At 42.7% G+C, this 72,089-nt stretch overlaps 2 protein-coding genes across 4 annotated transcripts; both read right to left on the bottom strand.

The window, feature by feature from the left end:
- Nucleotides 1–16,143: 16,143 nt before the first annotated feature.
- LOC106582491 (cyclic AMP-dependent transcription factor ATF-2) lies at nucleotides 16,144–52,880 on the bottom strand. Of its 2 annotated transcripts, none has more exons than XM_045704870.2 (11): nucleotides 52,812–52,880; nucleotides 52,143–52,212; nucleotides 51,966–52,062; nucleotides 51,227–51,345; nucleotides 50,984–51,112; nucleotides 49,244–49,407; nucleotides 48,756–48,867; nucleotides 38,648–38,854; nucleotides 38,153–38,350; nucleotides 25,873–25,978; nucleotides 16,144–18,051 (listed from the first exon to the last, which is right to left on the bottom strand). In XM_045704870.2, the coding sequence occupies exons 2-11, from the start codon at nucleotides 52,188–52,190 to the stop codon at nucleotides 17,816–17,818; spliced, it is 1,416 nt and encodes a 471-aa protein (XP_045560826.2). In that variant the 5' UTR covers nucleotides 52,191–52,212; nucleotides 52,812–52,880; the 3' UTR covers nucleotides 16,144–17,815. The 2 variants fall into 2 exon arrangements, with proteins under 2 accessions (XP_045560826.2, XP_014021125.3); XM_014165650.3 differs by having other exon boundaries at nucleotides 49,244–49,419; nucleotides 52,812–52,879.
- A 960-nt stretch (nucleotides 52,881–53,840) lies between these two features.
- Nucleotides 53,841–56,220, bottom strand: atp5g2 (ATP synthase, H+ transporting, mitochondrial F0 complex, subunit c-2). Of its 2 annotated transcripts, NM_001139710.1 has the most exon segments (5): nucleotides 53,844–54,417; nucleotides 54,530–54,720; nucleotides 54,837–54,911; nucleotides 55,890–55,985; nucleotides 56,181–56,220. In NM_001139710.1, coding segments are annotated over 4 exon segments (420 nt in total). In that variant the 5' UTR covers nucleotides 55,929–55,985; nucleotides 56,181–56,220; the 3' UTR covers nucleotides 53,844–54,302.
- Nucleotides 56,221–72,089: the final 15,869 nt, after the last annotated feature.

Raw genomic sequence — 72,089 nt, 5'->3', positions numbered from 1 at the left:
GAATGACTCTGGACCTGCCAGGGAACTGACGCTGGACATGGAGAATAGTAGAGCTCTGGACCTACTAGAGAAACTGGCACCTTTGAGCCTAGTTGGGCAAGAGGCTGATGACCCAGCTGGGATATGGACTGATGGACTAATGCGGGAGACCAATGACCTAGTGCAGCTTAAGACCAATGACCTAGTGTAGCAGGAGACAATGACCCTGTGCAGCCGGAGACCAATGACCTAGTGCAGCTGGAGTCCAGTGACCTAGTGCAGCTGGAGACCAATGACCTAGTGTAGCAGGAGACAATGACCCTGTGCAGCCGGAGACCAATGACCTTGTGCAGCTGGAGTCCAGTGACCTAGTGCAGCTGGAGACCAATGACTTAGTGCAGCCAGAGACCCAATGACCCCGTGCAGCTAGAGACCAATGACGTAGTGCAGCTGGAGACCAATGACCTAGTGCAGCTGGAGACCAGTGACCTAGTGCAGTTGGAGACCAGTGGCCTAGTGCAGCTGGAGACCAGTGACTTAGTGCAGTTGGAGACCAGTGGCCTAGTGCAGCTGGATACCAATGACCTAGTGCAATTGGAGACCAATGACCTGGTGCAGCTGGAGAACAATGACCTAGTGCTTGGGACATACTTGGTCTACTGGGAAAGGAGGGTACTCTAAACCTGACCGTACTGGGAAGGAAACGAAATGGGAAGGAGGGGAACTCTCACCCTACAAGTAAGGAAGGGAACTCTAAACTTACCATGGAGATAGGATACACTGGACCTACTTGAGAGGCAGGACACTCAATGCTTGGTCACTTTACACCTGCCAGGAAGGCCCAAACTGTAACTCTAATCTGGAGCAGTAGTCTCCTTAACTCTGGCTAGTCGAGGAGCTGGCTGAGGAGGGTGCAGACCTTGGTGTTGTAGAATGTGCTCTCTGGATTTCATATACTTGGGAGCTAGGATGCTCTGGGGAGCAGAAGTGCACCCGACGCTCCCGTGCCTGTGGCCAGGGGGGCCTGGAGGGACGTCGGTCGGGAGAGCGGCTGGATCACCTCTGGGGGGCCTGGAGGGACGTCGGTCGGGAGAGTGGCTGAATCACCTCGGGGGGAGGTGGCACTCCCAACGTTATGGCAGACACAACGTAGACTCCAGCCGGGGGGGGGTCTGGAGCGATGAAGATCTGTTAAATATTGTGGGTCACAGTGGTCCCGTGGAGGTGGTGAACACTCAGGCCGGGAGGTCCTGGAGTAGTGTCTCTCAGGGGAGTAGCCTGGCCGACTCGGGGAGGACCGGCAGTGATGGCGGTCTCGTGGTGGTGATGATTGCTCTAGCCGGGGAGGCCTGGAGGTGGTCAGGAGAGTTGCAGCGGTACCGGTGCTCCAGCGGTGGCGACTCAGGTTGGGAGGGCCTAGAGTACGCCCTCCGGATCTCTTGCTGCTCGTGATGTAGGTTCTCGTATTCCCTCATCAGCTCCCAACTGGTGAGGGTGTGGTCACTCCCTGACCACTGAGGAGGCCTGGAGCAGGGCTGGTGGTCTCTTAGATGAGAGAGGTGTGTAGGCAACTCATCTTCCTCAGGTGCATGATGGCTTCTTGTGGCGGTGTGAGCTGAGGTGGGTAACAATACATTATTTACCATTCATTTCTATTGGGCACAAAATAATCTGAAACTCCACCAAAACAAAATGCAAATGCGTCCAACAAGTTTGTACAGTCACACGCTTGATGTGGTCATTGCGTGCTAGGAATATGGGACTAAATAATAACCTTTTGACTACTTGATTTGTAAGAATCTTTAAAAGGTGTCAATTTTTACCCTTACCTTTTCAGGAGAAAAAAATATTACTTGTCAAACTAAATATTTCTCTGAGCAATTGCATTTGTATAAATAATATAATTAAAAATATATATATTTTATACAGTCTTTATCAATGATGTCAATCACTTCAGACCCCACTGTATCTACTACTGTACATATTTATGTACATACAATATATTTTTATTGATTACTTGTTTTGATTATTTGTGTAGAGACATTCTACTGCACTGTTGGATCTAGTAACACAAGCATTTTGCTGCACCTGCCATAACACCTGCAGATCTGTGTACGTGACCAATAAACTTTGATTCAAATGTTTTTTTTTTTAATCTAGTTTGTTGTTGTTCTGTCAGATTCCAGAGGGTTCTGTTAGCTCTACAAAACCATATACTGTATTGTCCATTTACATGGAAATTCATTTGGAGACATCAGCATACAAATACACAACACAACATAATATATTACATACCGTACAGAAAACTGTAATGTTAGTACACAAATCACTCATTTACATATTCACATATTATTCAAAACATGCAGGGCTCTGTCATAATGACACTTATATCACTCTACAAATTAAAGGTGTCAAACACAAACACATCTAATACATTGTGATTTGTATTTTTTTATTGTTTTATTTATTCACAGTGTGGGTCACCATAGAGAACAGTGTCTTATTTGCAAGGAAGCCTTGTGAACGTGAACATAATATAAATACAAGATTAATCAAAACTAACTCTCAAAATCTGGTGCCAGGTAGCCTAGCTGTTTAAATGTTGGGCCAGTAAGAGATAGGTCACTGGTTCAAATCCTGGAGCTGACTAGGTGAAAGATCTGTGAATGTGCCCTTGAGCAAGGCACTTAACCCTAATTGTTCTTGTAAGTCGCTCTGGATAAGAGTGTCTGCTAAATGACAGACAAAACAATATGTATTTCACCTCTGAATGATTCTTAGAGAGCATATTACATCAGCAAAAGGCAACCTGTGCTCTGTGACTGATGTCACTGGGACTATATCGTCTCTACTGTGTAACTCTTTAATGATGTTAGTTCGCCATTTTTAAGTTTCTGACACCAGAGGGTCCTGTTATCACCTGTATGCAAGGCTCTGGAACAAGGAGGTCCAAAACTCTAAGGAATTCTACCAATTAAAGGTGTTGGAGACACACAAATGATTTACTCCAGGGACCTAATAAGGCCCTAATACAGCATAAACATTCAAAGTGAACCTGAGTACAACTCTATTGTAATTTGTGTGAGTACAACTTCCACTAGGCCTCAGCACAACCCTCACCCCTAAACTAGTCTTCCCTGCACAGGTCAAGAATCCCACCTCTGAATCATGACTCTGTCACAGGTGGGATCTGAACCGTGGTTTCCTGAGTGAAAACCAACATCTTAACCAATAGTCCAAGACCAAAGAAATAGGAAACATAGACTTTCCCACCCGAGTCACACCCTGACCTAACCAAACATAGAGAATACTAAGGATCTCTAAGGTCAGGGCGTGACACTGGACCTGGTTCTGACCACAGATAATGGGGGAGACTGGAGGAACAAAACACACATACTGTATACTAACACACACACACACCCACACACACACACACACACACACACACACACACACACACACACACACACACACACACACACACACACACACACACACACACACACACACAGTACACCTACATTTTGTACTATTCTGAGGTTGTTGTTTACGTACCATATACCTGCAGGCTGTACTCCTTGGCTGCGTTGCTGATGGCTGTGTTCTTTAGAGCATGTACGTGAGTTTTGCAGTAATGTGTCAAATTGATTAGAGCCCGGGTTGGCTGTGTGGCTCTGCATCACTGACCCAGGGTTGTGGCTAATAGTGTGGAGTGGGCTAGAGGTTAGCAATTATGCACTTAAATGGACATTTCACTCAAAAACTATCTTTAGTTTTTTTTAATAATCCACTGTTGATACAGTCCCAAAATATTTTGCATGATAGATCCCTTTTTGATATCACCTGTTAAATCCACTTCAATCAGTGTCGATGAAGGGGAGGAGAAAGGTTAAAGAAGGATTTTTAAGCCTTGAGACAATTGAGACGTGGATTGTGTATGTGTGCCATTCAGAGGGTGAATAGACAAGACAAAATATTTAAGTGCCTTTGAACAGGGTATGGTAGTAGGTGCCAGGCGCACCAGTTTGAGTGTCTCAAGAAAAGCAACGCTGCTGGGTTTTGAACACTCAATAGTTTCCCGTGTGTATCAAAAATGGTCCGCCACCCAAAGGACATCCAGCCAACTTGACACAACTGTGGAAAGCATTGGATTTATCATGGGTCAGCATCCCCGTGGAACGCTTTCGACACCTTGTAGAATCCATGACCCGGCGAATTGAGGCTGTTCTGAGGGCAAATCAATATTACAAGTCGTTGTTAATATTTGTACACTCAGTGTATATCAACAAAATCAATGAAACACAAAAAAAGAAAACAAACAGCAGCAAATGAGAAATTAAATCTACAAGGGCTCATGTGAATGACATGGCAGGAGCTATTGTCTCAATTATTCTGACAGACCAGCTAGATGCACTGTCTCTACTATATTATGACAGACCAGCTAGATCAACTGTCTCTATTATATTACGACAGACCAGCTAGTTCTACTGTCTCTATTATATTACGAAAGACCAGCTAGGTCTACTGTCTCTATTATATTATGACAGACCAGCTAGATCTACTGTCTCTATTATGACAGACCAGCTAGATCTACTGTCACTATTATATTATGACAGGTCAGATAGATCTACTGTCTCTATTATATTATGACAGGTCAGGACTGTAACGGCATTCGTCGGAATGAGAAGGGGACCAAAGCACAGCGTGGTAAGTGCTCATGATTTTATTTAAAAATGAAACACTGAAACAAAAATAACAAAACGAAAAGCCAACAGTTCTGTCAGGTAACAGAATACTAAACAGAAAACAACTACCCACAAACACAGGTGGGAAAAGGCTGCCTAAGTATGATTCCCAATCAGAGACAACGATAGACAGCTGCCACTGATTGGGAACCACACTCGGCCAAAACAAAGAAATAGATAACATAGAATGCCCACCCCACATCACACCCTGACCTAACCAAAAAGAGAAATAAAACGTCTCTCTCAGGTCAGGGCGTGACAAGGACATCACCTGCAGCAAGATTTCTACATAAAAAAAATTATATATATATATATATATATATATATATATATATATATATATATATACAGTACCAGTCAAAAGTTTGGACACACCTACTCATTCAAGGGTTTTTCTTTATTTTTACTATTTTCTACATTGTATAATAGTGAATACATCGACACTTTGAAATAACACATATGGAATCATATAGTAACCAAAAAAAGTGTCAAACAAATCAAAATCTATTTTATATTTGAGATTCTTAAAAGTAGCCACCCTTTGCCTTGATGACAGCTTTGCACACTCTTGGCATTCTCTCAACCAGCTTCATGAGGTAGTCACCTGGAATGCATTTCAATTAACAGGTGTGCCTTGTTAAAAGTACATTTGTGGAATTTATTTTCTTCTTTATGCATTTGAGACAATCAGTTGTGTTGTGACCAGGTAGGAGTGGTATACAGAATATATCCCTCTTTTTTAAATACCAAGTCCATATTATGCAATAACAGCTCAAATAAGCAAAGAGAAATGACAGGCCATCATTACTTTAAGACATGAAGGTCAGTCAACATGGAAAATTACAAAAACTTTGAATGTTTCCTCAAGTAGAGTCACAAAAACCATCAAGTGCTATGATGAAACTGGCTCTCATCAGGTTCTCATCTGCTGCAGAGGTTACTTGATACTTTAATCTCTTATTCTTATCCGTATTTTCTGAAACTGCACTGTCAGTTAAGGGCTCGTAAGTAAGCATTTCAATGTAAGGTCTACACCTGTTGTACTCGGCGCATGTGACTAATAAATTTGATTTGATAATTTCATTAGAGTTACCAGCCTCAGAAATTGCAGCCCAAATAAATGCTTCACAGAGTTCAAGTGACAGACATCTCAACATCAACTGTTCAGAGGAGACTGCGTGAATCAGACCTTCATGGTCGAATTGCTGCAAAGAAACCACTGCTAAAGAACACCAATCATAAGAAGAGACTTGCTTGGGCCAAGAAACACGAGCAATGGACATTAGACCGGTGGAAATCTATCATTTTGTCTGATGAGTCCAAATTTTTGATTGTTGGTCTTGTGAGACGCATTATAGGTGAACGGATGATCTCCACATGTGTGGTTCCCACCACCGTGAAGCACGAAGGAGGTGTGATGGTGCTTTCTGGTGACACTGTCAGTGATTTATTTCAAATTCAAGGCACACTTAACCAGCATTCTGTAGCGATACGTCATCCCATCTGGTTTGCGGTTAGTGGGACTACCATTTGTTTTTCAACATGACAATGACCCAAAAACACACCTCCAGGCTGTGTAAGGGTTATTTGACCAAGAAGGAGAGTGATGGATTGCTGCATCAGGTGACCTGGCCTCCACAATCAACCAACCTCAAACCAATTGAGATGGTTTGGAATGAGTTGGACCGCAGAGTGAAGGAAAGGTTGCCAACAAGTGCTCATGTGGGAACTCCTTCAAGACTGTTGAAAAACACTCCAGGTGTGGCTGGTTGAGAGAATGCCAAGACTGTACAAAGCTGTCATCATGGCAAAACGTGGCTACTGACAGGTGTATAAGATCGAACACACAGCCATGTAATCTCCATAGACAAACATTGGCAGTAGAGTGGGCTTACTGAAGAGCTCAGTGACTTTCAATGTGGCACTGTCATAGGATACCGCCTTTCCAATAAGTCAATTTCGTAAAATGTCTTCCCTGCTAGAGATGCCCCTGTCAACTGTAAGTGCTGTTATTGTGAGGTGGAAAAGTCTAGGAGAAACACGGCTCAGCCATGAAGTGGTAGGTCAAATGAGTTCACAGAACAGAACCGCCGAGCGCTGAAAGCGCGTAAAAAGGCTGTTCTTCAGCTGCCTTAATTCTGTAATAATTTTTATATGAGTGTTCAGGGAAAATCCGACTCATTTCCTGGTGCTCTGCTCTCATTCATGGCTGTCTCTATCCTCCAGTGAACGTATCACAGAGTTGATTACTACCGATTTGTCACGATCTCAGCTTTCATCTAATTCTAATATAAAGTTTGTCCCTCTGTGATTAATACAAAGTTGTATTTATTCGATGTAAATCAATGTGCGTTTGTCATAGAACTATAGGACTCCAGTAGGACTGGTTCCAAAATCTGAAAGGAGTTTTCTATTGGATTTTAGCATTCGAATCCTATAGGATCCTACGAGATTCAAGCCTAGAGTATAGAATTACATAAGAGTCCAATAGGACTGGTTCCAAAATCTGATAGGATTTTACTATTGATCATACTGCAAATGAACTTGCAGCCTTGAATCATTCCCATATTGTGATCGTTTGTGAAGAGGTTGAGAACCTCTGGTGTGAGCAGGCAAAGATATGGAGATTGTGCTCGGGTACCATGGGAGAGAGGCTGTTCCTCAGTTTACTGGTCTTTAATATAAATGTTCAGGTTCTGTGGCATATTTTGTGGCCATACAATGTGGTCTGAAATAACAATGAATATAATAATACTATTAATGGAGATTGTGATTCAATGGCAGAACAACATCCCTGTAGATAAGTCACTGCCAACAAAAGGTTTTGTGGTAAATGGGAATTAAAATCAAATCAAAGTTTATTTGTCACGTGTGCCGAACACAACAGGTGTAGACCTTACAGTGAAATGCTTACTTACAGGCTCTAACCAACAGTGCAAAAAAAGGTGTTAGGTGAACAATAGGTAAGTAAAGAAATAAAATAACAGTAAAAAGACAGGCTGGCCCCGTGATAATGGTTTTCATACACATACCTTGTCCATAATGTAGAGGCCTATGGGATATTCATTGAAGAGGTAAGGGAGGAGGATGGTACATGCGATCTGCATAACATACCAATTTACATAACTTTGTATGCCTCATCTGTATACCTGCAGACACAGACACAAAAGTGAGCAGTTCAGTCATCTGAACCCAATACAGCTAGCCTTCAACATAATTCTTATAGTATACATATTCTTACCTCTTTGTTGATGGATATCCATTGAATTGTGTCCATTTTCTGTTTTGTAAAGATTTGCACAAATAAGAAAAGATAATTCATCAATAACTGCATCGACAACATCTTCCCCAGAGTGACCGTACATACATATCCCAACCAGAAGCCATGGATTACAGGCAACATCCACACCGAGCTAAAGGCTAGAGCTGCTGCTTTCAAGGAGCGGGACACTAATCCAGGCACTTATAAGAAATCCCGCTATGCCCTCAGACGAACCATCAAACAAGCAAAGCGTCAATACAGGACTAAGTATCACGGCTGTCGTAAAGAGGAGCGGACCAAAGTGCAGCGTGTGTGTCGTTCCACATTTTATTTATACTGTGAAACTATGCAATACATAAATAAACTGAAAGACAAAAACAACAAACCGTGATGCAGAGGTGAAACATACACAACTCAAAAATAATCTTCCACAAACCCAGGTGGGAAAAACACCAACTTAAATATGACCTCCAATTAGAGACAACGATGACCAGCTGGCTCTAATTGGAGATCATCTCAAACATAGAAAAACACCCCCTGTCACGCCCTGACCTACTCTACCATAAAAATAACATCTTACTATGGTCAGGACGTGACAGTACCCCCCCAAAAGGTGCGGACTCCGACCACACCTAAAAAAAAAAGAAAAAATAAATAAATAAAACCAACCCCCCCCCCAAAACAACAACAAAAGGGAGGGTAGGGTGTGTAACTAATGTCTATGGCGGCTCTGGTGCAGTACACATAACCTTCTCCCGCGGATCCTCCAACAGAGGAGGCAGCTCTGGTTTGGGACGTAACCCCCATGCCGCCCGCTGATCCCTCTGCTTCTGTGCGACCAGACCGTGGATCATGGCCGGAGGTTCTGGGCTGCAGGCCGCTGCTGTAGGTTCTGGGCTGCAGGCCGCCACTAGAGGTTCTGGACTGGGAATGCGCACTGGAGGTCTGATGCGTGGGGCTGGCACAGGTGACGCCAGACTAGTAACACGCACCTCAGGGCGTGTGCGGGGAGCAGGAACAGGACACCCCGGGCTGGGCAGGCGCACTGGAGGCCTGATGCGTGGGGTTGGCACAGGAGGCGCCAGACTGGTAACACGCACCTCAGGACAAGTGAAGGAGCAGGCACAGGGCGTACCAGGCTGGATAGACTCACTGGAGGCCGGTTACATGGGGCAGGCACAGGACATACTGGGCTATGGAGGCGCACTGGAGATCTCGAGCGTAGAGCTGGCACAACCCGTTCTGGCTGGATGCTCAACCTAGCTCGACAAATGCGGGGCGTGGGCACAGATCGCACCGGCCTGTGAATGCGCACTGTGTCACCGCATAACCCGGTGCTTGCCTCGTCACTCGCTCCCCACGGTAAGCACGGGGAGTTGGCTCAGGTCTCCAACCTGACTCTGCCAATCTCCCCGTGTGCCCCCCCAAAAAAACATTTTTTGGGGCTGCCTCTTGCACTTGCATCGTGGTCGGTATAGTGCCTCGTAGTATCGTCGCTCCGTTCTTGCTGCCTTGATTTCCTTCTGAGGACGGCGATACTCCCCAGCCTGCCTCCAGGGTCCTTTCCCGTCCAATATCTCATCCCAAGTCCATTTGTCCTGCTTATCACACTGCTTGGTCCTTTGGTGGTGGGAGATTCTGTCACGGCTGTCGTAAAGAGGAGCGGACCAAAGTGCAGCGTGTGTGTCGTTCCACATTTTATTTATACTGTGAAACTACGCAATACATAAATAAACTGAATGACAAAAACAACAAACAGTGACCCAGAGGTGAAACATACACAACTCAAAAATAATCTCCCACAAACCCAGGTGGGACAAACACCAACTTAAATATGACCTCCAATTAGAGACAACGATGACCAGCTGGCTCTAATTGGAGATCATCTCAAACAAAACCAACATAGAAATACAAAACTAGAACATAAACATAGAAATACAAAACATAGAAAAACACCCCCTGCCACGCTCTGACCTACTCTACCAAAAAAATAACATCTTACTATGGTCAGGACGTGACACTAAGACTGAATCCTACTACAGTACACCGGCTCTGACACTCGTCAGATGTGGCAGGGCTTGCAAAATATTATGGACTACAAAGGGAAACCCAGCCACGAGCTGCCCAGAGACGCAAGCCTACCAGACGAGCTAAATGCATTTTATGCTTGCTTCGAGGCAACACCGAAGCATGCATGAGAGCACCAGCTGTTCCGGATGACTGTGTGCTCACGCTCTCCGTAGCTGACGTGAGCAAGACCTTTAAACAGGTCAACATTCACAAGGCCGCGGGGCCAGACGGATTACCAGGACGTGTACTCAGAGCATGCGAGGACCAACTAGCAGGTGTCTTCACTGACATTTTCAACCTCTCCCTGACCGAGTCTGTAATACCTACATGTTTCAAGCAGACCACCATAGTCCCTGTGCCCAAGAAAGCAAAGGTAACCTGCCTAAATGACTACCACCCTGTAGCGCTCACGTCGGTAGCCATGAGTGCTACGGGTGCTTTGAAAGGTTATGGCTCACATCAACACCATCATCCCGGAAACCCTAGACCCACTCCAATTCACATACCGCTCCAACAGATCCACAGATGCCGCAATCTCAATCGCACTCCACACTGCCATTTCCTACCTGGACAAAAGGAACACCTATGTGAGAATGCTGTTAATTAACTACAGCTCAGTCCCCTCCTGTACTTCCTGTTCACCCACCACTGCATGGCCAAGCACAACTCCAACGCCATCATTAAGTTTGCTGACGACACAACAGCGATAGGCCTGATCACTGACAACAATGAGACAGCCTATAGGGAGGAGGTCAGAGACCTGGCAGTGTGGTGCCAGGATAACAACCTCTCCCTCAATGTGAGCAAGACAAAGGAGCTGATCGTGGTCTACAGGAAAAGGCCCCCATTCACATCAATGGGGCTGTAGTGGAGTGGGTCGAGAGTTTCAAGTTCCTTGGTGTCCACATCACCAACAAACTATCATGGTCCTGTCGTGTCTCTGGCTTGTCATTAAATGTGAAGACTGTTATTTTATCAAATCAGTTCTCTGTAATTATTATTATGTGATTAAAAACTAATCATGTACAATTAATTAAATAGGAATTCGGGGCACCATGGAAAATGTTCAGATTACAAAGTTAGAATTTTCCAAATATAACTCTTAAGATATTTTAATATCTGATCAATTAGTCTTCTATTAATGAATTATTACCTCATCACTTCTCATTCCAAACGTCTTCAAATTCTTGGCTATCTGCACGAACCCAGCCTTTATTTATGAATCATCCATACACAAATTGGCCAAATTATTTATTTAGTAACTAACTAAATAATCACAGAAATACATAACAAACAAATAGTAGATATTGGCTACTAACAATGATAGGAAATAGTCCCTATTGGGCTAAGCCGATATGACGGCTTGGTAGACAAAGGAAAGGGGATATGGACTGAGAAGGAGCGGGAAAGACAAATGGATTCATTACACACGGTCTATAATTATATTAATTGAAATGCTAATCCTTTGCCCATGAACAGCCACTCATTCGAAAAGAAATTGCAATAAATATTTACGTCCGGATGTCGTTGTTGTCTTCTTTGTTGAATTCCGGTCCGTCTGCTGGAGAGTTCATCAGAGTCTCTCATTGAAGTCACAAAGTCTTTCGTGGTTAGAATGGATAATTCAGAGTACCATTCAGAAATGTTCTCATAAAATATATGTTTCGACGTTGTCTGTATTCTCATCCTCGGTTTACGTAATTTCTAGCTGCAGACTAGTAATTCGTATCTAAGATTTGCGCTTATTCTGTAGGGATCGATAGTCTCAGAGTTGAACCATTTCCAGCCATATACAGTAGCCAATGCTCCACATGGAAAAGTCTTGTCCTTTGGTAGACTTGCAGCTTAAACCACTTCACACACCAGCATCATCCGGCATGTTTTGGTCTTAGAAATTCAACCATTTGCAACCTTAGCTTACACAGGGGTTTGCGTGATCTGGTGTGAATTTCATCAGGAGTGGGTTTTATACGTTTCAGTAAAAAAGGGGTGGTCCATGACGCCTAATGTGATGTCTGGGCTCACGGGGGTGTGGCCACTGACTAGTTAAGCTTCATATGAAAATACATGCTCTCATTTTGAAGGTTAATATCACATCACATCTTTTCACAAATAGTTTCATGTTTAATCACATACTTTTCACAATATTTAGATGTGGACCTGACAGCTGGGAAATGTACACTTTAAGAGATACCGTTATGTGTGTTTCCTGTACTTCATGAGATCACCAAATGAAACACAGTCATCATAACTGTCCCTTAAGTGTCCATGAACCATTCCCACATTCTCAAAAGTAGAAATTGTTTAATTCTCCCATTTTGGGGATATAGGAGTTTGGCCAAGTGAAGTCCTTTGTTCTCTCTCTGTGCTCTCTCCCTCTCTTTCTGCATGACCACGGGGAGAGAGTCTCTGCCAGGAATTTATGAACTGAGATAACAAAACCTGGGTTTAGGACAGAGGGGAAGCCACAATCTACACCCAGAAAGGGCCATGTCATGACATGTGGTATATGGCCAATGTACCACAGCCCTTAGCCGTGGTATATTGGCCATATACTACACCTCCTCTGGCTTTATTGCTTAAATATAACATGACATTGTCGAATACTCCTTTCTGATTGGCTTGATTGGGCATCCTAGAGCATATTTCTGCATGGTAGAATTCAATGGCTATAGTTTATTTTTACATGTTTAGTTTGAGCTGCTTTTGAAAGCAAAAGTCGAATTGAAAATTGAATTTGATATTCAAAATAGCAAGTTAGGACTGATGGTTTGGTTAGCTAAACTGTCCCACCCTGATCTGTTTCACCTGTCTTTGTGCTTGTCTCCACCGCCCACCAGGTGTCTCCTTTCCCCCCATTATCCCCTGTGCATTTATACCTGTGTTCTCTGTTTGTCTGTTGCCAGTTCGTTTTGTTCATCAAGCCCACCAGCTTTTTTCCCCTTGCTCCTGTCTGTTTCTAGTTCCTGTTTTCTAGTTTTCCCGGTTTTGACCATTCTGCCTGCCCTGACCCTGAGCCTGCCTGCCATCCTGTACCTTGTCCCACCACACTGGATAATTTGACCTCTGCCTGCCCTGACCCTGAGAATCTCTGCTGTTCTGTACCCTTTGGACTCTGATCTGGATTACTGACCTCTGCCTGCCCTTGACCTGTCGTTTGCCTGCCCCTTGTTCTAGTAATAAACTTTTGTTACTTCGACACTGTCTGCATTTGGGTCTTCCCTAAAACGTGATATAATCTAGCAAGTATGTTTGTTTGGTTACCGCAGCAACAACTGTAGCTATCTAGTAAACTTTCTAGCTACTTCAGTGGGTGTTGAGCACATTTCTACCAAAAAATTAACACATATCTCGTGGCAAACGTGTTAAATGATAGCCATGGTATGAAAGGGATAATCAACTAGGGGCTCTATGCGTTCTCTGGAACATAATGCAGCACCGTGGAAGGTCAGTTCACTCCGCTTACGCGTCGTGGAACCTTCCATGTCTTTCATTATTATCCATAGAACATATAGCCCCTCCTTGATTATCCCTTACATATCATTATTATGGAACTGGAAAAACACCCCAAATAGCATAATTCGGAGTCATGAGAGGGTGTTTCAGACTACTCTGAGAGATGACAAGATGTTTCTGACATAATTCTGAGTGATGAAGTGTTTCAGACATATTTCTGAGTGATGATGTCTTTCAGACATAATTCTGAGTGATGAGGTGTTTCAGTCATAATTCTAAGTGATGAAAGTGCGTTTTAGACATAATTATGAGTAAGGATGTGTTGCAGACATAATTCTGAGTGATGAGGTGTTTCAGACATAATTCTGAGTGGTGAAAGGGTGCTCCAGACAGAATTCTAAGTGGCGAAAGGGTGTTTTAGACATAATTATGAGTAAGGATGTGTTTCAGACATAATTATGCACTATAGCTATATTTTAGAATTTTCGCGCCGGGGAGAGTTGACGTCATTGTCTGATCTAAAAATGAATTTTGTAGCAATTATTTTGACCTTTGTGTTTTGCCGATTGCACGATCACGCAAATAGATATGGTTGGCCTTGTTCAATAGAGCCATCTCAACGATGTTACTATCTGCCAGAACATCAAATAAAATCTTTGAATCAAATGTTATTTGTCACATGCTTCGTAAACAACAGGTGTAGACTAACAGTATGCTTACTTACAGCCCTTCCCAACAATGCAGGGAGATTTTTTTTTTAATAACATGAGGAATATATAACAATAACTTGGCTATATACATGGGGTACCAGTACCGAGTCGATGTGCAGTGGTGTGCAGTACTTTAAAGTATTGTTACTTAAGTACTTTACACCACTGGTTTTTAGACATTTTTGCAAATGTAAGGCACTGTCTTAGGGCCATAACTGAGATTGACCCAAAACGCTTTCAACAAGTTATCAAAACGTGACGCCTTGAGATTGAAAGGAAATCTCATCTTGAAAATCTGGAAGCATGTGTTGTCTCTGTACTCACATCAGGGAGATTGACCTCGGTGACAATTTGACCTCCTCGATCAACGATTCTGCTTTTGTGGTTTTAACACATCTAAGGGTTCTGAAACTGAACCACAACACTCTCCCACTTAAATCCAAGGGCATTGGAAAGCAGGCTTCAGCTGTCATATTTCAACTGGGATGAGAACCCATGGGACTGCAACTGCAGAATATTTTTTCCTAAACATTACAGTATGACCAGTTTGACACAAGAGCTAGATAGTCGGTTCATCAACATCAAACAACCTTGATGACCTACGGCCTTCAACACCCTATTTTGTTTGGAAAGTGTAATTTTTTTTCGCCAGCATGGTAGGCTAGCTAATGCTATAGCAGCCCATTGTATTCCCTGAAAATGCAGCGCCTAGCGTTGGGTGAGTAGCTACTGGAATTGTTGTTGAATCCAATGGGTTGCTTTAGAATTATCTAGCCTAGCATGCTGACAAAAATGTAAGTTTCATTAAAAAACGAGCAGTATTTCAATCTTCTCGATTCACCTTTTATAATTTCAGAATGATTAGGACTACAACGACATATTCCATCCCTGGATTGGGGTACGTTTTCCTAGCCATATACCTTGCCAGGCTCTGGTTGTCCACATTCCAGGAATAGCACCGTTCCGACTCGAGATAAATGAACGAGAGTCAGATTCTTGTGGCTGCTCCTGTGTGCTGGGATACCAATGTCTGATGGCAACTCGGATTCAAACTAAGTACATGTTACCATACTTGGGGTGCAATTACTCTTTATTATCATATATGTTTTACATAGTGTATGTGATTTGGATCATTCAAAAAATGATCTGTTATATTTGTCATTGAAACGTATATTTCACTGCAGGTTTTGAGGGAGTTTGTTGCAGATTTTTCTGTATTCACTGACTCATAGCAAACATAATAACCCAACTATCCACCTGGTGGCAGAATGCACCACAACAAACTTACACAGAGAGACTACTGTCAGCCAGCAGTAACTGTACATAGACTAAAGGAGCAAATTATGAAATGTTGATATGCAACTATCTAGTTTGCACTCCAACTGGTTGTATACAGATAATTCAATGGTTCCCTGCTTGACATCTCCGCCCGTCACACCTCCAACAGGTGCCTGTAGACAGCTGTTGTGCTGGCAGGTAGCCTAGTGGCTAGTGTTGGGCCAGTACCTGAAAGGATGCTGGATCAAATCCTGAGCTGACAAGGTAAAAATCTGTTATTCTGAACAAGGCAGTTAACCCACTGTTCCCTGGTAGGCTGTCATTGTAAATAAGAATTTGTTCTTAACTGACTTGCCTTGTTAAATAGACCAGCTACACAGGGTCATCAGCTGGGAACCACCTCTCCTCATTCACTCCCTGTGCCATTATACTTCCTGGTGGAGCAGGGGCTTGCCACCCTCTGCAGCTGGCCTTCCTTCAGATGTTAGATCTTTGTTCTCCTGTCCTTCCTCTTTACAATAAACAAGCAAATAATGAAATGGTGATATGGAAAAGCATGCTTTGAGTCAGAAAGAAGCAATCGTCTAGTCTGCACTCCAACTGGTTCTATGCCATTAATACAGAAAAACATAGGAGGCAAAAATGGATAAAAATATTTATTACATCTTATTCATTTATAACACTTCACACATACCTTTCACAAGTTACAAGTTTACTGCCAACACAATTTCACACACCTTTTAATCAGTTAAGCAGAGGTAAAACAATGGACAAAACGTTTTATAAAATTAGGACCATTTAGTTACAACTCAAGGTGAAACAGGTTCAATGTTACTTCTTGACTGAGACATTAATAACAGTTTAATTCTCTCAAATAATGATTTAATCATGCAGAGAGAGCACACAACAGTGAGAGTGCTTTAAATGAGGAACAGACTTAAAACATACATCCTGGATTCCTCGTTAAGTTTCTGTCGCGGCGGTATGTGGTTCAATGTTTTTAAAGGTACTGTACAACAACAGACGTACAGAACCTTAGTGTTAGGCTGCAGGCCAATAAAAGGTTCTTCAAGTTGATCTAGCATTGATTTAAAAAAAAAAAGTTCTAATTAGGATAAAATATTAAAACTAATATATAAAAAACTCATGACATCTGGAAAGATAATGTATCAGTAATAATGTTATTTATAATGTTTCCTAAAAGTGTCATTCTTATCTCAAGGAGTAACTGTAATATTTCCTTAAGAGTGTTCAGGGTCAAACATGCAATATACTGTCACTAGACTGTCACTGTGTAAGTAGAAACATTACTCAGAAGCATGATATCTCTATACCAAGCAATTATGTACATGGAAACGCCCTGTGTGATAAATAACAGTAACGGCATATGGTTAAGTCAACATCAACATGTTTGTGTAATGTAAAATGTACTGCATTCCTACAATCACCGCTTCATGGAACAATCAGACTACAGCTGGAATGTTGGTTAAAGAATACACACAGAATTCTACCCAAGCTCCCCCTGAAGAAGACTATTTTACAAGTGGAGGAATCTCCGAACATTGAAACCACATTATGCTACCGGCAGATGCAACTAACCTACTCACTCACAAAAAACGTTGCCTGTTAAAATCTAACCAAACCACTGAAGTTTTGGAATGAGACAGGTATTTCAATCTACCTCTTAACACTGCCAGTACTTTGCATGAACAGTCAAACACTACAAAAGGTAAGCTCTAATCTTTCATTATGTGCAAAATGGAAAAGGCAAAACAATCTGTTTCTTATATCTCTTCATAAGATACTTATAAAAGGGACATTAAAAACCAAATACATTCCAAGTGAGCCACAATACACTTTGGAAAAGTCTCATTGACAAAGCACTGATTGAGTCATTGCAACTTCACAGGTCATAGAGGTCCAAAACAAAAAGTATGGGTATAGAGTCAATAAATTAAATAAATACAAGAGAATAAGACAATCAGTTCCATTTTCAACAACAATTTCGTAAAATGCTTTGTTCTCTCGCATATGTACCAATTGCCACAGATGATCGTGTTGTTTTTCAGGAACAATGCATTTCAAACTATCATGTTGTGCCTTTCAGGAACGTTGCATTTTCAGGAATGTTGCATTTCAAGAAAATCAAAAGACAGGAAAAGGCGCAACGCTCGCTCACCATTAAAAATTCATTGTTTTATTAGACAAGTTTAAAAGTCAAAAGAAAAAGGAAACAGTATAGTCCAAACTGACACAGAGTGAGAGTTCCTTTCCCCAGTGAGGGTGGGCCACTGCCTGTGGTGTGGTGGGGTTGATCAGCTTCCAGAGGGCTGAGTCTGGGTGGTGAACAGGGCAGCACCCCCCTGTGGCTGGTCTTCCTCTGTGCTCTGGGATGCTGTGGTTGGGACGTGGGCTGAAGCAGGGGCGGAGGCCGCAGGGGTCATGGAGGAGGTGCTGACTCTGTTGGATATGCTGACGGAGCTGTGCTGGATGGCCTCGCTCTGAAGGCTGTCTGGGACTGACATCTCCTCATAGCTGTCCTCCTCAGACGCTGCAAACACACAGTGAACACACATACGCACACTGAGCCACAGTGTGTTTAAAAAAGCCTATTTTGGCTTTGTGGTTTGATCATCACATGTTTTATACAGTACATCTACTGCAGCAATAGTGCTAAAGTACAACAATTAATCAAAATGCATAGCTTATATTCAATACACTATGCTGATATTCTAAAACAGGATCAGGAGTAGGGTTACTAAGGCAGGATGTATTACTGGAAACTTTTAAAGTTCATCAGTCAACTACAAAAAAAATATATAACTTTCAAAAAATCAAATAAAAATGAATTTTATCAGTGGCCTGTTTGGGTACTTCAGATTATCAAATCAAATTGTATTTGTCACATGCGCTGAATACAACACCTTACAGTGAAATGCTTCCTTACAAGCCCCTAACCAACAGTGAAGTTAAAAAAAAAAGAATAAGAGAAAAGTAATTAAAGAGCAGCAGTAAAATAACAATAGCGAGACTATATAAAGGGGGGGTACCGGTACAGAGTCAATGTGCGAGGGCAACGGTTAGTTGAGGTAGTATGTACATGTAGGTGGAGTTATTAAGTGAGTATGGATAGATGACAACAGAGAGTAGCAGTGGTGTAAAGAGAGGGTGAGAGCGGCACTGCAAATAGTCTGGGTAGCCATTTGACTAGAAGTACAGGAGTCTTATGGCTTGCGGGTAGAAGCTGTTTAGAAGCCTCTTGGACCTAGACTTGGCGCTCTGGTACCGCCTGCCGTGTGGTAGCAGAGAGAACAGTCTATGACTAGGATGGCTGGAGTCTGACAATTTTCAAGGCCTTCCTCTGACACCGCCTGGTATAGAGGTCCTGGATGGCAGGAAGCTTGGCCCCAGTGATGTACTGGGCCGTTGGCACTACCCTCTGTACTGCCTTGCGGTCAGAGGCCGAGCAGTTGCCATACCAGGCAGTGATGCAACCAGTCAAGATGTGCTCGATGGTGCAGCTGTAGAACCTTTTGAGGATCTGAGGACCCATGCAAAACCTTTTCAGTCTCCTGAGGGGGAACAGGTTTTGTCGTGCCCTCTTCACGACTGTCTTGGTGTGCTTGGACAATGATGGTTTGTTGGTGATGTGGACACCAAGGAACTTAAAGTTATAAACCTACTCCACTACAGCCCCATCGATGAGAATGGGGGCGTGCTAGGTCCTCTTTTTCCTGTAGTCAACAATCATCTCCTTTGTCTTAATCACGTTGAGGGAGAGGTTGTTGTCCTGGCACCACACGGCCAGGTCTCTGACCTCCTTCCTATAGGCTGTCCCGTCTTTGTCGGTGATCAGGCCTACCTACCACTGTTGTGTCATCAGCAAATTTAATGATGGTGTTGGAGTCGTGCAGTCATGAGTGAACAGGGAGTACAGGAGGGGACTGAGCACGCACTCCTGAGGGGCCACTGTGTTGAGGATCAGCGTGGCGGATGTGTTGTTACCAACCCTTACCACCTGGGGGCGGCCTGTCAGGAAGTCCAGGGTCCAGTTGCAGAGGGAGGTGTTTATTCCCAGGGTCCTTAGCTTATTGATGAGCTTTGAGGGCACTATGGTGTTGAATGCTGAGCTGTAGTCAATGAATAGCATTCTCACATAGGTGTTCCTTTTGTCCAGGTGGGAAAAGGCAGTGTGGAATGCAATAGAGATTGCATCATCTGTGGATCTGTTGGGGGCGGTAGGCAAATTGGAGTGGGTCTAAGGTTTCTGGGATGATGGTGTTGATGTTAGCCATGACAAGCCTTTCAAAGCACTACATGGCTACAGACGTGAGTACAACGGGTCGGTTGTCGTTTAGGAAGGTTACCTTAGTGTTCTTGGGCACAGGGACAATGATGGTCTGCTTAAAATCGGTTGGTATTACAGACTCAAACAGGGAGAGGTTGAAAATGTCAGTGAAGACACTTGCCAGTTGGTCAGCGTATGTTCACAGTACACGTCCTTGTAATCCGTCTGGCCCTGCGGCCTTGTAAATGTTGATCTGTTTAAAAGGTCTTACTCACATCGGCTGCGGAAAGCGTGATCACACAGTCTTCTGGAACAGCTGGTACTCTTATGCATGTTTCAGTGTTATTTGCCTCGAAGTAAGCATAGAAGTAGTTTTGTTTGTCTGGTAGGCTTGTGTCACTGGGCAGCTCTCGGCTGTGCTTCCCTATGTAGTCTGTAATGGTTTGCAAGCCCTGCCACATCCGACGAGCGTCAGAGCCGGTGTAGTAGGATTCGATCTTAGTCCTGTATTGACGCGTTGCCTGTTTGATGGTTCGTCGGAGGGCATAGCAGGATTCCTTCTAAGCGTCCGGGTTAGAGTCCCGCTCTTTGAAATCAGCAGCTCTAGCCTTTAGCTCAGTGTGGATGCTGCCTGTAATCCATGGCTTCTGGTTGGGGTATGTGCGTACGGTCACCGTGGGGACGACGTCATTGATGCACTTATTGATGAAGCCAATGACTAATGCGTGGTGTACTCCTCAATACCATCGGAGGAATCCCAGAACATATTCCAGTCTGTGCTAGCAAAACAGTCCTGTAGCTTAGCATCTGCTTCCTCTGACCACTTTTTTACTGATCTAGTCACTGGTGCTTCCTGCTATAATTTTTGCTTGTAAGCAGGAATCAGGAGGATAGAATTATGGTCAGATTTGCCAAATGGAGGGCGAGCTTTGTATGTGTCTCTGTGTGTGGAGTATAGGTGGTCCAGAGTTATTTTTCCTCTGGTTGCACATTAACATGCTGATAGAAATTTGGTAAAACGGATTTATGTTTCCCTGCATTAAAGTCCCTGGCTATTAGGAGCGTTTTCTTGTTTGCTTATGGCGGAATACAGTTCATTCAATGCTATCTTAGTGCCAGCCTCTGACTGTTGTGGTATGTAAACAGCTACAAAGAATACAGATGAAAACTCTCTCAGTAGGTAGTGTGGTCTACAGCATATCATGAGATACACGGGATGCTGGCCTTGAAGGCAGAGTTGCAAAGAAAAAGCCATATCTCAAACTGGTCAATAAAAAGAAAAGATTAAGACGGCAAAAAAACACAGACACTGGGCAGATGAACTCTGTCTAGAAGGCCAGCATCCCGGAGTCGCCGCTTCACTGTTTACAGGTACTATTTAATGAAGCTGCCAGTTGAGGACTCGTGAGGCGTCTGTTTCTCAAACTAGACACTAATGTACTTGTCCTCTTGCTCAGTTGTGCACCCGGGCCTCCCACTTCTCTTTCTATTCTGGTTTGAGCCAGTTTGCGCTGTCCTGATGAAGGGAGTAGTACACAGCTTTGTACGAGATCTTCAGTTTCTTGGCAATTTCTCGCATGGAATAGCCTCCATATCTCAGAACAAGAATAGACTGATGCGTTTCAGAAGAAAGTAATTTGTTTCTAGCCATTTTGAGCCTGTAATTGAACCCACAAATGCTGATGCTCCAGATACTCAACTAGTCTAAAGAAGGCCAGATGTATTGCTTCTTTAATCAGAACAACAGTGTTCAGCTGTGCTAAGATAATTGCAAAAGGGTTTTATAATGATCAATTAGCCTTTTAAAATGCTAAACTTGGATTAGCTAACACAACGTGCCATTGGAACACAGGAGTGATGGTTCCTGATAATGGGACTCCGTACACCTATGTAGATATTACATAAAAATATACATTTTTTAAAATCAGCTGTTTCCAGCTACATTAGTCATTTACAACATGAACAATGTCTACACTGTATTTCTAATCAATTTGATGTTATTTTATTTTTTTTAATTGACAAAACAAATGAGCTTTTCTTTCAAAAACAAGGACATTTCCTCATGACCCCAAACTTTTCAACGGTAGTGTACATGAACACAAAGTTACCATAGATTGCATGGATTTTGGTAAATTACTGGGAGCTTTGCAACCCTAATTAGGAGTAACCTCTGTTGGCCAATCTATTTAGGACTGATACAGTGCATCCGGAAAATATTCAGACACCTTGATTTTTTTCCACATTTTGAAAAAAATATATATATAAATTTTGAAAATGTATTAAAAATAAAAAACTGAAATATAACATTTACATAGGTACTCAGAACCTTTACTCAGTAATTTGTTGACACACCTTTGGCAGCGGTTACAGCCTCGAGTCTTCTTGGGTATGAAGCAACAAATCAAACCAAAGTGTATTTGACACGTGTCACGTGCGCCGAATACAACAGGTACAACCTTACAGGCCATAACCAACAGTGCAATTTTTAAGTAAAAAAATAGGTATTAGGTAAAAAAAATGCAAATAGTCCGGGTAGCCATTTGATTACCAGTTCAGGAATCTTATGGCTTGGGTGTAAAAACTGTTGAGAAGCCTTTTGGTCCTAGACTTGGCGCTCCGGTACCGCTTGCCAAGCATGGCACATCTGTATTTGGAGAGTATCTCCCATTCTTCTCTGCAGATCTTCTCAAGCTCTGTCAGGTTAGATGTGGAGCGTCGCTGCACAGCTATTTTCAGGTCAATCCAGAGATGTTCGATCGGGTTCAAGGTCAGGGTCTGGCTGAGCCACTCAAGGAAATTCAGAAACTTGTCCCAAAGCCACTCCTGCGTTGTCTTGGCTGTATGCTTAGGGTTGTTGTCCTGTTGGAAGGTGAACCTTCACACCAGTCTGAGGTGCTGAGCGCTCTGGAGCAGGTTTTCATCAAGGAGCTCTCTATATTTTTCACTGTTCATCTTTCCCTCGATCCTGACTAGTCTCCCAGTCCCTGCTGCTGAAAAACATCCCCACAGCATGATGCTGCCACCACCATGCTTCACCGTAGGGATGGCACCAAGTTTCCTGAGGATTTGTATTTATTTAATCAATTTTAGAATATGGCTGTAACGTAACAAAATGTGGAGGTCGTCAAGGGGTCTGAATACTTTCCGAATGCACTGTATGTACTATCCTAGGCCTACTTTACCAATGCCTCTTACAATTTTTGCCTTTAATTAAAGTTAAATTACAATGTCAATTTAAACCAAAGTCATAAGGGGACGTTACATTCTGGGGCATGTGGCAGTGATTCCCAATCCTCACTGCGTTCTCATTCGTTTTTTCCTACCTTGCCAACTACTGTAACGACAGATGATCACAGCACCTGATTTTAATTATGCTCACACTGGAAAGTACACAAGACTTAATCTCGAAATGCCACCAACTGCTAGGCAGTTGTACTGAATTAACTGGATCCTGATGAAAATAAATCCTGTCACAATCATGCTCTGACTCAAAGGAATGAGGAAGACCACTATGATAATTAATATAGCTAATGATATGTAGTCAGTTGAAATGGCACTTCGTAATTAACGATTGGGCTTGGTATTTGAGAACGTAAGATACAGACCCCATAACACGGAAAGTTGCAATACAATTGCATTTAAAAAGGCCCTCTGTGTGGGAGGGCTCCCATTGCCTTCGTACTGACCACACTTTGATCAGGTGATTTACTGCAAATCACTTTGAATTTGTCCCTGCATAAGGCTGCTCCCAGAGTAAATCATAAGGCTGCTCCCAGAGTAAATCATAAGGCTGCTCCCAGAGTAAATCATAAGGCTGCTCCCAGAGTAAATCATAAGGCTGACCCCAGAGTAAATCATAAGGCTGCTCCCAGAGTAAATCATAAGGCTGCTCCCAGAGTAAATCATAAGGCTGCTCCCAGAGTAAATCATAAGGCTGCTCCCAGAGTAAATCATAAGGCTGCTCCCAGAGTAAATCATAAGGCTGACCCCAGAGTAAATCATAAGGCTGCTCCCAGAGTAAATCATAAGGCTGACCCCAGAGTAAATCATAAGGCTGATCCCAGAGTAAATCAGCCTTGTCTTTTTGTACTATATTCCATTGTGTATTATTACTCTTAATGGCATTAAGCACAGGAGCGGAATGCTGATATTTTATCATACGCAGCTTTACTGGTTCCCCTAAGCAGCCCTTTACATTATTTCTGATGTGATTTTTACCAGAAGCAGATGGTTCAGCTCTGTGTGGTTTTTACCAGAAGCAGATGGACAGGTCTGTGTGGTTTTTACCAGAAGCAGATGGACAGCTCTGTGTGGTTTTTACCAGAAGCAGATGGACAGCTCTGTGTGGTTTTTACCAGAAGCAGATAGACAATTTGGTGTGCCAAGAGGAAGCACGGCCTGGTATGTTTGTAGGGTAGGCTGGGTAATTTCCTCCCACCTGCTGTAGCTGAGTGCCTGGACCTGAGCCTGGGGATGGATAATGAAACATGTTACAGGAGAGAGATGAAAGGTGCTGGGAGCCTGGAGATGGAAAATGAAACGTTACCAGACAGAGACATAGGATGCTGGGATCTCGGGGCTGGATAATGATACATGTTACCAGACAGAGACAGGAGGGTGCTGGGAGCCCGGGGCTGGATAATGAAACATGTTACCAGACAGAGATGGAGGATGCTGGGAGCCCGGGGCTGGATAATGAAACGTTCCCAGACATATGGGAGGATGCTGCCTTTTGTTGCCACAGTATTGACAGTATAGTAGAGTGTGTACAGGCTGATGTCATCTACTGCAACCTCACCTTTCAAAAATAGAATGCTTCCGTAAAGTAACAGGATGAGTCTAGGCTATTGTCTCCACTGTATCAACTAGCTAGCTGCAAGGGATCATCCTTCACAGAGGTCTAAGAAGCCGGGGGGACATTCTACATACCTGAGAAAGATTATTATTTTACCTTTATTTAACTAGTCAGTTAAGAACAAATTCTTATTTACAATGACGGCCTAGGGACAGTGGGTTAACTGCCTTGTTCAGGGGCAGAACAACAGATTTTTACCTTGTCAGCTCGGGGATTCAATCTAGCAACCTTTCGGTTACTGGCCCAACAGCTCTAACCACTAGGCTACCTACCGCCCCAAAAGATGACCCAATTAATCCGCAAATCGTAGTGGAAACAATCTCAGACAACCAAATGATTCCTGTCTGTGACAGGTCAATACAGCCTGGGAGCCATTCAGCCATCAGTCCCAGAATAAGCACAAGGCGTGTCAGCGATGGTTAACAATAGGAATGCAAAATGAACAGCAGAGCTGCGGCACCTCTCATTGAGAAAGCTCCACGGTCTGGTCAAGCTCTCCTCTCAGCAATAATGGACTCATCTTGGAGGAAATCATTGTCAATCCAATCCAGACGTGGCTCTGCATTACACATTCTGCATATTGACCCATCAAAGAGAGATGGTGAGGTATGAGCTCAAAGCTGAACTGACAAAAAAAAAAAAATATCTAGATTCTAAAATACAGAGAGGCAAATGGGGCTGAAATGGTGGAAATTAAAAAGTATAACATGTTCCTACAGAAGTGCTTACACAATGACTGGTGAAACCTGGCAGCCAATAAGTTTTACAACAAGCACCTGAGAAACAGGCACTGCTGGGCAAAGTGAGTCAACCATCGTCTCCCAACAGCCCGTTCTACTGACAACAGCAAATTGAAATGAAGAGGCTGGATATGGCAGACACGATGAACAGATTTGCATCATTAAAGAATAAAAACCTAAAGACGTGGAGCTTAACGTATATCTGCTAATGCCTTTACTCATGTAGGCTTCCATAAAGATGAAGGAAAACCACATTTAAAACAATATGACACCTCAAAACACATGACTTGCCTGGATACAAAAAGGCATACGAATAGCTCAATTTCTCAGAAGTTTTTCAAAGAGAGAACAACCTTATGTGTCGATAGCTCAGGAGTTGTTGGGCTAGGCGATGAGTGAGACGTGTCCCTCTGGTGAGCAGTTAACAGGGCTGGTTTTGGATGTATTTAGCGGGCGGCCCCGGGGTGAGGGTAAGGGAACATTACTCACTGTGATAGGCAGATTTCTTCTTCTTGGTGGTTACAGGACAATCTTTATGAGCCAGAAGAAGATGCTTCAGCTGATCCACTTCATTTCTCAGCAGGGTGACTTCATTCTGCCAGAGGGAAACAGACAACACACAATCAATAAAACACCCTCATACAGACATACAGTACATTAGGAAAGTATTCAGACCCATTGACTTTTTCCACATTTTGTTACGTTACAGCCTTATTCTACCCCACAGCTGAAACACTTCAATAAAATAAGCCATGAAGTCGAAGGAATTGTCCGTAGAGCTCCGAGACAGGATTGTGTCAAAGCACAGATCTGGTGAAGGGTACCAAAACATTTCTGCAGCACTGAAGGTCCCCAAAAACACAGTGGCCTCCATCATTCTTAAATGGAAGAAGTTTGGAACCACCCTCATCTTCCTAGAGCTGGCCAAACTGAACAATCAGGGGAGATGGGCCTTGGTCAGGGAGGTGACCAAGAACCCTATGTTCACTCTGACAGAGCTCCAGAGTTACTCTGTGGAGATGGGAGAACCTTCCAGAAGGACAACCATCTCTGCAGCACTCCACCAATCAGGCCTTTATGGTAGAGTGGCCTGACGGAAGCAACTCCACAGCAAAAGGCACATGACAGCCCGCTTGGAGTTTGCCAAAAAGGCACCTAAAGGACTCTCAGCCCATAAGAAACAAGATTCTCTGGCCTGATGAAACCAAGATTAAACTCTTTGGGCTGAATGCCAAGCCTCACATCTGGAGGATAGCTCGCACCATCCCTACGGTGAAGAATGGTGGTGGCAGCATCATGCTGTGGGGATGTTTTTCAGTGGCAGGGACTGGGAGACTAGTCAGGATCGGGTAAAAGATGAACAGAGTAAAGTACAGAGAGATCCTTGATGAAAACCTGCTCCAGAGCAATCAGGATCTCAGACTGGGGCAAAGGTTCACCTTCCAACAGGACAACGACCCTAAGCACACAGCCAAGACAATGCAGGACTGGCATCAGGACAAGTCTCTGAATGTCCTTGAGCCAGAGCTGGCCGCCCGGCCAAACTGAGCAATCAGGGGAGAAGGCCTTGGTCAGGGAGGTGACCAAGAACCCGATGGTCACTCGGACAGAGCCCAGCCAGAGCCCGGACTTGAACCTGATCAATCAAATGTATTTATAAAGCCCTTTTTACATCAGCCGATGTCACAAATCTAACATCTCTGGAGAGACCTGAAAATAGCTGTGCAGTGACGCTCCCCATCCAACCTGACAGAGCTTGAGAGAATCTGCAGAGAATGGGAGAAACTCCCCAAATTCAGGTGTGCCAAGCTTGAAGCGTCATAACCAAGAAGACTCGAGGCTGTAATAGCTGCCAAAGGTTCTTCAACAAAATACTGAGTAAAAGGGTCTGAATACTTATGTATATGTGATATTTAAGTGTTTTAATTTTGAAAACCTGTTTTTGCTTTTTCATTATGGGTATTGTGTGTAGATTGATGAGGGGGGTAAAAACTATTTAATCCATTTTAGAATAAGGCTGTAACGTAACAAAATGTGGAAAAAGTCAAGGGGTCTGAATACTTTCCAGATGCACTGTACATACCGGAACTTGGGTCTGATAACCATTGGTATACCATGTCTCTGAAACACAGAGGCTAAACCTTCACGATCCCTAACCTTATGAGGAGCACGACCTGCCAAATCATCAGCCAGCATACACCCGTTTCCCAGTTCTGAAAAGTGAAAGGACTTCAGCTACTATTTTCCCAGTACCAAAATCATAATGATTTTATTTGACAAAAAGGAAGAACCTCATTACACCACAAGTCATGTCTTTCTCCTTGTCTGGTACATACGACCATTACATTATCTCCTATTCGCCCCCACCCCACCATGAAGAAGAACAGACACTGGGAAAGGTACCTGGATAATGGATGGCAGGTGAATAAAGGACGTTGTAAATTATTATAATAATTATGTCAGATTACTGGCTATAAACAACAATTGTCAGAGGTCTTCGGAATGTCAGCACAACTTTGTGGATTCTGCTGAGAGTAACACTCCTGTGTCATTACTCCCTGTGGGAGCGAGGGATTCAGCATGCCGTAAAGAGAGGCCACATTACACTCAAGGTGACTATATGGATTTAGAGCAGCCTGGGGTCCAAACACATTAAGGCACTTACATTACATTTTAATTTATTTATTTCACCTTTATTTAACCAGGTAGGCTAGGTGAGAACAAGTTCTCATTTACAACTGTGACCTGGCCAAGATAAAGCAAAGCAGTGCGACACAAACAACACAGAGTTACACATGGAATAAACAAACATACAGTCAATAACACAATAGAAAAAGTCTATACACAGCGTGTGCAAGGGAGGTAAGGCAATAAATAGGCCATAGTGGAGAAATAATTACAATTTAGCAATTAAACACTGGAGTGATATATGTGCAGAAGATGAATGTGCAAGAGATACTGGGGTGCAAAGGAGCAAAAAAATTAAAATAAATAACATTATGGGGATGAGGTAGTTGGATGGGCTATTTACAGATGAGCTATGTACAGGTGCAGTGATCTGTGAGCTGCTCTGACAGCTGATGCTTAAAGTTAGTGAGGGAGATATGAGTCTCCAGCTTCAGTGATTTTTGCAAATCGTTCCAGTCATTGGCAGCAGAGAACTGGAAGGAAAGGCGGACAAAGGAGGAATTGGCTTTGGGGGTGACCAGTGAAATATACCCACTGGAGCACATGCTACGGGTGGGTGCTGTTATGGTGACCAGTGAGCTGAGATAAGGCGGGGCTTTACCTAGCAAAGAATTGTAGATGACCTGGAGCCAGTGGGTTTGGCGACAAATATGAAGCAAGGACCAGCCAACGAGAGCATACAGGTCGCAGCGGTGGATAAAATGGATGGCACTGTGATAGACTGCATCCAGTTTGCTGAGTAGAGTGTTGGAGGCTATTTTGTAAATGACATCGCCAAAGTCAAGGATAGGCAGGACAGTCAGTTTTACGAGGGTATGTTTGGCAGCATGAGTGAAGGATGCTTTGTTGCAAAATAGGAAGCAGATTCTAGATCTAATTTTGGATTGGAGATTCTTAACGTGAGTCCGGAAGGAGAGTTCACAGTCTAACAAGACACCTAGGTATTTGTAGTTGTCCTCATATGTCAGAACCGTCCAGAGTAGTGATGCTGGATGGGCGGGCAGGCGCGGGCAGTGATCTGATGAAGAGCATGCATTTAGTTTTACTTGCATTTAAGAGCAGTTGGAGGCCACGGAAGGAGAGTTGTATGGCATTGAAGCTCATCTGGAGGTTAACACAGTGTCCAAAGAAGGGCCAGAAGTATACAGAATGGTGTCATCTGCGTAGAGGTGGATCAGTAAATCACCAGCAGCAAGAGCGACATCATTGATGTATACAGAGAAGAGAGTCGGCCCGAGAATTGAACCCTGTGGCACCCCATAGAGAATGCCAGAGGTCCAGACAACAGGCCCTCCGATTTGACACACTGAACTCTGAGAAGTAGTTGGTGAACCAGGCGAGGCAATCATTTGAGAAACCAAGGCTGTTGAGTCTGCCGATAAGAATGTGGTGATTGACAGAGTTGAAATACTTGGCCAGGTCGATGAATATGGCTGCACAGTATTGTCTCTTATCGATGGCGGTTATGATATCATTTAGGACCTTGAGCGTGGGTGAGGTGCACCCATGACCAGCTCGGAAACCAGATTACATAGCGGAAAAGGTACGGTGGGATTCGAAATGGTCTGTGATCTGTTTGTTAACTTGGCTTTCAAAGACTTTAGAAAGACAGGGTAGGATAGATATAAGTCTGTAGCAGTTTGGGTCTAGCGTGTCTCCCCCTTTGAAGAGGGGGATGACCGCGGCAGCTTTCCAATCTTTGGGGATCTCAGACAAAATGAAAGAGAGGTTGAACAGGCTAGTAGTATGGGTTGCAACAATTTCGGCTGAACATTTTTGAAAGAGAGGGTTCAGATTGTCTAGCCCGGTTGATTTGTAGGGATCCAGATTTTGCAGCTCTTTCAGAACATCAGCTATCTGGATTTGGGTGAAGAATAAATGGGGGAGGCTTGGGCAAGTTGCTGTGGGGAGTGCAGGGCTGTTGACCGGGGTAGGGGTAGCCAGGTGGAAAGCATGGCCAGCTGTATAAAAACACTTATTGAAATTCTCAAATATAGTGGATTTATCGGTGGTGACAGTGTTTCCTAGCCTCAGTACAGTGGGCAGCTGGGAGGAGGTGCTCTTATTCTCCATGGACTTTACAGTGTCCCAGAACCTTTTTGAGTTAGTGCAACAGGATGTACATTTCTGTTTGAAAAAGCAAGCCTTTGCTTTCCTAACTGCCTGTATATATTGGTTCCTGACTTCTCTGAAAAGTTGCATATCGCGGGGGCTATTCTATGCTAATGCAGTACGCCACATCAAACAGGTAAAAAAATCCAGATCTAGCCTATACAGTCGTGGCCAAAAGTTTTGAGAATGACACAAATATTAATTTCCACAAAGTTTGCTGCTTCAGTGTCTATATATTTTTGTCAGATGTTACTATGGAATACTGAAGTATAATTACAAGCATTTCATAAGTGTCAAAGGCTTTTATTGACAATTACATGAAGTTGATGCAGAGTCAATATTTGCAGTGTTGACCCTTCTTTTTCAAGACCTCTGCAATCTACCCTGGCATGCTGTCAATTAACTTCTGGGCCACATCCTGACTGATGGCAGCCCATTCTTGTATAATCAATGCTTGGAGTTTGTCAGAACTTGTGTGTTTTTGTTTGTCCACCCGCCTCTTGAGGATTGACCACAAGTTCTCAATGGGACTAAGGTCTGGGGAGTTTCCTGGCCATGGACCCAAAATATCAATGTTTTGTTCCCTGAGCCACTTAGTTATTACTTTTGCCTTATGGCAAGGTGCTCCATCATGCTGGAAAATGCATTGTTCGTCACCAAACTGTTCCTGGATGGTTGGGAGAAGTTGCTCTCAGAGGATGTGTTGGTACCATTCTTTATTCATGGCTGTGTTCTTAGGCAAAATTGTGAGTGAGCCCACTCCCTTGGCTGAGAAGCAACACCAGACATGAATGGTCTCAGGATGCTATACTGTTGGCATGACACAGGACTGATGGTAGCGCTCACCTTGTCTTCTCCGGACAAGCTTTTTTCCGGATGCCCCAAACAATCGGAAAGGGGATTCAGAGAAAATTACTTTACCCCAGTCCTCAGCAGTCAAATCCCTGTACCTTTTGCTGAATATCAGTCTGTCCCTGATGTGGCTTCTTTGCTGCCCTTCTTGACACCAGGCCATCCTCCAAAAGTATTTGCCTCACTGTGCATGCAGATGCACTCACACCTGCCAGCTTCCATTCCTGAGCAAGCTCTGTACTAGTGGTGCCCTGATCCCACAGCTGAATCAACTTTAGGAGACGGTCCTGGTGCTTGCTGGACTTTCTTGGGTGCCCTGAAGCCTTCTTCACAACAATTGAACCGCTCTCCTTGAAGTTCTTGATGATCCGATAAATGGTTGATTTAGGTGCAATCTTACTGGCAGCAATATCCTTGCCTGTGAAGCCCTTTTTGTGCAAAGCAATGATGACGGCACGTGTTTCCTTGCAGGTAACCATGGTTGACAGAGGAAGAACAATGATTCCAAGCACCACCCTCCTTTTGAAGCTTCCAGTCTGTTATTCAAACTCAATCAGCATGACAGAGTGATCTCCAGCCTTGTCCTCGTCAACACTCACACCTGTGTTAACGAGAGAATCACTGACATGATGTCAGCTGGTCCTTTTGTGGCAGGGCTGAAATGCAGTGGAAATATTTTGGGGGATTCAGTTCATTTGCATGGCAAAGAGGGACTTTGCAATTAATTGCAATTCATCTGATCACTCTTCATAACATTCTGGAGGATATGCAAATTGCCATCATACAAACTGAGGCAGCAGACTTCGTGAAAATTAATATTTGTGTCATTCTCAAAACTTTTGGCCACGACTGTAGTTTACTCCCACGTACGGAACTAGAGCCAGCGAGTTGATCTCTGTTGCTTCAGGCTATTCAGCATGGGAGGGTGGGAAATTGAGGGAACCAGTCCATGTACAGTGCCTTCAGAAATGATTCACATCCCTTGATTTATTCCATATTTTGGTGGGTCACAGACTGAAAATGGATTCAATATGATAATTTTCTTTACCAATCTACACAGAATTCCCCATAACGACAAAGAGAAAATGTTTAAATTTTTGCAAATTAATTGAAAATACATATATTTACATACAGTACCATTCAAAAGTTGAGACACTCATTCAAGTGTTCTTCTTTATTTTTTATATTTTCTACATTGTAGAACAATAGTGTAGACATCCAAGCTATGAAATAACACCTATGGAATCATGTATAAACCAAAAAAGTGTTAATTCAAAATATATTTAATATTTCAGATTCTTCAAAGTAGCCACAGCTTCGCACAGTCTTAGCATTCTCTCAACCAGCTTTACCTGGAATGCTTTTTCAACAGTCTTGAAGGAGTTCCCACATATGCTGAGCACTTGTTGGCTGCTTTTCCTTCACTCTGCAGTCCAACTCATCCCAAACCATCTCAATTGGGTTGAGGTCGGGTGATCGTGGAGGCCAGGTCATCTGATGCAGCACTCCATCACTCTCCTTCTTGGTCAAACAGTCCTTACAGAGCTTGGAGATGTGTTGGGTCATTGTCCTGTTGAAAAACAAACCAGATGGAATGGCGTATCGCTGCAGAATGTTGTGGTAGCCATGCTGGTTAAGAGATCATCTGATCACCTACTCTGCGTCTCACAAAGACACGGCGGTTAAAACCGAAAATCTCAAATTTGGACTCATCTGATCAAAGAATATATTTTCACTGGTCTAAAATGTCCATTGCTTGTGTTTCTTGGCCTATGCAAGTCTCTTCTTATTGGTGTCCTTTAGTAGTGGTTTCTTTGGAGCAATTCGATCATGAAGGCCTGATTCACGCAGTCTCCTCTGAACAGTTAGTGTTGAGATGTCTCTGTTACTTGAACTCTGAAAATAATTTATTTGGGCTGCAATTTCTGAGGCTGGTAACTCTAATGAACTTATCCTCTGCAGCAGAGGTAACTCTGGGTCTTCCTTTCCTGTGGCGGTCCTCATGAGAGCCAGTTTCATCATAGCGCTTGATGGTTTTTGCAACTGTACTTGAAGAAACTCAAAGTTTTTGAAATTTTCCGCAATGACTGTCCTTCATGTCTTAAAGTAATGATGGACTGTCGTTTCTCTTTGCATATTTCAGCTGTTCTTGCCACAATATTTACAAAATAGGGCCATCTTCTGTATACCACTCCTACCTGGTCACAACACAACTGATTGTCTCAAATGCATTAAGGAAAGAAATTCTACAAATGTACTTTTAACAAGGCACACCTGTTAATTTAAATGCATTCTAGGTGACTACCTCATGAAGCTGGTTGAGAGAATGCCAAGAGTGAGCAAAGGGTGGCTACTTTGAAGAATCTCAAAAATAACATATTTTGATTAGTTTAACTTTGTCGGTTACTACATGATTCTATATGTGTTATTTCATAGTTTTGGTCTTCACTATTACTCTACAAAGTAGAAAATAGTCAAAATAAAGAAAAACCCTGGAATGAGTAGGTGTGTCCAAACTTTTGACTGGTACTGTAAGAATTCTACTAAAACATTTTGGTTGTTGATCATTGCTAGACAACCATTTTCAGATCTTGCCATAGATTTTCAACTAGATTTAAGTCAAAACTGTAACTCGGCCACTCAGGAACATTCACTATCTTCTTGGTAAGCAACTCCGGTGTAGATTTGGCCTTCTGTTTAATGTTATTGTCCCGCTGAAAGGTGAATTCATCTCCCAGTGTCTGGTGGAAAGCAGACTGAACCAGGTTTTCCTCTAGGATTTTTATCTCAAATCCATCAGACTGTTAAATACCCATCACAATCCGACTACCACCCGGTTACTCAACACTGCACCTTAGAGGATGCTGCCCTACAGTCTGTACATAGACATGGAATCACTGGTCACTTTATTAATAATGTTTACATACTGCTTTACTCATTTCATATGTATATACTGTATTTTGGTCAATGGCACTCAGACATAGCTCAACCTAATATTTGTATATTTAATTCCATTCTTCTACTTTTAGATTTGTGTGTATTGATGTAAATTGTTGCATACTACTGCACTGTCGGAGCTAGGAACACAAGCATTTCGCTACACCCGCAATAACATCTGATAAATACAGTATGTGACCAATAAAATTTGATGTTAATCTAAGTGGAAATCATGGTTGTTGTTTCAAAGCCTAACAATGAAATGGACAGTGCTTTCTAAGGTGATGGTTAATTCAAAACACCATATCCATATCAGAGTGTATACATAGGCCTACACACACACACACACACACACACACACACACGTGTGTGTAATATTATATATAAGCCAAAGCCTGAAAAAAAAAAGAGGAATTAAAATAACAAATAACAATTGTGCCATTTGTTATACAATACATATTGTTGGAATGTGCTAAACTTTGAACATTGAGATATTAAATGAATGACAGGAAATGAAAGAGACTGGGTTATGTTAGAAGTGAATGGTTCTCAGAAGAAAGAAGAAGGCTTTGGAATGTGTTTGATGGAGGAGAGGAGAGTGATGTGTTGATACAGGGGAGACAGATGGACATCTGTGTATTAGATGAAAGAGGGGTTGAGGTCAGGAGGTGAGGACAGATTCTCTTAAGAGAGTAATAAATGTTCGGAATCATGTTACCCTCTTTATTAGCTTCCTGTAGAGCCATAAAATGTAAGGATTGGAGAGAAAGGGGAGTGTCTTAAGTAGGATGCATATAAACTGTGAAGTCTGAAATCTTTAGCTGTCTGTTTTCAGCTGTACAGAAGCTTTGGGGAATGATTAAACTTGGTAAAGCTTCTATAGTGTCCGTGAGTTATTTACTCTGAGAATTAAGAACCTAACAATATGCTACTGCAAAAAACGCACTGCAAAAAAAACACACAAAAAAAAAGATTTCCAAAATGAATCTTAATAGAGGCTAGACCAATTTAAAGTACAGACATTTTAGTAATTACCAGGGATGCAAACTGGTGAGGGCTCAAAAAGGTGACACTTTTTGCACTGAAACATGCACAAAATCCCTGCTAGGGTGAAATGCAGGTTTTAACTAATTAAACAACAAAGAATATGATCTACATGATCAGTCTCTGTGCGTAAAATAAAAAGTGGTTAGTGTGAACCTAACTCACAGCTAAAAAAAAATTAAAGAAAACAATCCAATGCTATTTGTTGCCTAGACTTTACTGCAAATGACACTCAAGTCTTGAGAAAAAAAAAACAATACACTAATATTGCAGTTAGCCATGACAGCCTTTACAATAGAACGCTTGTGACCACACACATCTAAATATTGCACTTGGGGAAAAAAAACATCTTAAAGTAGAAGAATTAATAGAATGAAACAAACAGGCAATCTATTGTTGCTCTATTATAGTGGCCACTATAGACGTCGATCAAGTGCACAAGGCTACATGTGTGCAAAAATAAACGGTCACGGAGTAAAAACAATATAAAGATTATCCACCCTTAGTTCAACGCAACAAAAACAATATCTTTACGATACACTTTCTGCCTGTGGTCATCAGTTCTACAATGTGCCAGCAAAAAGTGAGAAAGAGGGAAAGTGTGTGGTGTTCCTTTCACCTCTATAGTGGCATCCAGCTTTAGCCAGGCCCAGCTACAGCTACACTTAACTGCTTAACAAGCAACGTCTCATTTTCACCTAATTCTCTCATTCTGAAAATGAACCACATACTGTAGAGGGAAAACATTAGTTAACAGATAGCGGTTAGTTCGTTAGCTAGTTAACATTTCACAGATTGCCAGGGTCCAGTAAGCAACGAACGCGTTATAACTTGAACGGCAAGGAGTCGTATACCAGTATATACTACAGCGAATTGGTTTGGTTACTAATGTTAGCTCATTTGATGTTGTATTGTTGCTGTCTGACTTTATTAGCAAGCTAATTTTCACACCATAAACTAAATTATTTGATCAAATGGGTTGGCTAATGTTGCTCATCATTTCTCTGGCAAGCTAACGGAGAATTCGATCCAGCTAGTAAGACACTTAATTAACAATGCTAATACTTGTTCCACCACACTTTCTCCCTCACCAACATTTGGAAAAAGTCAAGGGGTGTGATTGAATACTTCCTGAAGGCACTGTACATAACAACAAATCCATCAGATATTGACTGAATTGTAACACATAAAGCACTTCCCTGGCATGGACAAATAATTAATAGAGTTCAAGGATTTGTAGGAATTCAGGTATACAATTTATTATAATGCAGTCATATACATTTTCTAATGTAATCAGTTATTTTACCCCAAAAATGGTGTAAAAATAAAGAAAATTATATGTGCTTCATTTGCATAAATACACTGGTAACCAACATTAACATAAAGGGGTGGGACAGGGCTGCAACCACCAAAAACATGCTCTTGTCTAGGCCTACCTGCCCTGTCTAGACTGCCTCGTTAATTACTGTTGTCACGTTCTGTTGCATAACTCAACAAGTGTATCGATAGCACGACACCCTCGGATTAAAAACCAACACCTCTATATACATACTTTACATTGTGAGATCAGAAATAACACCACCGGGATGTGTTTTGACATGGCATTACAAACATTTGAGGTCGTAACGTTAACGGGGAAGTTAACGACAGGCCGAAGCAACATTATGAAAGAGTCGCAGGAGCGAAGTGAAAGCAATCAATCCAGCGAAGTTTCAGTGACAAGTGGATTTTGCACCTCTCAAACACAGGAAATAGATGGCTGAAAAATACAGATCCTCAGGTGGGCGGGGCATGCGCGTCACTAGTGTCAGTGGGAAATAGGAGCGTGCGCGCCTCAGTGCACATAGGAAAAGGCTACGTGGCCCGCGCGTCACCCTTTGGAGTCAGTACGTGAATAAGAGAACATTATTTTTCCATGTATGAAAGGTGATGAAATATAATTAATAATCGTTAAGTCGGATTAAAACGAATGTACCAAAGTAACAATGGATTTGGAAATTAGAAATTGCTTTTCTACATTGTAGAACCAGTTTATTGGTTGCGATTTCCAATTAGATAATTGTATGGTCCTGGGAAGATTCAAGTGCTTATATGTACCTGTTGAGCTCCTGACAGATTCCATTTGCTTTCTCAATGGGAGGCTGTGCAGTCTTGCCCTCTACCTGTCTTTGTTCAGATAGGACAGGTTAAGCCTGATACGGAGGCTATATCTTTTGGGCTTCTGCCCGTGTATATCTGGTAAATCTAATTGTATATTTAGTATGATATGGTTCTTTCACCATTGGATCACCAAGACCTGTAAATAAATGTACACTCCGAGCACGTCAACCTGCCTTGCCTTCTGCTGATTTCATGCCCTTATGACTATTACGAGGACCCTATTTTACGATGACATCATCAAAATGTGTTACAGATAAATTAGTGAAAAGGGCTGCCTGGTAGCCTCAATACATAGACACAGATCTGTACTTGAACAAAGGGCTGTCTGGTAGCCTCAGTACATAGACACAGATCTGTACTTGAACAAAGGGCTGTCTGGTAGCCTCAATACATAGACACAGATCTGTACTTGAACAAAGGGCTGTCTGGTAGCCTCAATACATAGACACAGATCTGTACTTGAACAAAGGGCTGTCTGGTAGCCTCAGTACATAGACACAGATCTGTACTTGAACAAAGGGCTGTCTGGTAGCCTCAGTAAATAGACACAGATCTGTACTTGAACAAAGGGCTGTCTGGTAGCCTCAGTACATAGACACAGATCTGTACTTGAACAAAGGGCTGTCTGGTAGCCTCAATACATAGACACAGATCTGTACTTGAACAAAGGGCTGTCTGGTAGCCTCAGTACATAGACACAGATCTGTACTTGAACAAAGCGTCGCAAGTATAGATTTCATTTTTTTTTTTTTACTTGAATTGATACTTGATTTGAAAAAAATAAAAAAATAAAATAATAATAAAAAAAACTTGTGACTCAACTTGACTTGCTCTTAGAATGCACGACTTGGACTTGACTCGAGACTTAAACCGTTCTACTTGGGACTCGACTTGAGACTTGGACCTGGTGACTTGCTTGAAACTCGAATAATAGTGACTTGGTCTCACCTCTGTCTAATACCGACTGGGAGTATACCTGTAGTTGTCCGTTCATAGAGTTGAGGTCCTCAGCCTTCTTCTCCAGTGAAGACACCCAGACCTTCCTCTTCTGTCTGCAGCGGGACACCGCCCCTCGGTTGCGTTCCAGGAACTTGCGCCTCTTCTCGTCTGGGTCTTCGCTGGTGGCTCTGCGTTGCCGGCCCCCTGTGGTTGTGGTGTGCTGGGCAGGGGACGCCTGGTATAGAGACCAGAATGAGCAGCACACATCAGAACCAAACTATCAAAGCTCTATAACCCAGAGACTACAACATACTGTATCTAATGGAAAAACAAACCCTCATTATCACAGAGGGTTGTATAGAGCAGGAGTTTCTACGTCCTAAAGTTTGGGAAACACTGATATAGAGTAATATCATGTAGAATTCATCAAGGTAATACTGTACACTGATACATGTACTTCAATGACTGTAGTTGTGGAATGGCCAAACTAAGCATAGCCCCCTCTGATGGCTAGTTGTGGTAGTGTACACACAGTGGTGGAGGTGGCAGGCTGATGGAGGGGCTGGGGGCAGGGTTCCACAGGCGGGGCAGGGACAGGTGATGGGTCTGGACCAGGGGAAGGGGCCAAGGCTGGAGCCAGGGCTGGGGCTGCAGTGTGGGTCACAGCACTGCTCTGGACAACACCAGCATCTCCACTGGTTACCTGAGGGAGCTGCTGGCTCACTACTGCTTTCAGCTTCTAGCGGGAGAAAAGAACACAAGCCACGAGATAAAACTTTTGTGCAATGTAGAGATGTTATGTTTGAGTTGAAACCAAAATCAATACTATGTTCATAGATCAATGACAAAAAAAGGAGTCGCAAAATATGAAACCAACATTCTACATTCTGTACGAAACCAACATTCTAGATTCTGTACGAAACCAACATTCTAGATTCTGTACGAAACCAACATTCTACATTCTGTACGAAACCAACATTCTGTATGAAACCAATGTCCTATATTCTGTATGAAACCAATGTCCTATATTCTGTATGAAACCAATGTCCTATATTCTGTATGAAACCAATGTCCTATATTCTGTATGAAACCAATGTCCTATATTCTGTATGAAACCAATGTCCTATATTCTGTATGAAACCAATGTCCTATATTCTGTATGAAACCAATGTCCTATATTCTGTATGAAACCAATACACTATATTCTGTATGATATAAAATTAGACATGAAAACAAAGACTTCTCCAGTAATGTTACATAGGACTTCTAATGGCAGTCATGGCCAATATATCCTAAGGAGCTGGTGACATCAACTTGCCAGAGGAAGCTCTGCCTCTTGAGTGTGTTTATAGCAGTCCATAGTGGCCCCGCCCCCTAGTCCGCCAAATCATAAAACTAGCTAACAAAGTCAAACGTACAAGACCTTAATAAGTGACGACACAAAACAATTCCATCTTCTAGGAAATCCAAACAAAGAGATTACATTACACTACATTACATGTAGAGGTCTAGTTAGGCATGCTACATACTGTGATGTTGAACAGAGACATTACATGTAGAGGTCTAGTTAGGCATGCTACATACTGTGATGTTAAACAGAGACATTACATGTAGAGGTCTAGTTAGGCATGCTACATACTGTGATGTTAAACAGAGACATTACATGTAGAGGTCTAGTTAGGCATGCTACATACTGTGATGTTAAACAGAGACATTACATGTAGAGGTCTAGTTAGGCATGCTACATACTGTGATGTTAAACAGAGACATTACATGTAGAGGTCTAGTTAGTCATCAAATCAAGTTGTATTCGTCACATGCGCCGAATACAACAGGTGTAGACCTTACAGTGAAATACTTACTTACGAGCACCTAACCAACAATCCAGCTTAAAAAAATACAGATAAGAAATAAAAGTAACAAGTAATTAAAAAGCAGCGGTAAAATAACAATAGCAAGACTATATACAAGGGGGTACCGGTACAGAGTCAATGTACGGGGGCACCGGTTAGTCGAGGTAATATTAAAGTGACTATGCATAGATGATAACAACAGAGAGTAGCAGCAGTGTAAAAGGGGGGGGGGGCAATGCAAATAGTCTGGGTAGCCATTTGATTAGATGTTCAGGAGTCTTATGGCTTGGGGGTAGAAGCTGTTTAGAGGCCTCTTGGACCTAGACTTGACAATTTTTAGGGCCTTCCTCTGACACCGCCTGGTGTAGAGGTCCTGGATGGCAGGAAGCTTTGCCCCAGTGATGTACTGGGCCGTATGCACTACCCTCTGTAGTGCCTTGCTGTCAGAGGCCGAGCAGTTGCCATACCAGGCAGTGATGCAACCAGTCAGGATGCTCTTGATGGTGCAGCTGTATAACTTTTTTAGGATCTCCGGACCCATGCAAAATCTTTTCAGTCTCCTGAAGGGGAATAGGCTTTGTTGTGTCCTCTTCACGACGGTCTTGGTGTGCTTGGACTATTCTAGTTTGTTGGTGATGTGGACACAGGACCTTGAAGCTCTCAACCTGCTCCACTACAGCCCTGTCAATGAGAATGGGGGCGTGCTCGGTTCTCTTTTTCCTGTAGTCCACAAGCATCTCCTTAGTCTTGGTTAAGTTGAGGGATAGGTTGTTATTCTGGCACCCCCCGGCCAGGTCTCTGACCTCCCTATAGGCTGTCTCATTGTTGTCGGTGATCAGGCCTACCACTATTGTGTCATCGGCAAACTAAATGATGGTGTTGGAGTCGTGCTGGCTGTGCAGTCATGAGTGAACAGGGAGTACAGGAGGGGACTGAGCACGCACCCCTGAGGGGCCCCTGTGTTGAGGATCAGCATGGCGGATGTGTTGTTACCTACCCTTACCACTTGGGGGTGACCCATCAGGAAGTCCAGGATCCAGTTGCAGAGGGAGGTGTTTAGTCCCAGGGTCCTTAGCTTATTGATGAGCTGTGAGGGCACTATGGTGTTGAACACTGAGCAGAGGGACTATGGTGGTCTGCTTAAAACATGTTGGTATTACAGACTCACACAGGGAGAGGTTGAAAATGTCAGTGAAGACACTTGCCAGTTGGTCAGCGCATGCTCACAGTACACGTCCTGGTAATCCGTCTGGCCCTGTGGCCTTGTGAATGTTGACCTGTTTAAAGGTCTTACTCACATCAGCTGTGGAGAGTGTGATCACACACTCTTCCAGAACAGCTGGTGCTCTCATGCATGTTTCAGTGTTATTCGCCCCGTAGCATGCATAGAAGTAGTTTAGCTCGTCTGGTAGGCTCGTGTCACTGGGCTGCTTTCAGCTGTGCTTCCCTATGTAGTCTGTAATGGTTTGCAAGCCCTGCCACATCCAACGAGCGTCAGAGCCGGTGTAGTACGATTCGATCTTAGTCCAGTATTGACGCTTTGCCTGTTTGATGTTTCGTCGGAGGGCACAGCGGGATTTCTTAAAAGCTTCTGGGTTAGTGTTCCGCTCCTTGATAGTGGTAGCTCTAGCCTTTAGATCATTGCAGATGTTGCCTGTAATCTATGGCTTCTGGTTGGGGTATGTACGTATGGTCACTGTGGGGACAACGTCATTGATGCACTTGCTACATACTGTGAAGTTAAACAGAGACACTACATGGAGAGGTGTAGTTAGTCATGCTACATACTGTGAAGTTAAATACATATTTGTACTTGATGTTTTACGTGAAAATCTACACAACACATTTCACCCATCCCTTGTCTCTTTAAAAGCCCAAATACTAAGCCATCAGACAGTGAATAAAAAAAGCTGAAGGTGAATGAGCCATCTCAACGCATAAAGTGAGTGGGAATATATTTACATGGGAGAAGAGAGGAGCACGTTATTCTAACTACCTTTTGCCAGAGCAATCGATCGACCAAGTTAGTTTATAGTGTAATACCCTTCCAGAAGCTCTTCTGGCAGAAACAAGATATTACTGTCCTGGAACAGCCCATAGGAGGAGGCAGAAGTCAGTCAGATTCCTATTTCATATCTGCCACAAAAACTTCATCAGCGTAATAACCCTTCATCTCATGGGTGTTTTTCAACCATCTGCTGCCCTATTACTTATCTTTATTTTGAAACTAATTAACAGCATAATCTTTTAAAAATTCAGAAAGTTCATTATCATTATTGTGGTCTTTGCGTTTGCTGATAAGCTGAGTGTGATGGGGGAACCAGGGGCTGGGGGAAAGCAGTTCAGCCAGGATTCTGCTGAACAAAAAGGTTCCATGCAGGTGGAGGCTGGAATAATGTGCCTCTACGAGCCCATGCCAAGACGCACCCAGCTGGCTCTCGGCGGAAGCCCCCCCCCCCCCCCCTCCCTCCGGTTGGCCCCGACAATGGCATGCTGAGCAAAACGCTGTCTGGGCGTTTGTCATCACTGCACCCCTTGTACGCAACAAACCTCCACTCCCCATCTTGAACGCCGACCCCCGCCCCTCCCCATCTTAACCTCCTAAGGTCGATGTCCACACTCCTGCGGAAATCAAATTAGCATAATAAAACAATCCCCATAAAAATCTGTCAGTTTAAGAGATTTCTGCGTCTCAATTCACCTTATCCTCTGATGTCGCACTTCCGCATCTGCGGTGAAAGGTGACAGAGCTAGACCGGTGTTTGTCAGACCATGAGACTTGCTGAAAATCATCTTCTCACAAAATCGTCTGTAGTGTCCGACCGGTTTGGCCTAAAAACTATTACGAACACAATGTTGTTCTCCATTTTGCTCTATGACCTCCACAAATGTCAGGAGACTAGTCTGAAGTCGGAACAGCCGATCTGCCAACTTCTGTCTGTAGTGCCCAAACCGTTTGGGCTACACACTAATGTGTGTAAAGGTGAGACTCTCAGGAACATGTCCATGTCGGTGATATTGCTCTAGGATGCCCACAGGCCTCACAAGACTTGTCTGAAGTTCCCCCGGTACCAGTTGAAAAAATGAATGGAAGTAGAGAGCATTCGGAAAGTATTAAGACTATTAAGACTTTTAAAATTTTTGTTACGTTACAGCCTTATTCCAAAATGTATTTTAAAATATTGCTAATTAATTTACACAGATACCCCATAATCCCGAAGGGAAAAAAGGTTTAAACATTTTTGCAAATGTATTAAAACTAAAAAAACACACCTTATTTACATAAGTATTCAGACCCTTTGCTATGAGACTCGAAATTGAGCTCAGGTGCATCCTGTTTCCATTGATCATCCCTGAGATGTTTCTACAACTTGACTGGAGTCCACCTCTGGTAAATTCAATTTATTGGACATGATTTGCAAAGACACACCTGTCTATACAAGGTCCCACAGTTAACAATGCATGTCAGAGCAAAAACCAAGACATGAGGTCGAAGGAATTGTCCATAGACCTCCGAGACAGGATTGTGTCGAGGCACAGATCTGTGGTACCAAAACATTTCTGCATCATTGAAGTTCCCCAAGAACACAGTGGCCTCCATTTTTAAATGGAAGAAGTTTGGAACCACTAAGACTCTTCCTAGAGCTGGCCGCCCAGCCAAACTGAGCAATCAGGGGAGAAGGACCTTGGTCAGGGACTTGACCAAGAACCCTACGGTCACTCTGACAGAGCTCCAGAGTTCCTCTGGAGATGGGAGAACCTTCCAGAAGGACAACCTTCTCTGCAGCACTCCACCAATCAGGCCTTTACGATAGAGTGGCCAGGCGGAAGCAACTCCTCAGTAAAAGGCATATGACAGCCCGCTTGGAGTTTGCCAAAAGGCACCTAAAGAACTCTCAGACCATGAGAAACAAGATTATCTGGTCTGATGAAACCAAGATTGAACTCTTTAGCCTGAATGACAAGCGTCACGTCTGGAGGAAACCTGGCACCATCCCTTTGGTGATGCAGTGGTGGCAGCATGATAGTGTGGGATTATTTTTCAGCAGCAGGGACTGGGAGACTAGTCAGGATCGAGGGAAAGATTAAAGGGGCAAAGTACAGAGAGATCCTTGATGAAAACTTGCTCCAGAGCACTCAGCACCTCAGACTGGGGCGAAGGTTCACCTTCCAAAAGACAATGACCCTAAGCACACAGCCAAGATAAGAAGGAGTGGCTTCGGGACAAGTCTCTGCATGTCCTTGAGTGGCCCAGCAAGAGCCCGGACTTAAACCCAATCGAACATCTCTGGAGAGACTTGAAAATATCTGTGCAGCGACGCTCCCCATCCAACCTGACAGAGCTTGAGAGGATCTGCAGAGAAGAATGGGAGAAACTCCCCAAATACAGGTGTGCCAAGCATGTATCGTCATACCCAATAAGACTCTAGGCTGTAATCGCTGCCAAAGGTGCTTCAACAAAGTACTGAGTAAAGGGTCTGAATTACTTATGTACATTTCAGAGATATCAGTTTATACATTTGAAAAAGAAAAAAAAAACGGTTTTTTGATTTGTCATTATAGGGTATTGTGTATAGATTGATGAGAAGAAGAAAAAACAACTATGTAATCCATTTTAGAATAAGGCTCTAAAGTAACCAAATGTGGAAAAAGTCAAGGGGTCTGAAAACTTTCCGAAAGCACTGTATGTCTGGAGACTGCTTAATGCCAAATAAAAGGGGTTAAATACAAGTCAGAAAAACAAACATTTCCTGATATTTATTATATCTCTCAGATATAGTAGAGACACTTCAGGACAAACTTCCTTTTGATGTTGTTTTGGGACGATTTTTTTTTTTTTTACTTCAAGGGGTATTAATATTAGCTCAATTACCCTTTGTATGACCTTCTTAAAACAATTCCATAAAGCTTAGTAGAACCCCCCCCCCCCCAACAACTTAGACAGGGTTTAGACTTATAGGTTTTAAACTCAAACTAATACACAGGGCCAGAGACACAACTAATAGACAGGGCCAGAGACACAACTAATAGACAGGGCCAGAGACACAACTAATAGACAGGGCCAGAGACACTACTAATAGACAGGGCCAGAGACACTACTAATAGACAGGGCCAGAGACACTACTAATAGACAGGGCCAGAGACACTACTAATAGACAGGGCCAGAGACACTACTAATAGACAGGGCCAGAGACACTACTAATAGACAGGGCCAGAGACACTACTAATAGACAGGGCCAGAGACACTACTAATAGACAGGGCCAGAGACACTACTAATAGACAGGGCCAGAGACACTACTAATAGACAGGGCCAGAGACACTACTAATAGACAGGGCCAGAGACACTACTAATAGACAGGGCCAGAGACACTACTAATAGACAGGGCCAGAGACACTACTAATAGACAGGGCCAGAGACACTACTAATAGACAGGGCCAGAGACACTACTAATAGACAGGGCCAGAGACACTACTAATAGACAGGGCCAGAGACACTACTAATAGACAGGGCCAGAGACACTACTAATAGACAGGGCCAGAGACACTACTAATAGACAGGGCCAGAGACACTACTAATAGACAGGGCCAGAGACACTACTAATAGACAGGGCCAGAGACACTACTAATAGACAGGGCCAGAGACACTACTAATAGACAGGGCCAGAGACACTACTAATAGACAGGGCCAGAGACACTACTAATAGACAGGGCCAGAGACACTACTAATAGACAGGGCCAGAGACACTACTAATAGACAGGGCCAGAGACACTACTAATAGACAGGGCCAGAGACACTACTAATAGACAGGGCCAGAGACACTACTAATAGACAGGGCCAGAGACACTACTAATAGACAGGGCCAGAGACACTACTAATAGACAGGGCCAGAGACACTACTAATAGACAGGGCCAGAGACACTACTAATAGACAGAGCCAGAGACACTACTAATACACAGGGCCAGAGACACTACTAATACACAGGGCCAGAGACACTACTAATACACAGGGCCAGAGACACTACTAATACACAGGGCCAGAGACACTACTAATACACAGGGCCAGAGACACTACTAATACACAGGGCCAGAGACACTACTAATACACAGGGCCAGAGGCTGGAGACACTACTAATACACAGGGCCAGAGGCTGGAGACACTACTAATACACAGGGCCAGAGGCTGGAGACACTACTAATACACAGGGCCAGAGGCTGGAGACACTACTAATACACAGGGCCAGAGGCTGGAGACACTACTAATACACAGGGCCAGAGACACTACTAATAGACAGGGCCGGAGGCTGGAGGCACCACTACGTGGCTCTGGAGGAACCAGGGACAGAGAGACGTGGCTCTGTGGGAACCAGGGACAGAGAGACTTCTATAGCACCTATGATATGGATATATCAGCTAATGTCCTCAACGGACACCGAAACGTAATATCCATATTACAGGTCGACCGATTAATCGGAATGGCCGATTAATTAGGGCCGATTTCTAGTTTTCATAACAATCAGAAATCGGTATTTTTGGACGCCGATTTGACTAATTATTATTTTTTTACACCTTTATTTAAACATCAATGCCTTTCTAAAAATCAATACACAAGTATATATTTTTAAACCTGCATATTTAGTTAATATTGCCTGCTAACATGAATTTCTTTTAACTAGGGAAAATGTGTCACTTCTCTTGCAACAGAGTCAGGGTATATGCAGCAGTTTGGGCCGCCTGGCTCGTTGCGAACTGTGAAGACTATTTCTTCCTAACAAAAGACAGCCGACTTCACCAAACAGGGGATGATTTAACAAAAGTGCATTTGCGAAAAAAAGCACAATCGTTGCACGACTGTACCTAATCATAAACATCAATGCCTTTCTTAAAATCAATACACAGAAGTATATATTTGTAAACCTGCATATTTAGCTAAAAGAAATCCAGGTTAGCAGGCAATATTAACCAGGTGAAATTGTGTCACTTCTCTTCCATTCATTGCACGCAGAGTCAGGGTATATGCAACAGTTTGGGCCGCCTGGCTCGTTGCGAACTAATTTGCCCGAATTTTACGCAATAATGACATAACATTGAAGGTTGTGCAATGTGACAGGAATATTTAGACTTAGGGATGCCACCCGTTAGGTAAAATACGGAACGGTTCCGTATTTCACTGAAAGGAAAAACTTTTTGTTTTCGAGATGATAGTTTCCGGATTCGATCATATTCATGACCTAAGGCTCATATTTCTGTGTGTTTATTATATTATAATTAAGTCTATGATTTGATAGAGCAGTCTGACTGAGCGGTGGTAGGCAGCAGCAGGCTCGTAAGCATTCATTCAAACAGCACTTTTGTGCGTTTTGCCAGCAGCTCTTCGCTGTGCTTCAAGCATTGTGCTGTTTATGACTTCAAGCCTATAAACTCCCAAGATTAGGCTGGTGTAACCGATGTGAAATGGCTAGCTAGTTAGCGGGGTGCGAGCTAATAGCGTTTCAAACGCCACTCGCTCTGAGACTTGGAGTAGTTGTTCCCCTTGCTCTGCATGGGTAACGCTGCTTCGAGGGTGGCTGTTGTCGATGTGTTCCTGGTTCGAGCCCAGGTAGGACCGAGGAGAGGGACGGAAGCTATACTGTTACACTGGCAATACTAAAGTGCCTATAAGAACATCCAATAGTCAAAGGTATATGAAATACAAATCGTATAGAGAGAAATAGTCCTATAATTCCTACAACCTAAAACTTCTTACCTGGGAATATTGAAGACTCATGTTAAAAGGAACCACCAGCTTTCATATGTTCTCATGTTCTGAGCAAGGAACTTAAACGTTAGCTTTCTTACATGGCACATATTGCACTTTTACTTTCTTCTCCAACAGTTTGTTTTTGCATTATTTAAACCAAATTGAACATGTTTCATTATTTGAGGCTAAATTGATTTTATTGATGTATTATATTAAGTTAAAATAAGTGTTCATTCAGTATTGTTGTAATTGCCATTATTACAAATAAATAATAAATAAAAAATAAATAAAAATTAAAAAAAAAAAAAAAAAATCGGCTGATTAATCGGTATCAGCTTTTTTGGTCCTCCAATAATCGGTATCAGCGTTGAAAAATCCTCATCGGTCGACCTCTAATCCAGATCATCATGTTAATTGATTGTGACACACATCAGGCATAGTCCATCCAGTCTGCCAGAAGTCAAGTGTGGTGATTGAAATTGATCAAGGACAAATGGTAGTGAGGCACTCTGGATGGGGCCAAGTAACCGTTTGGCCTACTCAATGTCTTTGCCATGGTGACATACAGCTGCTCTCTTCTAAGGCACATTAGATCCCCCATCATCCCCTGCATATGCAACACATGCCAAAGACACTAGTGCCAAAGCAGTAAATAGGGACCTCTAGGGGCGGAATACAGATACATGACATTAACTACTGGAACGTGGGTATAGACCTAGTGCAAATGTGACCGAGTGATTGGGAAAGGGAAAGGGGGGGATACCTAGTCAGAAGTACAACTGAATGCATTCAACAGAAATGTGTCTTCCGCATTTAACCCAAACCCTCTGAATCAGAGAGGTGCGGGGTCTGCCATAATCGACACCCACCTATTCGGCGCCCGGTGAACAGTGCCTTGCTCAGGGGCAGAATGACAGATTTTTACCTTGTCAGCTCGGGGATTTGATCCAGCTTCTGGCCCAACACTCTAACCACTACAGCTCATTGGAAATCAATACATTCAAAATACACAATGGAACTCCATAAAACAAGACTTGCAATACTTACAGGAATGCCGGTTGGAATGTGTACACTGGATGCAATGGTTGCTGGGATAGCGACGGGCATGGTCTGTCCATTAGGCAGCTGAAAGAGTACAGGGAAAGTGCCAGAGACTGGACTGGAGAGAAGACAAGACACTGTGGGTTACACAACAAACAGCAATTATATAGCTTTTCAAAAATATATAATTTAAGAACATTATGATACACTTTACACTACAAAAAAATGTAATAATAAACTTAACAGGCAATCAAAGGAACATAACAGCCTAATTAAATGGATTTGTATTCATACAATATGGTACCAGTCCTGGTCACTGACATCAAACCAAAGAGCAAACTTTTCAATTAACCATCTGACCACGAAATGCAATATCATAAAGACATAATAGCACAAAAATTATTCCAAGAAAGAAATCAAGCAAACCTTTTTTTTTTATAAAATTGTAAAAAATTGACAAAAAAATAACTAAGTTATATTTTTGAGTTACTTACACTATTGGCCTTTTAGAGGATGAGGCTTGGGTAATTACAGAGCTAGATGTTGGCGATGGGAGAACGTGCTGTATAACAACACTAGCGTCGGAGGTTGCAAGAAGTACATTGGGGACTTGGAGGGATGCAGGATGGACTATAGTAGAGCTTGGCAGTGAGGACGGCTGCAAAGATAACTCCAGAAAACACCATACGAGACCTTAGCTGCATTAATAGTTCAATGAAATCTATTTTCTAGACTTCAACTATGAAATAATGCCCTCGTTTTGTCTAACTCCTGTAATACAGTTTAAAAAGATAAGAGTACTAACTGATAATCAAATAGTTATGGGTCTGGTGAAAAAAATATAGCCCAAAGTGATTTCTTTCTCCAAACCATTTGTACAGTTCTGGTAGTAATGTGTTCTTTTAGTGAAGGAGTGAAACCATCAATCAAAGCAGTGTGGAAGAGAATCAGTGTTTCATTGCATCAAACATTACAGTGCGACTATTCAACGGAAGACAAAGCTCCCAGAAAAAAAGTGGTTAGTCTGTGAAGAAACATTTCAAAAAGGTGCTGCAAGTGAGTATAAACCTCATTCTGAGATAACAAAATATTTTAAACTGTAGATCAACTCCATTACACTGGGTGGTCATAACAGAGAACAATTCACTCTGAGCTTATTGCAATGTTGTTGAGCAACATCTCTGATAAGCCATTCATTTGGGGTTCCTGGATACCGTATCACCAGACTTATGGCAGTACGTCTGTATAGTTAGCCTACATGGTAGCAAAGACAATTGCTTTTTTCAGCAATTTTCATCTGCAGTGTTACTCAACATTCAAGTAACACTGTTCGAAATTAATCAAACTGTTTAAGGTTTAATATAATCCTGGATATTCAAAAGGTGAGACAATAGTTGTTTATAAATGTACAAAATGCATGTCAAGACCTAGAATTGCCCCACAGATAAATGATGACGGTGTCACAAGCAACTAATATTGAAAAACTAGGAACTAGCAACTAAATGTTGGATCTAGCAACTAAAACTAGGATCTAGCAACTAAAACTAGGATCTAACAACTAAAACTAGGATCTAACAACTAAAACTAGGATCTAACAACTAAAAGCTTAGGATCAAACAACTAAAAGTTGGATCAAACAACTAAAAGTTGGATCAAACAACTAAAAGTTGGATCAAACAACTAAAATGGATCAACAACTAAAATGGATCAAACAACTAAAACTAGGATCTAACAACTAAAACTAGGATCTAACAACTAAAACTAGGATCTAACAACTAAAACTAGGATCTAACAACTAAAACTAGGATCTAACAACTAAAACTAGGATCTAACAACTAAAACTAGGATCTAACAACTAAAACTAGGATCTAACAACTAAAACTAGGATCTAACAACTAAAACTAGGATCTAACAACTAAAACTAGGATCTAACAACTAAAACTAGGATCTAACAACTAAAACTAGGATCTAACAACTAAAACTAGGATCTAACAACTAAAACTAGGATCTAACAACTAAAACTAGGATGAAACAACTAAAACTAGGATCTAACAACTAAAACTAGGATCTAACAACTAAAACTAGGATCTAACAACTAAAACTAGGATCTAACAACTAAAACTAGGATCTAACAACTAAAACTAGGATCTAGCAACTAAAACTAGGATCTAGCCTACATGTATATCAACTAATTCACTTGGATATCACTGTATGAAGTATACCAAATTCTTTACCTTGTCATCCCTTGTTGTAGATTCCGGATGGGGCAGAGGGCTGCCCCGATGTGCCGCCACAGCTGAGTGGTCCTCAATTTTGTTTTGTATGATCATCGGTGTGGCAAGAGGTGACAAATCCAAGGGCATCTACATGTCAGAAACGAATGTCAACAGATCAGATAAGATCAAATCTGAAGCAACCTGTACTACGAATATAAAGAGCGTTATTCTTGATAGAACCACTGATTAGTAACTAGTCACCTTTTTCATGTCATCCACAGCAGCTATTTTGAAGTCCTGCTCCATAGGACTGGTAAGCTCGTTGAAGAGTCCAACTTCCTCACAGTTCTTCAAAAAGCATGTAGGTGTTGGCGTTTGGTCTGCAACAGAAGGCAATCTCTCTCACACATCACTTGAATGAATTCTATCACTTAGCAGTGGTCTAAAGTACTTAAGTAAAAATAATTTCAAGTTCGACTTAAGTCGTTTTTTCAGGGTATCTGTACTTTACTATTTTGACAACTTTTACTTCACTACATTCCTAAAGAAAAGATAGTACTGTTTACTCCATACATTTTCCCTGACAACCCAAAGTACTCGTTACATTTTGAATGCTTAGCAGGACAGGAAAATTGTGAAAGTCATGGACTTATCAAGAGAACACGTGGTCATCCCTACTGCCTATGGTCTGGCGGACTCACTAAACACAAATGCATATTTTGTAAATATTGTCTGAGTGTTGGTGTGCCCCTGGCTATCCATACATTTAAAAAACAAGAAAATGGTGCCATCTGCTTTGCTTAATATAAGGAATTTGAAATGATTTATACTTTTACTTTTTATACTCAAGTATATTTAAAACCAAATACTTTTACTCAAGTAGTATTTTACTGGGTGACTTTCTATTAAGGTATCTTTACTTTTACTCAAGTACGACAACTGGGTACCTTATCCACCACTGTCACTTAGGAATTGATTTGAAGCCCCTTGTTGTGCTTACCGGCAACTATGACACTGTTGTCTCTTGCTGGACCAAACTTTACTGTCATCTCATGTTTGTGTTCGTGGACAGCCAAATGTTCTTCATTTGTAAATCGCTATGAAAAGATGATAAATATATACTTAACACATTACACATATAACCACAAAGCAAACCACAGAGACTTTTAAAACATACCTGACCACATCCAGGAGCAGAACATAAGAATGGTTTGTCATCACTCATATTTAGGAATTCCTTTTATACCCTGGAATAAAAAATATATATATATATGATTTGTACTTTAGTAGGTAGAACATTCCAGATCAATGTTCCTCACCTTATAGGCTCTTTCAAAGAGTTTATCTTGGGGACAAAGCTTATTGATGGCAAGTTGGCAACTGCCTCTTATAAATGCATGGTCTTTTTCAATCAGGAGTGAGAGATATTGTTGGGGTTAGAAAAAAAGTCCTCTATCAAAATGGTTAGTGGAAACTCGAATTATGAAAGCTGACACAACGTCATAGTGCGCTTTTTCAGAAGAAACAGTTGAAACCCAATTACTTAGCTTTGTTAAAAAATTAATTCAGCGCATTCTTACAAAACAATGTGCGGTGGTTTAGTTTACACACCCCTCCTCCGCATCACCAACTAGCTTGCTCGTCCTATCCACACCGCCTTCAGTCAGGGTAACTTAACATCTACAAGCATAGTACGGTCGCAATATTAACTATATTTACTAATGTTAACACATGAAGGGTGTGCATTTATCACAGACTCGTGTTTCACTTAAATCCCCACTAATGCCAATAAATCGGTACACGTGCGATATCTTTGTGTATAATCGCTTTGAGTTCGTGCACTTACCCACCAGCGCAACCCTTCCTATCGAAATCCCTCGTCTGAGCAACTCTCGCGATAGCAGCATTACCGCGGTAGACAGCAACCGCAATTTTATAGAAATGAAGAAAAATCAGTTCACAATACATTTTAGAATATGGTCAGTTTCAATTATCTTTATGGCTAGTCATGAGAGTAAATGGTGTTATAATTCCAATGACATGTGGATGTGACAGCAGATATTTGGTGCAAGCAGTATGCTAGGCCAATGCCAAACAACCACAATGAAACAAAACATTTCATAAAGCACACACACACACACACACACACACGTCCAGATTATTAGAGGATCCAATCTTGAATGAAGTGCTTGGTGAGCAAAGGAACGATCGACATGGGAGTCCAGGTGAACAAGGGGTTCTTCAGTCTTTGGAAGTACAAACTACAACTACAGTTGAAGGCAGTGGGAAATGAATCCCACCAGAACAGTGAGAATTTATTACAGAAGTCTCCTACATGTTATTGTCATCTGTGGGATGGAGAAATAACTCCACTGGAACCCAGGTAAACACCAAATGCAAAATATGTACATTTGTCCAAAACGAAATCGAAAAGGAGAAATCTTGTTGGACGAGATCAGGTTGTACCATCCTTAACCTGTTAAATGTTTTCTGTTCTGTGCCGACTGAACATAACCCTGGGTCTTGAAAACGTGACAACCAGGAGCCGGGGTATGAAGGGTGACCCATCTCCAGAAACTACACGGCCTTTGTATGAGAATATTGGAATTATCTTTTGAAATCGTTGCATCAAAGACACTATGGATGAATTTCCTCTGGGCCCATCCGATTTGGCAATATATTGGATCTGGTGTTCACAGGTGTCTTAAAGCTCTAAAATATATCTCTAAGTAATAAGCCAATATTATGCAAGCTTAGCATGAACCAAAAACTATTGTAAAATTGTCAAGAGAATCATATCAAGACCTGCAGGCTTTTTGACAGACTACGCACGTTCATTCAGAGTATCCCAAATAAACTGGACCAGTGACCACTATTTAGCACCATCAAATTGTCTAGATTTATTTAATGCCATTTACAAAAGCAAGCATTCACTTGCTGCCTACTTACATACTTCTATAGAACTGTACTTGAACCAACAAAAGCATCAAAGTGGACCCACAGAAGCGAACATATGATGCATTGGAAAATGTGCCAGACTGATTTACAGTAAGTTAAGCAGTTCCTTTGTATAATCCCATGCTGACATTCAATAGAAGCTAGTTGTCTTCTTGATTGTGGTGAAACATAATTCCCAACAGAAAACATACTGCCATATGTTAAATAGTCAAATACATGCATTTTAATTATGTAATTTCTTACATTTTTACAAAACATGTTTTTGTTATTGACTTGAAAATATACATTTCCATGATGCCAACACAGAACATTTTTGGTAGCCACAATAAAATATGTAGTCACATCAGTAATTACAGTGTTTCTATGAACAATAGATTTGTTACATAGCAAACAAGATTAAGAAGGCAACCATCAAACAGAAAAGACCCATGGCTTCAGACAGGGCGAATCCCAGGATAGCATAGGAGAACAGCTGCTGCTTCAGAGATGGGTTCCTGCAAAACACAAACCATTTCTATGTAAAAGTCAGCTTTGAATCATAGTTTTTTCTGAAAGCTGACATTGACAAGCACATATCTAGGCATCTATTTGTAGATGTGGACTTACCTGGCATATCCAATAATGAGACTGCCAAACACTGTTCCAATTCCAGCACCGGATCCAGCCACTCCGACCGTGGCTGCTCCAGCACCAATGAACTTAGCGGCTGTATCAATGTCCCTGCTCACAGCACTGGTCTGGAAGCCTCTCAGTGCTACTTGGGTGAAGGGGCTCTGTGGCATGAGGGCTACATTGTTCTGAAAAACAAAGCAAGCCTCTTTTTAATGATGGGTAAAGCACTCCTACATCAATGACCATTAGGAGGATTGAAAACATTGCATTGTATTCCACAGTGAAGAGCGTCTTTCCTCACCTCTGTGTTGACCTCGGGCCTGGACATCATACAGGCAGACAAGGGTCTGTAAAGAGTCCGGGAGCCAGCGCGGACCTGCACCAGGGACAAGGACAAAACTGAGTGAAAAAAAAAAGCACAAATATTTTGCCAAGGGCACACACGGAAGATCTTGAAGGCAATAAATAAAATGACAGATGAAGTGCACAGGACGGTTCAAAGTTCAAGACAAGTAAACGCTTAAGTGTTATGTTTCCCACCGTGAAAGGCAGAACAAGTGCACCTTGGCCTGTGGCAGGCACCTTGACAGTAGCTAGTCACTGTCATTGTGGTTGTGGAACATCATAGAGCTGTACCAAGACATGCATACCAACAACACATTACAATTTGTTAATTCCAACATCATAGCTGCTTTCCCAGCTTAGTCATCAAAAAGTATTTAAGATTCGTTCAACACCACCTGGTAACAGTAACGTTACAAGGATAAAACACTAACCTGCTGAGTGCACTTTGCACAAACTAATGTCAAACAGTTACGTTACCAGTAAAACAACATGTTAGACATGTTTTACCTGAACATGTAATGTTTCTAGTCAAGTAAAACATGACCTTGGGCAGAGAGCCCCAAACAAAACACACAAAAAAAAGGAAGGTGACAGCTCAAGAAAAAGAAGCAGGCCAGAGGGTTAACTAGCGTAGCTATGTCACAAGCTAGGTAACGTTACAGATAGACTTGGATGCTGAAACAAGCCAAGTGTCATGTTGACCTTATTCATAGCTAACTAACGTTAGGCTATAGCTAAAAAAGACGGATAGCTAGTTCCGGCTTGGAGTATGGAATTAGCAAACAACTAGGACACTAAAATAACGTCACTTACATACTCATAAACGTTAAACTAGTTAATAACGGTAGCGAGTAAGCTAACGTTCGTTGGCTAGTTAACGTTAGCCAATACCCTTGTCAGACAATTCCATTCAAGTTCAACACAGGCCCATACGAATACAACCGGAGAATATGAATTCAGATGTAAGATACACATGGTTTCTTTTAACAGATTGATGAAAATAACTCACCAGAGCCGGCGTGGAGACGAACTTTGCGCAGGCGTACATTTTCAATTTAGTCTGTTTTAACCTGGTCGGTCAAATTTGATTGAAGCCCGGGTCTTTCTGCGAAGACAATACAGATAAGGTCAATAGGTTTGTAAATACACAACGATACAAAACAATAATGACAGCCCAATGTACACAATAATCCGTACAATATGCACCCGTCACGTGTATTGTGCTACGTGTTATTTTAACGAAGGATTAAAAAGGATTTGCAATAGACAATTCTTAGACAGCCCTCCATTACACACTTACCGACTGCAGAAGGTCGAACCACAGAAGACACAGATGGAACAACGAGCCAGATATTTCACCGTATATATAAATGTGAGGCATCCGGTTGGCGTTTCCACTCAACACCAAATGTGGTGATGAGAGGAAGTCCAGTGACCGGCAGCGGGAGAAGATGGAGCGAGATGGATTTTGGCCGACTTTCTGCTAATTTTCTCATCATTTAACATTTGCTCTCCATACAGTTTTCTGTTTCCAAAACTAGATTATGTAACAAACAGAGTGGGCTGCATTTTGAAGACTTTGTAGACTTACCCTTTGCCAAAAAAAGTGCGTTGTTTAGGAGTGCAAGGCCGAATTGAGTTATTGCACAAGCAGAGACTAGGCGTTCCCTACCGGAAATATGCAAATGATTGCAAGAACGCGCCAATAGGATCTCACTAGCTCGTGCTTGGCTCTGCCCACTATGTTTCATTTGCTCCAATTGGAAACTACAGGCTTTAGTCTATCTTGGGTTAGTTATAAAATCTTCGGTATAGTAGTGCGGCCGCGCAAATCGGTGTTTATAGATTCCCGGATGAAGATTTTGCGACAATGAAAGCGGCATCGCATTAGTGGAAAACAAGACTTTTCCCAAGGCAGGCCTGGTTGTAGCTAGATATGTTTGAGTCGCTTCCCGGGCGATTTTAAAATTGTAGCTAATTCTCCAAACCTGCTACGGTAATTCTCGTAACCTGTCATGTTCATTATCCTAACCTGCTGCAAAAAAGTTACTTCTGCTAGTCAAAATCGTCAGACTTGCCCTGAGAACAGTCTTGGTTTCCACTAATGCGATACAGCGCCACGCAAGGTCATTTCAATATAACTTTATTAAACCCTATACTTTTTCGAATGACAACTAATGATTGTTCTGGTTAATTTACTATGAAAATCCATCGAAGCTCCATGAATGAAATTTATGTAGGCCTTTTATGTAGAGGCCTACCCTTTTAATAGGTATGTCTTGACTAAATATTAAACAAATACAAATAAAAAGCACAAACCGGAAGAATCAACTTATTTTCCTCAGAACGTCTGGCTTAGAGAATATCAGCATTTGACAAATATATGATTGAATGGTTGATGTTGACTGGACTAGACTATCATTGATTAGATTGGTCGTTCTTTAAAAGTAATTTCCTCACATAAATAAGCATGCCCCTTTAAAAAAATGTAGAAATAAGAACAGATATAGCCCTTGGTTCACTCCAGACCTGACTGCCCTTGACCAGCACAAAAACATACTGTGGCGGACTGCAATAGCATCGAATAGTCCCCGCGATATGCAACTGTTCAGGGAAGTCAGGAACCACTCTAGACCCAAACTGTTATAGACCTATATCCATCCTGCCCTGCCTTTCCTTCTCCGCTGTGCAATTCGGTTGCCGAGCTGGTCATGGGTGCACCTCAGCCACGCTCAAGGTCCTAAACGATATCATAACCGCCATTGATAAAAGAAAGTACTGTGCAGCCGTCTTCATCGACCTGGCCAAGGCTTTCGACTCTGTCAATCACCGTATTCTTATCGGCAGACTCAATAGCCTTGGTTTCTCAAATGACTGCCTCGCCTGGTTCACCAACTACTTTGCAGACAGAGTTCAGTGTGTAAAATCGGAGGGCCTGTTGTCCGGACCTCTGGCAGTCTCTATGGGGGTGCCACAGGGTTCAATTCTCGGGCCGACTCTTTTCTCCGTATATATCAACGACGTCGCTCTTGCTGCGGGTGATTCCCTGATACACCTCTACGCAGATGACTCCATTCTGTATACATCTGGTCCTTCTTTGGACACTGTGTTAACTAATGTCCAAACGAGCTTCAATGCCATACAACACTCCTTCCGTGGCCTCCAACTGCTCTTAAATGTTAGTAAAACCAAATGCATGCTTTTCAACCGTTCGCTGCCCGCACCCGCCCGCCCGACTAGCATCACTACTCTGGACGGTTCTGACCTAGAATGTGTGGACAACTACAAATACCTAGATGTCTGGCTAGACTGTAAACTCTCCTTCCAGACTCATATCAAACATCTCCAATCCAAAATCAAATCGAGAATCGGCTCTCTATTTTGACTATCTGACTATCCTACCGATCCTCGACTTCGGCGATGTCATATACAAAATGGCTTCCAATACTCTACTCAGCAAACTGAATGCAGTCTATCACAGTGCCATCCGTTTTGTTACCAAAGCCTCTTATACCACCCACCACTGCGACCTGTATGCTCTAGTCAGCTGGCCCTCGCTACATATTCATCGCCAGACCCACTGGCTCCAGGTCATCTATAAGTCTATGCTAGGTAAAGCTCCGCCTTATCTCAGCTCACTGGTCACGATAACAACACCCACCCGTAGCACGCGCTCCAGCAGGTATATCTCACTGGTCATCCCCAAAGCCAACACCTACTTTGGCCACCTTTCCATCCAGTTCTCTGCTGCCAGTGACTGGAACGAATTGCAAAAATCGCTGAAGCTGGAGACTTACATTTCCCTCACTAACTTTAAACATCCGCTATCTGAACAGCTAACCGATCGCTACAGCTGTACATAGTCCATCTGTAAATAGCCCACCCAAATCTACCTACCTCATCCCCATATTTTTTTATTTACTTTTCTGCTCTTTTGCACACCAGTATCACTACTTGCACATCATCATCTGCTCATCTATCACTCCAGCGTTAATCTGCTAAATTGTAATTACTTCGCTACTATGGCCTATTTATTGCCTTACCTCCTCACGCCATTTGCACACACTGTATATAGACTTTCTTTTTTTTCTATTGTGTTATTGACTCTACGCTTGTTTATTCCATGTGTAACTCTGTGTTGTTGTTTGTGTCGCACTGCTTTGCTTTATATTGGCCAGGTCGCAGTTGTAAATGAAAACTTGTTCTCAACTAGCTTACCTGGTTAAATAAATGTGAAATAAAATATTAAAAAATAAAAAAGATTATTTAGGGGTAGTTTTAATTAGCTGCTGAGGGGACTACGGCTCATAATAATGGCTGGAATGGAGCAAATGGAATGGTATCAAACACATGTGTTTGATGTTATTCATACCTTTCCACCTATTCCACTCCAGCCATTACCACGTACCACCAACCTGTGCATTACAGTATTTGCTGAATTAGGCAACAGGCAATTGGCACTAATTCTATACACATTTTTGTGCACGTTAAATCAAATCAAGTTTTATTTGTCACATGCTTCGAATACAACAGGTGAACAGGTGTAGGCTTTACAGTGGAATGCTTATTTACGAGTCCATTCCCAACAATGCAGAGTTAAAAGGTAAGATATATATTTGCTAAATATTAAAGGAAATAGTAACATAATGAAAACAATAATGAGACTATATAGAAGGAGTACCAGTATCGAGTCAATGTGCAGGGATATGAGGTAATTCAGTATGTACATGTGGGTAGGGGTAAAAGTGACTAGTCAACCATGATATATAAAAAACGGAGTAGCAGCAGCAGCATATGTGAAGTGTGTCTGTGTGTGCTTGTTAGAGTATCAATGTATTATGAGTGAGTGTGTGGGTAGAGTCTAATGAGTGTTCATAGAGCCAGTGCACAACAATTAAGATAAATAATAAAGGGGGTCAATGTAAATAGTCTGGGTAGCCATTTTGATTATTACCTTTATTTAACTAGTCAAGTCAAGTCAGTTAAGAACACATTCTTATTTACAATGACGGCCTACCAAAAGGCAAAAGGCCTCCTGCTGGGATGGGGGCTGTGATTAACTGTTCAGCAATTTTATGTCTTGGGGGGGAAGAAGCTGTTCAGCAGTCTTATGGCTTGGGGGGTAGAAGCTGTTTAGCAGTCTTATGGCTTGAGGGGAAGAAGCTGTTCAGCAGTCTTATGGCTTGGGGGGTAGAAGCTGTTCAGCAGTCTTATGGCTTGGGGGGTAGAAGCTGTTCATCAGTCTTATGGCTTGGGGGGTAGAAGCTGTTTAGCAGTCTTATGGCTTGGGGGGAAGAATCTGTTCAGCAGTCTTATGGCTTAGGGGTAGAAGCTGTTTAGCAGTCTTATGGCTTGGGGGGTAGAAGCTGTTCAGCAGTCTTATGGCTTGGGGGGAAGAATCTGTTCAGCAGTCTTATGGCTTGGGGGGAAGAAGCTGTTCAGCAGTCTTATGGCTTAGGGGGTAGAAGCTGTTCGGCAGTCTCATGGCTTGGGGGGTAGAAGCTGTTCAGCAGTCTTATGGCTTGGGGGGTAGAAGCTGTTCAGCAGTCTTATGGCTTGGGGGGAAGAAGCTGTTCAGCAGTCTTATGGCTTGGGGGGTAGAAGCTGTTCAGCAGTCTTATGGCTTGGGGGGTAGAAGCTGTTCATCAGTCTTATGGCTTGGGGGGTAGAAGCTGTTTAGCAGTCTTATGGCTTGGGGGGAAGAATCTGTTCAGCAGTCTTATGGCTTAGGGGTAGAAGCTGTTTAGCAGTCTTATGGCTTGGGGGGTAGAAGCTGTTCAGCAGTCTTATGGCTTGGGGGGAAGAATCTGTTCAGCAGTCTTATGGCTTGGGGGGAAGAAGCTGTTCAGCAGTCTTATGGCTTAGGGGGTAGAAGCTGTTCGGCAGTCTCATGGCTTGGGGGGTAGAAGCTGTTCAGCAGTCTTATGGCTTGGGGGGTAGAAGCTGTTCAGCAGTCTTATGGCTTGGGGGGAAGAAGCTGTTCAGCAGTCTTATGGCTTGGGGGGTAGAAGCTGTTCAGCAGTCTTATGGCTTGGGGGGTAGAAGCTGTTCAGCAGTCTTATGGCTTGGGGGGAAGAAGCTGTTCAGCAGTCTTATGGCTTGGGGGGTAGAAGCTGTTCAGCAGTCTTATGGCTTGGGGGGTAGAAGCTGTTCAGCAGTCTTATGGCTTGGGGGGTAGAAGCTGTTCAGCAGTCTTATGGCTTGGGGGGTAGAAGCTGTTCAGCAGTCTTATGGCTTGGGGGGTAGAAGCTGTTCAGCAGTCTTATGGCTTGGGGGGTAGAAGCTGTTCAGCAGTCTTATGGCTTGGGGGGTAGAAGCTGAACTTATGGCTTGGGGGGTAGAAGCTGTTCAGCAGTCTTATGGCTTGGGGGGTAGAATCTGTTCAGCAGTCTTATGGCTTGGGGGGTAGAATCTGTTCAGCAGTCTTATGGCTTGGGGGGTAGAATCTGTTCAGCAGTCTTATGGCTTGGGGGGTAGAATCTGTTCAGCAGTCTTATGGCCTACAAGTTGGTCGTCTTCAGCATCACATCATCATAGGCCAGTTGATTCAAGAATACATGTATTGATGCCAAGCAAATTTTCCTATGATACATTAAAGTATTCAGTCATTCATTGTCATAAAAAGCCATTATTTTGATGTAGGTCTATATATAAAAATGTCTCCCTTGTAAAACAACTCTATTGAGTAGACAGTGCCTTCCACATTTCCCCAATTTTGTGAATGTAACACTCTACCCATAAGGGATGTCTCTACTTAGAGGTATAGCTGCATACCAGGTGAATTTGTAATGTTGTGGAATGGTTCGCCAGCACCTGAGGCTGGAAGGTAGATGTAACGGGGATGGGGAGCCCCTCTTTGTTGCCTGTACGGTTGCTCTAAGGGAGGAATCCCCAATTGCTTCTTCATGAATGATCTTCTAAGGGAGGAATCCCCAACTGGTTTTTCCAGGTATGGTCTTCTAAGGGAGGAATCCCCAACTGGTTTTTCCAGGTATGGTCTTGTAAGGGAGGAATCCCCAACTGGTTTTTCCAGGTATGGTCTTGTAAGGGAGGAATCCCCAACTGGTTTTTCCAGGTATGGTCTTGTAAGGGAGGAATCCCCAACTGGTTTTTCCAGGTATGGTCTTGTAAGGGAGGAATCCCCAACTGGTTTTTCCAGGTATGGTCTTGTAAGGGAGGAATCCCCAACTGGTTTTTCCAGGTATGGTCTTGTAAGGGAGGAATCCCCAACTGGTTTTTCCAGGTATGGTCTTGTAAGGGAGGAATCCCCAACTGGTTTTTCCAGGTATGGTCTTGTAAGGGAGGAATCCCCAACTGGTTTTTCCAGGTATGGTCTTGTAAGGGAGGAATCCCCAACTGGTTTTTCCAGGTATGGTCTTGTAAGGGAGGAATCCCCAACTGGTTTTTCCAGGTATGGTATTTCCTTGTGCACAGGGGTTTGAAGTCAAAATCATAGCCTCTCGATGTCATGAGTAGAACCAGTCTTACTAATGTAGCACATAAACCTCCAACGCCCTATGGAAATAACAGAATCAACAGTCACTGGAGGATCCATATAGTTCCTATTATATAAGAATGCCTTTATTTGCACGGAGTAGCACTGAGCAGCAGTGGATTCAGATTCACCAAAGGGACATTGATATAAATTACATTTAGATGCGTTCTGATGTATTTTACACAAGCTTTCAGTGTGGAATAGAAGGACATTGGTTCATTTTTTTTGTTATAATCAGTTCAACGACCTGAAACGGCAGGATCATGTTTATAATCACATCATGTCATGTCTGTAGCTAGTTGAAGCTAAAGTATTTTTATTTAGAGGGATTTCATATCATCATCATTACATCATTTATCACAGTGTCATGCACCATCTTGTTACACATTAAAAACATGTCCTCTGGTGAATCATTGCATGTCCCCTGTCCCTGAATGTAGTTGGTGGGATTCAAGTCCAGCAGAGGGTGCCATTGAGACCTAATGTGATGTATGTGATCGTAACCCTTTGTTATCAGTAGTCAAGAGGACTTCAATTCCACTAAAGGAATTTCATAGGCTTCATGTTCTCACTCATTCATGCTGTCATCATTTCTACATGATCATATCCACTACTGACTGAATTTTATATTCCATATTCCAAATGTATTTCATTTATCAAATGCATGTGGTATTTAGGAATATATCACTTCTTTACAATGCAGCAGTATGAATTGACAACGTGTGCATAATGTTTTTTGTTGTTGTTGTAAACTCGTATTGCAATCATGTATAGGCTACATGATAGATACAATACTATGTATGCTCTACAGCCAGAAGCAGAGTATTTTGAAGTAGGAACATTTAGCAAAATAGTAATTGCAACAGCTAGACAGATAGCATATTAATGTCGTGCTTAACCACCTGAGGTCACGGTCTTAGTGTCTAATGAACAGAGCTGCAGTAGTAGGGGGGAGGAGACTCCCGCCGCCTCCCTCGTCCAACAAGGTACTTACTGCTCTCCCTGTCTGTGGTGTTGCATAGAACACTCAGAGACATTCCATCTGCATGCCGGCCCCATCAAGCTGGATGCGCTCAGAGTCCTAATAAAAAAGGCATTGACCCCCTTAACCTTTATGAATGACAATTTGTGCCTGCAGGACGTTCTGTCAGAGGCCTCAGAAATGTGTGCACCTCAGCCAAGGGTGTGTGCGTGTTGTTTTGTTGGTATTAAGGAGTGGGGAAAAGGTTTTTACAGCTCCTCGGCGGAGCTGCTGATTACTGGAAAGAGGGGAGTCGCCCTGACAGCGGAGGCAGGCCAGACAAGGAAGGACTGCAGTCAACGCTGCTGCTGCTGATGGCTCCATGCTAATCTCTAGTTCTGGATGCTCAAATATAGTGTTTATAGACCGACTCATATGTCTGGCAAGGCCATGGCTAAGAAGAAAGGGAACTGGAGTTTATCTGTGGTTTACTAACAAGCCCTTATTGGTTACTATCATCTTATTTTCCACCAAACTCATGTTCATCTGTAATTGCATGTTCACTGTCTACTTCATTTAAGGGCTGTCTCCTAGATGGCCTTCAAGCAGCTGGTCCAATAATCCATAGTACTGTGGGAGGGGCAGGTAGCTCAGTGATACAGCTGGAAATCATCCTAAAATATCCAATAGACATGCTTTCTCTGAGAAAATGCAAAGATTTAAAGCCCATTAGTATTCACAAATAGATTTTTTCCACAAATCCATAATAACAGTGGCCTTTGTGCTGCTGGTAAGCGGGGCCATTGGATTGAGATAAGAAGTTCTGAGGCTTGCAGTATCATCATCATCATCCTGACTGGTCTGTAACAACTCTATAAGCAGGCACCCCAGCCTGGTCTCATACACTAGACGTAATATAGTAAATGTAAATCTGGAATACGCAATAGTATGATATGTTACGTTTTGGCATGATTACATAAGGCAGATGGTTACTTAAGGCAAAAACGCACAATGCAAACTTCTAGCAATCCAAAGGTTGCCAGTTCGAATTTCCTCACATACAACTTTTGCATTTTAGCTATATAGAAACGTTTCAACTACTTTGCATGCTAGCTAACCCTTAACCTAACCCTAACCTAGCAAACATTAGCCACCTAGCTAGAATTTAAAACATCATGCGTTTTGCAAATTGTAAAATATAATACAAATTGTAATTTGAAATATCATATGAAATGGGTGATGGACATCCACAAATTAATACATACCATACAAAACGTAACACCCCATTTAGAATGCTATCACGGATTTACGTACAGAATCATATGAAATACTCTGAGACCAGGTTGTATAAGGGCACAAGGCGAGACTCAGTTGCAGACATGGGAGGCAGATGGTTTGAGTCTTTTGATATTTACTAAACAATCCAAAGGGTAGGCAAGAGACTGGCCGTGGACAGGCAAAAGGTCAAAACCTGTTCAGAGTCGAGGAGGTACAGAGTGGCAGGGAGGCTCGAGGTCAGGCAGGCGGGTACAAAGTCCAGAAAACAGGCAAGGGTCAAAACCAGGAGGACTAGCAAAAAGAGAATAGAAGCAGGAGTACAGGAGAACACGCTGGTTGACATGAAAAACATACAAGACAAACTGGCACAGAGAGACAGGAAACACAGGGAGATATACACACCAGGGAAAATAAGCGACACTTGGAGGGGGTGGAGACAATCACAAGGACAGGTGAAACAGATCAGGGTGTGACAGGTCGGGCACCTTCCTGTATCCTAAGGTCTGTTCTGACAGTGAACAGGGAGGGGCAAGGCTGGTTGAACCTCACTCTGCTTGGAGGTTCTACGTTACGACACATGCACCAAAAGCATTTGCACAAACTACATAAACAGAGAAGCAATAAAATGGGGAAAAGCTGAAAAGAGAAGAGAAACATGGACATACAGTATGTTTATAATGGAAATGAAAAAAGGACTAAAAGGTCTTAAATTCACACATTGTGCTCGGTTACACACCATATAAATTACACTGAGTGTACAAAACATTAGGGACACAGTCCTAATATTGAGTTGCGTCCCCTTTTGCTCTCAGAACAGCCTCAATTCGTTGGGACACGGAATCTACAAGGTGTCGAAAGTGTTCCACAGGGATGCTGGCCCATGTTGACTCCTATGCTTCCCACAGTTGTCAAGTTTGCTGGATGTCCTTTAGGTGGTGGACCATTCTTGATACACACAGGAAACTGTTGAGCGTGAAAAACCCTGCAGCGTTGCAGTTCTTGACACAAACCTGCTGCGCCTGGCACCTACTACCGTACCCTCATTCAAAGGCACTTAAATATTTTATCCTGCCCATTCACCCTCTGAATGACACACATACACAATCCATGTCTCAATTTTCTAAAGCCTTAATAATCCTTGTTTAACCCTTCAACCCTTAACCCTTCATCTACACACTGATTGAAGTGGATTTAACAGGTGACATGGGGATCTTATCTTTCTCCTGGATCCACCTGGTCAGTGAATGTCATGGAAAGAGCAGGAGTTCCTAATGTTTTGTACACTCAGTGGAGCTTGAGACAGAAGGGTCACTGTATAACAGTTGGTACTTTTGCCTGCTTCCACAGACATCATTCCAATTTATTAAATAATACAAAATCCTATTGTAGCTGGAATCTAAATGCTCAACATTTAAAATTCTCATTCACATTAAATAGCTCTTCAGGAGTATCCTAACACTATTATTTTCAACAGAGCAGACTTTTAGTGTTGAGGATGGCCGGGCAGTGTAAAATAAATAGAGTAGTGGGGCAATCATGCATCTAATTGCACAAGTATAGAATACATTCAGCTGTATTCTGATCAATATGAAATGGAATTTAGGTAAAGGGAAAAACAATACAATAGATTCTTAGGTAGATTATTATAAAGAAGACAAACTAGCACCCCCCTCAATCTCCTCCCTCTTTACCTCACCATCCCCCTCTATCCCTCGTTATCTCCTCCTCTTACCTCCACCCCCCTCTATCGCCTCCCTCTTTACCTCTCCATCTCCCCCTCTTTACCTCCACCCCCTCTATCTCCTCCCTCTTTACCTCACCATCCCCCCTATCCCTCGTATCTACTCCCTCTTTACCTCTCTTCCACCATCTTTACCTCTCCATCTCCTCCCTCTTTACCTCCACCCCCTCTATCTCCTCCCTCTTTACCTCACCACCCCCTCTATCCCTCGTTATCTACTCCCTCTTTACCTCTCTTCCACCATCTTTACCTCTCCATCACCTCCCTCTTTACCTCCACCCCCTCTATCGCCTCCCTCTTTACCTCTCCATCACCAGTTGCAGTCAGCGGCTGTGAGGGACCGTGGCTGACAGGGGCAGCCGTGACATGATTGGTTAACAGATGTGTGCTTCCTCTAGTGTCTTTTAAGGTCACTGAGATTTAAAACCAAAGTGTTTATGGCTCTTTAATAACTGGCGACTGAAGCTGATTTAAAAAGCTAGGAGTTGGCCACCGTAATGCTTGACCTTTTTTTTTGTTCACCCCTTTGTGGTACCAAAGAAAGGCTCTGCAAATGCAGTTTCACAAACAGAAGGAGAGCAGGGAGACTGTTGGAGCAGGCAGGCTGCAAGCGTATGGGGACATCTGTTTATGGACAGAAAATATGTGGTACAGGTTAAAGAAAGCTTTGTTGATAGTTGTATTTTCTTTGCAGTTTTTTTTGGGGGGGGGGGGTAGTTAACGTGCAGTAATGTCAAGGGTCTGTACTCAAAACAGAGATGAAAAAGTTATGGCTTAAATGTATTTATCAATTTGTGTAGTTAGTAGGAAGACACACATATTTTAGCATTCAAGCCATTGTCAGTGTGAATGAGTCAAGTGCAAGTTTTTCTTGACAAGCACAGATCTTCTTAACCTGCAGTGGCAGTCATTCATAACATTGTTGATTTTAAGAGGACATATATGGCTGGAATTTATTGTGCTCAATTATATGGTTTAAAACAGGGATTAGCTTTGAAGGGCCACTACATTATCAAATGCTTCCTTAGGAAAACCTATTCACCAGAGATCCCTGCAAATATATCCTAAGCACTGATCCCACATCAAGTGCCATATATGAGGCTGTCACAGTATTTAGTGCACAAGCCCTTCCTGCCTTTAATGACCTGACCTACAGCCCAGTTCAGAGAGCTAATGAAGATCCCTGGTGGAGATCTGAAGCTGCAAAATGTCAGTAGCAGATACCCAACTCGGCATGTTCCGGAATGCTCAATTAGTTGCTTTTATAGGCTCCATTAATTAGAGGATCTGTGTTTTTCAGCCATCTATTTCCTGTGTTTGAGGGGTGCAAATTCCACTTCTCACTTAAATCTCGCTGGATTGATTGCTTTCATTTTAGTTCTGTGACTATTTTATACTCTTGCTTGCAGTGGTGGAAAAAGTACCCAATTGTCATACTTGAGTAAAAGTAAAGATACCTTAATAGAAAATAACTCAAGTGAAAGTCACCCAGTAAAATACTACTTGAGTAAAAGTCTAAAAGTATTTTGTTTTAAATATACTTAAGTATCAAAATTAAAATAAATTGCTAAAATATACATAAGTATCTAAAGTACAAATATAAATTATTTCAAATTCCTTGTATTAAGCAAACCAGACGGTACAATGTTCTTGTTTTTTTTATTGATGGATAGCCAGGAGTACACTCCAACACTGAGACATCATTTACAAACTAAGTATTTGTTTTCAGTGAGTCCGCCAGATCAGAGGCAGTAGGGATGACCAGGGATGTTCTCTTGATTAGGCATGAATTTCACCATTTTCCTGTCCTATCCTGTCCTACTAAGCATTCAAAATGTAAAGAGTACTCTGGGTGCCAGGGAAAATGTAAGGAGTAAAAAGTACATTATTTTCTTTCGAAATGTAGTGAAGTAAAAGAAGTCAAGAATATAAATAGTAAAGTACAGATACCCCAAAAAACAACTTAAAAAGTACTTTAAAGTATTTTCTATTCCTATTTAAACCGGGAGTGTACTGCATTGTTGTTTAAACCGGGAGTGTACTGCATTGTTGTTTAAACCGGGAGTGTACTGCATTGTTGTTTAAACCGGGAGTGTACTGCATTGTTGTTTAAACCGGGAGTGTACTGCATTGTTGTTTAAACCGGGAGTGTACTGCATTGCTGTTTAAACCGGGAGTGTACTGCATTGTTGTTTAAACCGGGAGTGTACTGCATTGCTGTTTAAACCGGGAGTGTACTGCATTGTTGTTTAAACCGGGAGTGTACTGCATTGTTGTTTAAACCGGGAGTGTACTGCATTGTTGTTTAAACCGGGAGTGTACTGCATTGTTGTTTAAACCGGGAGTGTACTGCATTGTTGTTTAAACCGGGAGTGTACTGCATTGCTGTTTAAACCGGGAGTGTACTGCATTGTTGTTTAAACCGGGAGTGTACTGCATTGCTGTTTATGCCGGGAGTGTACTGCATTGCTGTTTATGCCGGGAGTGTACTGCATTGCTGTTTATGCCGGGAGTGTACTGCATTGCTGTTTATGCCGGGAGTGTACTGCATTCCTGTTTATGCCGGGAGTGTACTGCATTCCTGTTTATGCCGGGAGTGTACTGCATTCCTGTTTAAACCGGGAGTGTACTGCATTCCTGTTTATGCCGGGAGTGTACTGCATTCCTGTTTATGCCGGGAGTGTACTGCATTGTTGTTTAAACCGGGAGTGTACTGCATTGCTGTTTATGCCGGGAGTGTACTGCATTGCTGTTTATGCCGGGAGTGTACTGCATTGCTGTTTATGCCGGGAGTGTACTGCATTGCTGTTTATGCCGGGAGTGTACTGCATTCCTGTTTATGCCGGGAGTGTACTGCATTGCTGTTTATGCCGGGAGTGTACTGCATTGCTGTTTATGCCGGGAGTGTACTGCATTCCTGTTTATGCCGGGAGTGTACTGCATTGCTGTTTATGCCGGGAGTGTACTGCATTCCTGTTTATGCCGGGAGTGTACTGCATTGCTGTTTATGACGGGAGTGTACTGCATTGCTGTTTATGCCGGGAGTGTACTGCATTGCTGTTTATGCCGGGAGTGTACTGCATTGCTGTTTATGCCGGGAGTGTACTGCATTGCTGTTTATGCCGGGAGTGTACTGCATTGCTGTTTATGCCGGGAGTGTACTGCATTGCTGTTTATGCCGGGAGTGTACTGCATTGCTGTTTATGCCGGGAGTGTACTGCATTCCTGTTTATGCCGGGAGTGTACTGCATTCCTGTTTATGCCGGGAGTGTACTGCATTCCTGTTTAAACCGGGAGTGTACTGCATTCCTGTTTAAGCCGGGAGTGTACTGCATTCCTAAATGTTCATGTATACTTTAAGTATGCACTACTGTACAGGCAGGAATATTCAGATGGTGGAGTGAAGCTCTCATGTGACCATACTGTATACAAGTGTGTTCCATTGACAGTACTGCAGGCCATGGAGGAATGTGTAACTTTTAGATGTCTACAGGTATCCTAAGAACATATTTGATAGACTCTTAATTAAGGTGTTTTCACACTTGGTCCCTTTCAGTCAATTTATGTGAACTCAGTGTGGTTTGCTTAATATTTGTGCAGTGTGAACACTCCAAATGAACTCAGAGCCCTCAAAATAGCCCCCGACGCAAACTGAGAGGTGGTTTGAGTTTGGTTCGCTTCAATTTCTGGTTCCCTTTATCAGGGCAATGTGAACACAAAGCTCTCCAGATTAGTTTGTCTTTATTCCCGCACCACACACTAGACCAGAGTTTCCCAAACTCTTGAACCCCCCCACCCTTTCCCGGACTCTGGAGCAGTGGAAATGCGTTCTCTGGAGTGTTGAATCACGCTTCACCATATGGCAGTCTGACAGACGAATCTGGGTTTTTGCCCCAATGCATAGTGCCAACTGTAAAGTTTGGTGGAGGAGGAATAATGGTCTGGGGCTGTTTTTCATGGTTCGGTATAGGACCCTTAGTTCCAGTGAAGGTAAATCTTAACGCTACAGCATACAATGACATTCCAGACGACTGTGCTTCCAACTTTGTGGCAACAGTTTGGGGAAGACCCTTTCCTGTTTCATCATGACAATGCCCACGTGCAAAAAGCGAGGTCCATACAGAAATGGTTTGTCGAGATCAGTGTGGAAAAACTTGACTGGCCTGCTCTTGTGACTGAATGGAAGCAAGTCCCTGCAGCAATGTTCCAACATCTTCCCAGAAGAGTGAAAAATGTTATAGCAGGAAAGGTGGTACCAACACAATAATTATGCCCATGATTTTGTCCTATTTCACATGTACAAGTGTGTATTAATACACATGTGCAAATTTGAACTTTTTTTGCAAATCCCAACTCTCCCTGAGACCCTCTTGGAGAGTGGGTTCACAGCCAGGGTTTTCCATTATCAACGGCAACCCTAGAGCAATTAGGGTTAAGTGCCTTGATCAAAGGCACATCGACAGAGTTTTCACCTTTGTCAGCTCGGGGATTCAAACTAGTGACCTTTCGGGTTACTGGCCCAATGCTCTAACAGCTAGGCTACCTGAATGAACATTGAGTTGGTGTTTGAGCCATTCCACATCCAAAGACCCAATTTACTGAGAGAACGTGGAGCTGTGCCACTGAGAACAGAGAGCACCTGGAGCTGTTCCACTGAGAGCACCTGGAGCTGTACCACTGAGAACAGAGAACACCTGGAGCTGTACCACCGAGAGCACCTGGAGCTGTACCACTGAGAGCACCTGGAGCTGTACCACTGAGAGCACCTGGAGCTGTACCACTGAGAGTACCTGGAGCTGTACCACTGAGAGTACCTGGAGCTGTACTACTGAGAGCACCTGGAGCTGTACTACTGAGAGCACCTGGAGCTGTACCACTGAGAGCACCTGGAGCTGTACCATTGAGATCAGTTTTTAAGGTGATGATGGATAATCTCTGGGCTGCTTTTCATACACTCCTCTTTTGATTTGTAATGGCTATAAGTGCTTTGACTTTAACAGTTAAAAAGAACACAGACACTTTTTTAAAGCTCTTATATAGAAAACAGGTAGAAAAAAGGGCCTTTAAGAAGTATTGTAGGCTCTGACTATACCTCACATTGGAAGCTGAAAACCAATGATATATTGTAGTTTTTAAAATGAGCTATATTGATGAGTTAAACTGCTCCCTGGTCTCTAGGTCTCAGATTAATAAACACTCAGTGTGTGTACTGCAAGAGGAAGGGCTGGCCAGGGGAGGTGAGATCCCTCTGTCCTCTACGAGCCCCAGCCTAGCCGCCCTGTCGGCCCAAATCTCGCTTACAGGGCGAACATTCTGGATACTCTACTCATGCCTAATGATGTGTAGAATATTAGCAGAAAATTATTTTAGCTACAAGGCTTTGTTTTATGTCAAGAAGCGCCTCGAAGCTCATACCGTATGTGCAGTACACCTGTTTTAAAATTGGACTATAACACTTGGACCATTTCCTTTTAACCTTAGTTGCCTGGCACAAACATTCAAATGATTCCCTACTTGAAATGAAAAACAAATGAATTGCGCAATATTTTTCGGCACCTTTTCTCAGATGTGGAATCACTGGGAAGCCAGGTGGAGAGATGATATTTACCCAGCATCTCTACTTCATGACTGGCTGCACACAGGACACAGGACTGTCTAGGCAGCATCTGCCCAGTGAAACAAGACCCATTTCCTCATCATGAGAGAAGATAATTAGCATAATATCCCTCTCTGT

This window comes from Salmo salar, chromosome 21 (assembly GCF_965601325.2).
Source record: "Salmo salar chromosome 21, fSalSal1, whole genome shotgun sequence".
Taxonomy (NCBI): Eukaryota; Metazoa; Chordata; class Actinopteri; order Salmoniformes; family Salmonidae; genus Salmo; species Salmo salar.
Note: the sequence above shows the minus strand (reverse complement) of the source record. Positions and strands in the feature narration are given on the sequence as shown.

Bases quoted from the DNA above. Each gene is read 5' to 3' on its own strand.
- LOC106582491 (XM_014165650.3), bottom strand. From the start codon at position 52,190: ATGAGTGATGACAAACCATTCTTATGTTCTGCTCCTGGATGTGGTCAG. The intron at 51,346-51,965 runs GTAAGCACAACA...CTTCTGTTGCAG, and splicing joins CAACAGTGTCATAGTTGCCG to ACCAAACGCCAACACCTACA. The intron at 49,420-50,983 runs GTAAAGAATTTG...TGTTTTCTGGAG, and splicing joins CTACAACAAGGGATGACAAG to TTATCTTTGCAGCCGTCCTC.
- atp5g2 (XM_014165625.3), bottom strand. From the start codon at position 55,142: ATGACAGTGACTAGCTACTGTCAAGGTGCCTGCCACAGGCCAAGGTGC. The intron at 54,721-54,836 runs GTGAGGAAAGAC...TTTGTTTTTCAG, and splicing joins GGCCCGAGGTCAACACAGAG to AACAATGTAGCCCTCATGCC. The intron at 54,418-54,529 runs GTAAGTCCACAT...TGTGTTTTGCAG, and splicing joins CTCATTATTGGATATGCCAG to GAACCCATCTCTGAAGCAGC.